At 47.8% G+C, this 63,013-nt stretch overlaps 1 protein-coding gene across 1 annotated transcript; it reads left to right on the top strand.

The window, feature by feature from the left end:
* Nucleotides 1-6,060: 6,060 nt before the first annotated feature.
* LOC308643402 (small G protein signaling modulator 1-like) lies at nt 6,061-40,054 on the top strand (the record flags this gene model as incomplete). Its single annotated transcript, XM_081283259.1, has 13 exons — nt 6,061-6,108; nt 23,907-23,982; nt 26,833-26,995; nt 29,266-29,418; nt 30,588-30,655; nt 30,919-31,064; nt 31,180-31,311; nt 33,557-33,681; nt 36,704-36,771; nt 37,753-37,916; nt 38,041-38,173; nt 39,739-39,841; nt 40,000-40,054. The coding sequence occupies 13 exons, from the start codon at nt 6,061-6,063 to the stop codon at nt 40,052-40,054; spliced, it is 1,434 nt and encodes a 477-aa protein (XP_081139385.1).
* Between the last annotated feature and the right edge of the window lie 22,959 nt (nt 40,055-63,013).

Raw genomic sequence — 63,013 nt, 5'->3', positions numbered from 1 at the left:
GTAATTAGATTTAGATAGACCATGGGGGCGTGGCTCCCAAAATGAGATTAGTATTCTTAGAAGATGAGGAAGAGACCAGACCTCTCGGTCAAGTGAGGACACAGTGGGAAGGCAGCCAGCTATGAGCAAGAACTCTTTCCAAGAACTCAATCTGCCAAAACTTTGACCTTGATCTTCCCGCCCTCTCAAATGGGGAGAAATAAATAATTGCTTTTTAAGCTTCCCAGTTAAGAGTATTTTGTTATAGCAGCTAGAACCGATTACGGCAGCAAGTAAAAGGACTTTGTGAATATTAAAATGAAATAATGTATGCAAAGTGGTCTAGGAATACTAGCTTTATCATCTATATCACCATTACCATTTTTCATAACAAAATGGCATAGGAGCTATTTTTCCACCTAATCCAATTCCAAAGGAAGCCACTGGACTTTGATCCAGCAGACAGAGGCTATAGACTTCCAGATGAAGTGGTACCCAGATTTACAGGTAGCTTGTGGCCATTTTAAGACTCTACATAGACCTTTAGCTGCTCTGTGAATGATTTTTCTGGCCCATCATGAGATTTATACCCCTGTGCCATCAATACCATCCCCTTTTAGGGGGGCCAAGTCAATCTTGACCAGTCATTTACATCTTGAACCATTCTGAAATCCATGTGGATTTTCTCTTCCTAGAGGCCTGTAAAAACAAGAATAACAGGTGATGTCACTGAAAACTGACACAGGAATGGAGAGCTCAGAGAGCCTGAAAAGGAGCCAGGCAATCAGAGGAAAGATGACACCAACGGTGGAGGAGGCCAACCTTTGTCCAGGGGCTGGGAGCAGAGCCAGCCAGAGTTCTTTCTGGAACCTGCTCAGGATGGAGTCTTGGAAAAAGAGTCGATATGGTCAGCCATGAGCTGTGTGGAAGCAGGATGGATTTCGATTCTAGTAGAACTACATTTAAATTTCAGCTTTACAAATTTATAACTGAAGAATTAGGTTCAATTCCCTGAGATTCCATTTTCCAAACCACCAAATGGGCATTGTAAAGGAACCCTCACCACAAAGATAGGGTGAAGGTGTCATGAGGCTACATTTACAAAGTACTTTTTTTTTTTTTGGCAATTGGAGGCTGGCAAGCACAAGAGGAAATGGTTGTGGAGTCAGGAGGAGCTGGTTAGAATGCTGTTTGGCCTCCTACCTGATTGACTTGCAGCAAATCACTTTACTACTCTGAGTTTCACTTTCCTTGTCTTGAAATAATATCAGAACATCCAGCCCCAATTGATTACAGTCACTACATGAGGTAACACACAGAGTTGAGCGCAGGCCACAGAGCAAAGTATGAGCTCAGCAAAGAGAGGGTGTTGCTTTGTAAATCTGATTCTTATCCACCCCAAACTGCGCCCAGAGGAGAAATGTTCACTTATGTTCACTCAGTTGTATGACGGAGTGCTGCATTCTTCAGGGTCCTAGCAAGAAACCGTTGTCATCACCACAGAGGGTAAGTTAAGAAATTAAGTGATAACAGCACCACAAATATATTAAAGTAATACAATCTCAAATAAAAATAACACATGCATGAATTATTTACAGGTGCAGTTGGAGCCTGACTGAAGATGGTGTGACAGGGTTTGTGTTTTTTTTTTCTTAAGCAGTTTTTATTATAATCGAAGTATTAAGACAAGTAAAAAATAACCTTGCAGGAGCTAGGGTTGTGGCTCAGTGGCAGAGCGCTTGCCTTGCACATGTGAGGCACTGGGTTCGATCCTCAGCACCACATAAAAATGAATAAGCAAAGTAAAGATATCGCATCCATCTATAACTAAAAAATATTTTTAAAAATAACCTTGCAATCAGGGTATTGTATCAGTCGATAAAGAAGAAGAAACCCCTACACTATGAAGAGATATACAAAGGACTAAAATATACAGCTCTGTTAACAGACAACTTGAAATAGGGAGGTTGTTTTCGTTTAGAAATGCTAAATTTTCTTGAAACAGGACAAATAAAATACAGTGCTCTAAATATGCATAATTATGAAAATAAAGAAGAGCATCTGAACACTTACACTATTAGCATAGCAGACTCCATTGCTCCTATTTAACAGCCTTACTAACACAGGCCTACTCCCTTTCCAAGCTTAAACGACAATCTCCTCTCCGGAATACCAGTGCAGCATAACTTTACATAGTTTATTTTGAAAGTTACCACCTACAGAGATATTAACACCTTGTCAATCTATTCTTCCCAACCATTCTTCACATGTACTTCTGCTGGAATGAATTTCCTTGGCTCGAAGGATAAGGTTATGCTATAGAAACTTCTCCCCAAAGCCACAAGTTCCCTTCTATGACCTATCCCTGCTACTCTTATCTCCTCTTCCCCACACTGAAATTCACCCTACCCCCCAAAAAATAGTGCAGTGCATGGTAGCCTTGCTAGAAAAGGGTTTTGATGGATGTCCCAGGAGGCATGCTTTTTAAAAAGCTAACTCTGAACACCAGAGGTAATGGAAATTAATTGTGTTTTTGCATTTCATTTTGTGCTTTCATTAGGTCAAAAAGGTGTGCTCTGAGTACTTAATTTTTTGTTATGTGTATGGGTTTTTTTAAAAAAATATTCAGATGCTCTGGGATATAATGGGAGTGAACAAAGTGAGGGTCAGAAGGGAAAGAGATGCAAGCTGGGGCCCATGATTTGGCTAAGCTTCCAGCCCTCCTCCTGGCTCATTCTTTCACAGGAACTAACTATTGCTTCCTCAGCACTGTTACAGGGACAGCTCTGCAAAGGCTGTGACCCTGGTCATAGTCCACCTGCAACACCCCTGCTCTGCAAAACCATCCCAAGGGCTCTTACTGCACAGAAATTCTTTAGCCCTCAAGGTCACTGAAACTTAGAGTAGTTTAGATTATGAAGGTTTGGCATCTATTAAATGATTATTATTAGCACAATGTTCTGAGTTTCATGTATAAATATTGATTGGCACATGGGCCCTAGCCCTGGATGTGTCAGCCAATCTGCACCATTTTTAGGTCAGCATTAATCCCATCTCTTCCCTTGGAGCCCTGGAGGGAAGAGCTGCTTCATCCGGGTCTCCAAGGCCTGGCCCTCAGGGGAGGTGTTGCTTTGGCTCTTCCCCTTGCTACCATCACCACTGCAGTTGCTGAGGCCTTGATTGCTATTGGCTTTCTCACCAGTTCTGTCCTCTGCCCCTGGGTTTTTCTTTGTTAGAGACAATAATGAAAAGCCTTCCATCTTATTACGTTATTGGTTTGTTTAGGTTTCCTTTTTCTACAGTTTTGTTAGATCCTATTTATCTAGCTATGTATTCATTTCTTCCAGGTTTTCCAATGTATTGGAGTACAAGTTTTCAAAATAGTCTCTAATGATCTTCTGGATTTCTGTGATATCTATGGTGATTTTACCTATTTAATCTCTAATTTTATAAACTTGGCTTTTCTCCCCTTTTCTCTTGGTTATGTTAGCATGGGGGCTTATCAACCTTGTTTACCTTTTCAAAGAAACACTGTTTCATTGATCCTTTGGTTGTTATTTTTTATTCTCAAGTTCATTAATGTTGGCTCTGATCTTATTTCCTTCCTTCCTTCCTTCCTTCAGTGTTTGCTCCTCCACCATAGCCTGGATTTTACACCATTTCCCATTTACACGGTGCATGATGTGGGCTTCCTCAGTAGAGGGCGCTGAAGGGACACTGCAGGAAGGCCTCTTGTGGTTAAGCTACTGCACCATTGCTCTGTGATGCTGGTATGAGTCCATGTGAGGGCAGCGTGGATCAGGTAAGGAGATCCTCAGGTCCTGAGGAAGGCTTTGGTCTCCAGGAAAATTTCCCAACACTTTCCAAGCTGATCTTATGTGATGGTGCACTCCTAGTGTATGGTCCAACTGTGGTGGGAGGCACTGGCTCCGAGTTCAGAACTTGGCAGTCCCTGGCCCCACTCATGCCCCACCTTCCTGTGGTGGAAGAGCTGAAACACATCAGGTCTTTATCTTGGAGGAAAATTTCTAGAATATCAAGGAAGGACCAGCACAAGCCAGTTTTCAAGAGCCCCTGCTTGGCACAAAAGGAAAAGCATGGGTTGTGAAAAGTGGCTCCTAGAGTAAGGCGTAGGCATCCTTCTATTCTAAAGTACCCCAGTTGACTTAGGGGTGCAGCTAAGCAAAATCCACCACTGGAGCCTGAGGTCAGAATTTGAGCTGCTGCTTGCTCGCTGTATGCACTTGGAAAACCCCTTTCTTGGTTTTCTTCATCTATGACATAAGGACAAGTGGGAGTGGGCTCAATAGGGTCATGCAACCAAAGCCCAAGGACCTCAGCACAGTGCCCAGAACATACCAGGTCCTCAATCTATGGTAATTTTATACTTATTACCATTATTATTTGTGTTAGCTTTTTGGAGCTGTGACCAAAATACTCGACACAAACAACTTAGAGGAGGAAGGTTTTATTTTGTCTGATGATTTTCAGAGGATTCAGTTCATGGTCAGCCTGGTCAACTCAAGGCAGCCAGGAAGCAAAGTGAGAGGAAGAGGAAGTGTCCAAGGACAGGATAAAGCAGGTGACCAGTGACCTACTTCCTCCAACTACATCCGTCTCCCAGCAGGGCATCCACTTATCAATGGATTAATCCATCAAGTGGATTAAGTCAGTGGTGAGGTCAGAGTCATCATGATCTGATCCCTGCCTAAGAGCCCCACCTCTGAACCTTGCTGCATTGGGGACCACCCTTTCCACACATGAGCTTGGGGGACACTGCAGGTCAGAACCATAGCATCATTTATTTTCTGCTGTCAAGCAAGCATCTCCCATTCTCCAGTCTCCTGTGGACTCAGCACTTCATCTCTGACAGTGGGGATCCCCTCTTCTAGCTTAATAGGCACGTGTCCCAAGTCAGAAAATGTGGATCTTAAAGAGACGGTGCTGTTTACCTGAATGGTAACATACAACTACACTGCCCTTGCCAGGCGAATATTCTCAAGGGTCCCCCCTTTCTGGCCTTTGGACCTATCTTGGTTTTATCCCATTTCCAAGATCTCTAGGCTCCCATGAATGTTGAAAGCAGCCTTCAGGCCCTAAGAGGATCTTGGCCACCAGCCCTGTTGTGCACATCCCACTATGGTTCCCCTTGCTCATGCCACTCCAGGCCAGTGGGTCTACTCTCTCTTTGTCACACTCTCAGAGGGCACACTCATACCTCAGGGCCTTTGTGCTTGCTGGTTTTTTTACTCAAACTGCTCTACCTCTGGGCCTACCTCCACTGACCACCCTATTTCAGAATACAAACCCCATTTTTGCCCATTTTAAGAATGCAGTTTAGCATTTGCCACGTTTCAAGCATTATGTTAAGTCTTGATATAGAGTTCCTTAAAACTGTAGTTAGGAAATAAGAATGACCTTTCTCCCGCCTCTCTTCCCAGCACCATTTCTTTTAATATTGTTTAATTATCAATGGATCTTTATTTTTATTTATTTATATGTGGTGCTGAGAATCAAACCCAGTGCCTCACACATGCCCCCCAGCACCATTTTTGGCTTTTGCCACACTTTGACAAATACAAGATCTTTTTTTAATTAAAAGTTTATTTATTTTGGTTGTAGGTGGACACAATACCTTTATTTTTATGCTGAGGATGGAACCCAGTGCCTCACGCATGCTAGGCAAGTGCTCCACCTCTGAGCCACAACCCCAGTCCACAAGATCTTCAAGTACAAGATCTTCCGGCTCCTTTTCAGAGTAGACCATGTTCACGTCGTGCTCACCCCTGAAGCTGGAGAACCAAGAACTTCCCGAGTCCATAGAGCAGACCCACCTGTGCAAATCACTCATGTTGGGGGCTATCCGTTAACTTCTGTACCATGCTCTGGTACAGATATTAATGCACATTTTTATATATGCACATTCCCAAATGCCCATGTTTGGAGCCAGGTTTCATTTGAAGGTCACCATAATTTGTATCATATCTCCTGATTCAATGAAAGTTTTCTTTATATGTGTTAATAAAAAATGAAAAAAAAATTTTTTTTTAAAGAGAGAGAATGCAGATACAGGCTCAGAAAATGGCAGTGGCAGCCCCACCATCTCTACCCGGCACCGTGAAGAAGGAGGTAGGTGCCCGGCGCCCCTGCGGGAGGGAGCAGCCGCCTGGGGAGTGGGGGGACAGCGGCTCCTGGAGGGATGCTCCTTGGTGGCGGGGGCCGCCAACGTTGGAGGCGGGCTCATCGGGGTGGCATCTACCGCCACAGGCCTGTAGGTGTGGCCTGTGAGTTTGGGGGTTGCAGGGCTGGAGGTGTGGGGTACCTCTGGCGTGTTTGAGCTGTGTGTAGGGGTGGGTGCCATACCTTGAGGTGCCTGGCAAGACCCTGTCCTATGGAGGAACAGGTGTGTGGGTCTCAGTGAGGAGATCATATAGGAGAGACAAGCTCCCTGGGACAGGCAGGCCTGTTGGGGCAGGGGACCATAATAAATCGGGCTGCCAAAAGGGGCCCAGCCTTCAGCAAAGGGGAGAGATTCAGTTTGGAAACAAAACAAACTGCACCCCCATGTTCCCAGTTTTTGGAGCCACTTCCAGGAGCTGGGAGGCCCCTCCATGATGGTCCCAGGTCAGTGTCTGTGGACTGCTCCCTTGGCAGGCAGGGTCTCCTCATCCCTATCTCCTCACTGACAGACAGGCCTCAGTTCTCCCTCTGCCCTGGACCAGTTAGCCCAGCCTCTGGATTCATAGCCAGCCACCTCCTGTATGTGCGTCTGTCTGAAGATGTCCAAAGTATTTCTAGGCATTGTATGTATGTGTATCTGTGTGTGTTAACTGTTTTTGTGAGTCTGTGTGATGCTAAGTATGAGTAAATAATAAGGATGTGATTGTGTGTGTGTGTGTGTGTGTGGTGTGTATTGCCCTCCTCTTTTAACCACCTGCCCCCCATCACTTAGCCTGGCACCCCTTTGCAGCCATGTTTGCATCTTGTGAGGTGCCAGCTCAAGATCTTGCATGGCTGTAGACCTTGTGGGCCAGCCTGGTCCTTGTGTGTGCATGGGAGTGGGTGTACATGTACGTGTGTGTTTATTAGGGGTGGCAGCACTGAGCACCACTGAGGAGCCCCTCCCCATGAGAAGGCAGGCAGCCCTCTATGGCAGCCCGGAGGCTGGGACCTGTTGCTGTCCCCAGCTTAGGGGTAGCATGGTTGTGCACACAAGCACTGGGTGTGTATTTTTCTTTTTCTTTTTTCTTTTCTTTTTTTTTTTTAAGAATCAGCTCCAGGGCTGGTTGCACATTCTAGTGTTTTTGAATAAGGAAATGTGCAAGATATCTGGGATCCCTCAGAAAGCCCAGAGGTTTTCTGTTCAGTCCTGGTTTGTAAGGAAATGCCAGGTTGTTCCAATTGAGGAGGGCAGAATTGAAAAATGGCAGTCAAGAGAGTGTCAGCAAAGCATCTGGGAGGGCTCAGGTTCTGGTCCCAGATCTGTCACCAGCTCCCTCAGAACCCTGCCCAAGTCCCTTCCCTTCTCTAGGACTCTTTCTTGTATGCAGAAGGAGGCATTTGTCCTGGTGTCCCAGTCTAATCCTTGTCAGTGTAGCATGGTTTAGAGGGCAGGTTGTGGGGCATGCATTGCCCCAAGTGGCCAGAGATCTGGGCTTCTGTCCTGGGGTCATACAGGTTTGGAGTTGGAATGAGCCTTCTGTGTGGCTATAGGCTGAGGCCAGCTCCTGCTCAGAGGGACCGCTCCTCACCCTGCTTGGTGCAACTCGCTAGGTTGTCCAGATCTGTTGAACTCCAGATCTGGAATCACAGTTGCAAATTGGTGGTGCTTTCTAAATTCTGCATTGCTGGGGGCCCTCATTCTAGAAATAAGGGTTTCCATTTACCAGTGGACAGTACGTGCCATGCTCTGAGTATACCATAGGCTAATGAGGTAGGTAGGTTGAGTCCACTTCACACACAATCAACTGAGCCTCGAAGGGAGGAATGACTTGCCCAAGAGCATCCAGCGAAGAAGGGGCAGATTCAGGACTTACCGCTGAGATCTGTCTGACATCAGAGCCAAGCTCTTATCCACCCCCCATACCATAAATGCTTCCATCGACACCTACATGGTGCCACAACCTTGGAATATGAGGGGGACATAGTTTTCAATGTATAAATGGGAATCCTGTGACCTGGAGAGGGTAAGCCATGTTTCAAGGACACAGATCCAGTGGAGGGGAACTGGTTCAAATTTGCTGTCTTTGAGCTCTCTTTAGAGTATGGGTTCCCCTAAGAGATTAGTAAAATAAATAAATAAGTAAGAATGAATGAATCTTTGTCCCCAGAGCAAACCTCCTCCATTCTTTCCTTCCATTGCTCACCTCCTTGGCAAGGAACATTTCTTCCAGTGTCAGAGAGCCAGTCTTTAGTGGGTTGGACGTCAAAGCTCTTGTTTAGAAATCTGAGTGCCGAATCGTCTTTCCTCTCCCTCTTGGGTTCAGAGGAGCCATGTCCTTGGCTGTTACAGGTCACCCTTCTTTTTGGAATGTGTGTCTTATCAGCTTCCCTAGATAAGCTGGGTAGCTTGCAAGCTTGAGCTGAGCCTCTGCAGCCACTAAGGGCCTGGCACAGTCTATGAGGCTGGAAAATCTGTTCAGTGCTGACCTGAGAAACCATCAGGACCCAGGACCAATGAAACTGGTCAAGAAGGTACATTGGGCTCAACCAGAACTGGGTTCAAGTCCTGGAGGCTTTTTAATTTTTTTTTTTTTAATGAGGATTGTGTGTCCAACATGAGCTTGGTTTCATAAACACAGCAGTGAAGCAGACAGACTCAACCCCTGCCCTCCTGGGGCTGCCATTCTCCTGGAAGAGACAGACCCTGGAAGATTCTCAAGAATAATTATGAGGATCATTACAGAAGGCACTGGGCACCAACAAAGCATCAGATTGGGCAGGGGGGGCGGGTGCAGATAGCGGTGTAGCTTAGAGGTAGAGCACTTGCCTGGCATGCAGGAGACCCTGGGTTCTATCACCAACATAGAGAGAGAGAGAGAGAGAGAGAGAGATGACCAGGGCATCAGGGACGGCTTCCCTGAGGATGTGATGTACAAGAAGATACATGAAAGCTGAGTAGGCCTTTTAGGTGGAGGTGTGAAGTAGCTGGAGGAGAAGGAAATCCATTCCACACAGGGAACTGTAGGTGCTGGAGGCTTTGTTGCTGGATGGTGCATGGTAAATTTGAAGGAAGCGAAGTAGCTGGAGCAGAGAGGAAGGAGAACTGTGTAGGCTGCAGAGGAAACAGGGTGTGTGGTCTTAGTCTAAGAGCAAAGGGGAAAGAATGGGGGGCGTGATTCTGGGATTATGGAGGGAAGGAAGGGGGGCTGAGATTGGTGGCTCCTTAGTTGGACCATCTTAGATAAGCACCTATCTCTATCTTCAGTGTCAGAGTTTGGGTTTATTCACAGTGGGAATGAAAATTACTCACCTGGCAGGATCAGCCAGGTGAAAACACCCACCGTGTTCACCTGAGCTTCTCCAGGGCAGGGTTATCGCTTGTCTCTCTTCCCCATGTGCCACCAAGGCAAAGCTGGAGACAGGTGGCCTCAGCATGATTTCCCCTGGTTAAGTCCCACCAGCTCTGTCATGGCTCCTACCTGGCTAGCTTGTCTCCCTGACACCCCTTAATTTTGTTTTGTTTCCCAGAGTGAGCAGGGACTGGCTTCCCGTTGCCTCGACAACTGCCATTAAAGGAAGCAGCCATGTGATGCCAGTTGATAACGGAAGCCAAGTGACTAACTGCCTTGTTTTCCTGCCTCTGGCTGGGCTGGGAGGCCTCTTAATTGGAAAGGAGAAGGCAGGGGCTTGTGGGTAGCAGATGAGAGCCAGGGAAGAGGCAGGGAGATGAGGTAGGGCCTACAGGGGAAGGTGCTTTTACATCTGTGAACTGGGGCTGTTGGGAGGCATGTCACTGCAGAGCCATCTGCACAGCTGCCCAGCGGAGTATGTTTGGGGAAGTGATCCTCCCAGCCCAGGATGGGGCGCTGGAAGCAGGCCAGGAAGGCTGGGGGTACTTGCTGTTTCCAGGAGAACTCCATGGTTTGACTCCAACCCAGTCTTTCTTCATGAACCGGGGCAGTAGCTTTGTCCTTCCTGCAAAGTTGGGTCACCAGATAATATACAGGTGGCCCATTAAATTTGAATTTCAGAAAAAAACAGGGAATATGTTTTTAGTATGTGTTGCTAAATATGGTGACCCTACCCCAGGGCACTTTTGGCAATGTCTAAAGCATTTTAGTTGTCACAGCTGGGACTTCCCCACAGCATCTAGCAGGAAGAGGCCAGGCATGGAGCTCACAACATCCTGCACTACACAAGACTTTTCCCACCCCAACCACGTCATCCACAGGGAGGATCCAGCCCAGAATGGTCATACTGTCCCTTTTCCAAAATGCTGGGCAACAGACATGGTTTTGATTTTTTTTTTTTTTGGGGGGGAGATTTTGGAATATTTGCATATACAAAATGAGGTAACTTAGGGATGGGACCCATTTCTACACATGAAATTCATTTATGTGAATGAAAAGCCATTTATGCTGAAGGTAACTTTACACAGGACTCTTAGTGAACCTGCATTTTGCTGTGAACTGTCACATGAGGTCAGGTGTGGAATTTTCCACTTGTGGCATCACATTCACATCAGAAAAGTTCAGATTTGGGACTCTTGGATTAGAAATGCTCAAACTGTACTGAAATCTGGGAACTCTGCTGGCACCTGATGCTGAGGGGCCCCCACGCCACCACGCCCCTTCTATCTACTCTGATGTGCATGTCCTCTTCTTGAGTAACTCATTCTCAATTCTTTTAAATTGTTTCCTATGCATTTTGGGGGTTCAGAGAAAAAGTGGGATCTGTGATTGCCCAGCTGTGTTGTCTGGGACAGACTTCCTCAGCCTGCCTCAGTGTTTCACCTGTAAAGTGGCTCGAGCCACCAGCAAGGCCAAACTTGTGCTAATATCTTTTTAATATTTATTGTTTAGTTGTAGTTGGACACAATACCTTTACTTTTATTTATTTATTTTTATGTGGTGCTGAGGATCGAACCCAGGGCCTCGCATGTGCTAGGTGAGCACTCTACTGCTGAGCCACAACCCCAGCTCACTCTGTGCTAATATTAGCATTGCCTAATTCCTCCCAGCTCATGGGAGGGTTACAGGGTGCTGGGCACCAAGCCAAGAAGATCCCAAGCCAGATCTCCTTCACTCCCCACCACAGCCCCACGAGGAGAACCCTCATCTCCTTTACTAGATATGTGAGGGGCCAGAGGGACAGAGGTGTGAAGCAGCCTGCTTTGAGGTCACACGGCCAGTATGGAGCAGTTAGGATTCAAGCACCATTTTAACAGGCTCTTGTGACCCTGGCAAGAGAGGGCAGCTAGAGAGAGCTTTGAACTTCAGCCAAGACCCCAGGAACATGACTTGAGGACAGGTACATGCAGAGGAAGGAGATGAGGCAGGAGGCTGCCTCCTCCCAGTCTGCGCAGGACTGGATGAGCCAGGCTGCAGCACTTGTGCTTGCCTCAGCAGGGAGCAAGAGCTATAGGAGATGGAAGAGCAAGAGAGGGTTTGCTTAGAGCTCTCCTCCAGGAGGTCTCAGCTGACCGCAAGAAGGAGGGTGGACACTGTCTGCTGGATCATAAAAGAAAACTTCCTTCTTTCCTCTCTCCCTCCTTGCCCTCCTTCCATAAATATTTATTGAGCATCTACTGTGTCCCAGACCCTGTTCCAGAAGATGCAGATTGAGCACTTATTCACATGCTTTCATTGAATGTACAATCCAGCCTGAGAACATGTAGATAAATAATACATATCAAAGGTGATATATAGGAAAAGTGATATATATGATAAAAGTGCCATAGGAAATATAAAGGCTGGAAGAGAGGGAAGGGGCTCAGCAGACGTGGTGGTCAGCTTGGCCTCTCTGAGGGATAATGTTTGAGCAGAGCGTTGAAGGAAGGGAGGACATACACTTCTTCAGGAAGGGTGTTCCTGGCAGAATTATCAACACCTGCAAAGACCTTGAGTTGGGAAGACAGAGTAGCAAGGTGGCCAATGAAACCAGAGCAGAGTGAAGGAGAGTGACAATGAGGTCAGAGAAAGAACAGGGCCCACCATGCCGAGCCTCTTGGCTGCTGAAGTCTTTGGTCCTCACTCTGGGTAACATGAGAGCCCTGGGGGAGTTTGGACCAGAGGAGGAACATGCAAGTATCAGGGACAAGTGGGAGGAAGCACGGTCCCCAGGGTGTCAGGCCAGAGAGGAAACTTCTGCCTGTTCTTTGCAGAATTTTGACTCTGGGCTGCAAACCGCAGGCCCAGCCTTTACTCCCTTCCATGCAGAGGAGGCGCTGCAGAAGGTTTGGCAATTGGATGGGTCCAGAACCTCCAAGATGGACATTTCTGGGTCCCTGAGTCCTATTGGATTGACTTAAAGAGCCTGTGTGTGTAGGCTCACGGGGGCAGGACTTCTCATGAGCAATGCAGTCTTGTCCACGTTATGCATTTTGAGGCTTTTTCAGCCCTCTGGCAGTGCAACTCCTGGGAGTTTCAGATAGTCCTGGGCACCTGTGCAGACTTGATGCTCTGGTTCTCAGTGGCAAGGGTGGCAAGAAGGGCTTGGCTGTCTTGCTTCCTTGTGTCTCCTGTGCCATTGGGTGTTGGGTGTCCCTGCAGCAGCCTCATGGGGTGCTGTAGGAGCTGGGGGGAGCATTTTATCATAGGTTAGCAAGTACTAAAGGGCACTTTTGTCACCTCTCAGGCCTTCAGTTGCTAAGGGTGCAGAACCCTAATGTGGCAGGACATGGCCTGAATCCTTGTTCCAAAGCCTGTGTTCCTAACAACTATGACTCCTAGGAGATCCCTGCTCACAGCCCCTTGTTCCTGCTTTCTAAGCAGAGGGGGTTCTAGAGCTGCAAGAGTCTGAGAATCTCAGCTCATCTGATTGGCCAGCACCACCCTCCGTGACCAGGCCCTGCCTGTTTTCTCTACTTGGAATTTGCCAAGTCTGCATTTAAGATGTAACAAAACATAGTAGCTGATAAGGCCTTGGGAGTCCTGCTCCCCTCCAGGAAACCCAGGGCTCAGCTAAAAATATTTTAAGAGAATAAAGGCTTAAAAAACAAACAAACAAAGAAAAAACATCAGAAACGGAGATTGTGGACAATCTCATTAACTACCCCCATGCTCTGTGCAGTGAATAAAACACCTTCTCTTGGGGATTAGGAAATTGGGGCACAGAGATGACAGGTGACTTTCCAAAGGTCCCAGAGATGGTGAGTGGTTCACCCAGGGATCTGGCTACAAACCCTGCTTTACCTTGCTCTGCAGCTGGAACCAACAGCCCATAGGTGGTTGTGACCTATGCTGGGAGTGTGGAGTTGGAGTTGACAAAGGGCCAGACTTTGGAATCAGACAGTCCTGGGTTCAAACTGTGGTCCTGCCCATTTAGTAGCACCTGGACCTCTGGGATGACAGTCTCTTTTCCCTTATGCAGCAGTGTTGCTGACCTGTCCTAGTGGCACCATCTGTATTCAGGAAGGTGTGCTTGGCTCACTTCAGTGGGAGCAAGGTGGACTCAGCTGCAGTAGGTCACTTACTGCCCTCTGCTCACAGATGACTTTGCAGTTGCTCTCAGAGCATGAGCTTGCTCACCTGGGTAAGCCCTGGGTGGGGGTGCTGCAGGCCCCAGAGCTGTGCTATATGTTGAATGCAAGGGGTATTTCTTGATGTCCAAAGGGACAAGCCCTTTGGGGGGAGCCTCCTGGCCCTGCCGTGGAGTTGTCCTGAGCCCCTGGATGAGGGGAGAGGTGGCGTGTTGCCAGGGGAGCCCCACCACGAGCAGTGGGTGAACATGAGGAAGCTGGTCGTTCTGGGGTGTCTGGAGCTGGAGCCTGGGATGTGCTGGCTAGTGTCTGGGAGTGGGGGGAGATGGCGTGGAGATGGGGATCACGGTCACAGCTCCACAGTCTCATGGGTGACTGTCTGTGCATGGGGGGGGGGGTCAGCCTTATAGACTGTTAGCCATGATGCCCCCAGGTGAGCACCAGGGGAGCCTCCTTGGAGGGCTGTCTGAAGGACTGGACAGGACCACAAGTGGAGACGTGGATGTAGGAGCCTCGTCCCCAGGCCCTGAACACCCTCCTGGTTCTTGGCAAGCTGACCGGTCCTCACACTGTTGGGACAATTCCCGACACTTGTTGATAGCAAGACAGTGAACCATTAACCAGAGCCGGGCTGGAGCTAGCGCAGAGGCCTTTGTTTCTCCTTGTGCCCCAACACCCACCTTGAGGGTGGCAGGTTCAGGGGGGAGGAGCTGGAGGGAAGACTTTTGTTGCACTCTGATGACCCAGGCCACTGCTTTGTCCTTTTCATCCCCATGTCCCCTCCCTGCTGTCGCCTGTTCTGGGGCTGCAGGATGCCCTCCAGCCCTGGCTCGGCTGTCATTACCTGTGCTGTGTGGAGTGGCAGGAAGGGTAGAGGGTGGACAGTCCCCCCTGCAATGAATATGATCACTCACCAGCATCCTCCAAGCTCCTGCAGTCCTGGGGGAGCTGGGGAGACCACAGTGAGCACAGGGAAGGCCCCTGTCCTCCTGGAGCCCACGGTCTAGAAGGAGGGACTGAGAGAGGACAAGCAAACTGATGAAGAAATAGGATGAATTCAGAAATGGTTGAGGAGACAGAAAGGGGGGAGAGAGGGTCAGGGTGTTCCTGGGTGGCAGTCAGAATGGGCTTCTCAGAGGAGGTGTCGTGAGAGCTGAGAGCTTATTGATGGACAGGAGCTGCTGGGCCAAGAAGTGGGAATGGCAGCGCAAAGGTGCTCAGGCAGCAAGCAGCTGGCAGACTTTGGGGAAAGTAAGGGGGCAGGAGTGAGGTGCAGGGAGGTAGGGACAGGTCAAGAACTGACAGAGAGATGGGTCCTCCTGACCCTGCGTCTTCCCCCATGGCCTCCTGGGGAGGTGGCAAGGAAGCTTCTGAGCTGTCACCATCAGGCACCATCTCTGCAAAGATCGCAAAGCCCCTTGCAAGCCATGCTGTGCTGAGCTGTGGAGAGGCAGGTTTGGAAATAGGCGGTGGATCTGTTCGCCCTGAGCTCTGGCTGCCTGCCCTCAGCCTCTCCCACCGCCGTGCAGACAAAGCACACTTCCTCCTCTTTTTCCTCCTTCTTTTTCTTTTCTTTCTTTGGTCCTGGGGATTGAATCCAGGGGTGCTGAACTACTGAGCCACATCCCCAGATTAGTTTTTTCTTTATTTTATTTACAGACCAGGTCTCGCTGAGTTACTTAGGGCTTCACTAAGTTTCTGAGGCTGGCTTTGAACTCTTGGTCCTCCTGCCTCAGACACCCAGCCACTAGGATTGTAGGCGTGGGCCACCTGCCTGGCTCTCTTTTTCTTTTTTAATGGACAATTTTGTAGAGCAGTTTTTGGTTGACAGCAGAATAGAGGGGAAGGTACAGGGATTTCCCCAGTGTCCCCCTCCCTGCACGTGCAGTCTCCTCTGCCGTCAGTGCCCACCAGAGAGGCACATTTGTTACAATTCAGGAACACACGTCATTGTCACTTGGAGGCTGTGGCTTACCTCAATCTTCACTCTTGCTGATGCACATTCTGTGGGCTTGGGCGGTTGTATACTGACCTTTACCACCTTTGCCCTCTCGCATAGCATTTCCACTGCCCATATGCCCTGATGCTCCCCCTGCTCATCTTATCCCCTTCCAGCCCCTGGTGACCCCTGATCTCTGCCCTGTCTCTTTAGCCTTCTCCTTTCCCGAATGCCATCTGGTTGGACCATGTCATCTGCAGCCTTTGCAGATCAGCCTCTTCGCTTAGTAATAAGCATTGAAAGGTGGAGATTTGTCTTTGTTAGGACTGTGCCCTTTGGAAGTCTTGCTTGGGGCTGGAGAGAGGTGGGAAGTGCTAGGTGTGCTGGGAGAGCTTGACTGTGAAAATTGTTGGCCTAGGGCAGAAGTAGCAGGTGCTGCTGGGCCCTGGCTCTGGGAGCAGGGAATTGGCCATGACCATGACGTTCAGCTGCAGTGAGCTGAGGGAGCAGGTGCACTGGCCACCTAGACAGAGCAACCTGGGGCTCCAACGGATGCAAAGTGCAGTCTCCTCACAGGCCCAGTGGGTCTTGCCTCCCCAGGTCAGCAGCCTCTTAGGGAACTTGGGAATGGTAACAGTGACACCTAGGTTGCATAGTTGCTGGGAATCTTTGGACTTGCATGGGAAGCACCCACTCCTATGAAGCACCCATAGGGATCTGCTGAATGAGTAATAAGTGCACCTACTGTGTTTCAGGCTTGGTGTGGGACAGATAAGCCAGAGTTTGAATTCCCACCCTGGCATTTCACGCTGCGTATTCTGTGGCAAGTCATTTCATCTGACCATGACTCAGATTCCTCATCTATAAAAAGGGGGTGTACCCATCTCATTGAGTTACCATGAAGAGTTGAAGAAATCATGTCCCTGAGCATGGGCCAGAAACAGTGAGCACTGTAGAGGTCGGTGCTGGGTGGTGCTACTAAAACAAGTGTACGGACATTTAACTGTGCAGCAGCTATTGCCTTCAATGCTTAAAAGGTCCTGTGACCTCTCCTATCCTGGGAGGTAGGTTCCAGGACCCCTGCAGTGCCCAAATCCTTGGATGCTCAAGTCCCTTACATAAAAGGGCAGAGTATTTACATATAACCTAGGCCTGTCCCAAATCTCCCTAAGTATCTTACAGGACCTTATAATACCTAATGCAGTGCAAGTGCTATATGAACAATTGTTATGCTCTGTTATTTAGGGAATAAGTTGAGAAAAATAACAACTTTTAAAAATATTTTCAATACCAGTTTGTTAAATCTGCAGATATAGAACAGTTGGATACGGAGGGTCAGCTGATCCTCTTATGCCTCTGACACAGAAACTAATATCGCCCATTTCACTGGTGGTGAAGGTGAGGCCAAGGGAAAGGACATGAGTTATGGGGTAGCTGAGGCCATGCCTGCAAGAGCTGGGATTGGAATTCTGGAAATCTGGTTCCAGAGCCTGGTGTGCATAACCATGCATTGGAGGCCTGTCAATAGGGATTTGGGGGGGGGGCATCAACTTGAGGTGGGGGCCTTGGAGAAGAATGAGGAGGTGGTTGTGGCTCAGGAATTCATCCAGAGCTGGGGACAGATTGGAGTGGGAGGAGGTCAAGTGGAGGGACTGTATGAGGAAGCGGAATCCTGTGGGTCAGGCAGAAGGAAGGACACCTGTGAGCAGCTCAGGGTGCGGGGAGGGAGAGGACAGGATTCAGAGGGAAAGGAACACTGAGCCACCCATGGAAACAGCCAGGTCTGGCAGGTTGGCACCGCCCCTTCCAGTCTGTGCCTTGAACTTCCCCAAATCCTCCCATCCTCACCACCACCACTGGCCCTGCTCCAGCCCCTCCCAGCCCCTCTCCCCTCCTCCCTGCCTTGCCTATAACAAGTGAAAAGACTCAAAGCTGACAGCCATTTCCACATAGTGCTTTCTCTGCACCTTGTCCATCCATCTGTTCTTGACTCCAAGTTGTCTCTAGGGGAAGCACAAGGCCTCTCTGCTTTAGAGGTGGAGAAACTGAGGCCCAGAGAAGTAATTTCTGCCTCTATTTCAGATCTTGAGCCATCACCCCCTCCAGGAAGCCCTCCTTGACTTCCCCGCTGCCCTGTCAGGTCTGGTTTCTTGATCATTTGTTCCCATAGAACCAAGCTTTTTGCTGTAGGGAACTAGCCTTAGGCTGTCACTGTTATCCATTCTCATGGTTCAGTTCATGTCTCTCTCACTGTGCGTTCAGGAGACACCAGAGAAACACAGTTAAGCATGGACAGCAGCAAAGAGCCTGCGACGCTCCAGGCCACCTTCAAAAGATGCTTTTACTAAAAGAGATCTCCTTTATAAATCTGAAAATTAGATTTATCTGAGCATCCCATAGTTTATCTGCAAGTCCTACCCCAAATCCAAAAGATTTGTTGTCTGATCCTTTGTAGAAAAACTCCGGCGACTCTGGTCTTAAACTTGTCAGTGTGATCGGCAGCGAAGAGAGCTCGGTGGGGCAGAGACCCAGGAGCATGGGCTGCTGGTGTTCGTGGGAGGGATCTGATCGGAGTGGTCACCAACATATATTGAGTGCCTACTGCATGCTGTGGCTCCAGGTCTTCCTGGGAGAGATGGGTGTTAAACAGATAAGCCCAGAGATGTTTGCCCTAAAAGGAGCAAGCAGGGTGTGAGGGGAGGTGGTGGGGAGGTGGCTCGCAGGAGACCCTATTTTAGACAGGGTGATCAGGCAGCCTCTCCATGAAGGAGAAGTGTGGACCCCTGAAAGAGGGGACGCTTCTGTCTGGGACGCCTATTACAAGCACTCGCCGTGTGCCTGGCCTTGTTCTGAGCTGGGCAGGCCTTGCTCACAGAGCCTCCCAGAGCATCCCTGTAAAGTGTGCAGGCAGCATTCCTATGTCACTACCAGGAAACTGAGGTCTGAGGTCACCCGAGAGCAGAGCTGGAGCTTGACCTGGCCTGCCTGGCAGCTCCTGAGGTCTCGTTCCTGCTTGTGCCTCCCTTGACTTGAGCCAGCTGTGGCCTTGGCCCTGCTGAGCCCCTCTCCCTGTGTCTTCCGTCCGCCTCACAGCAGTCCTGTACCCTAGGGCCTGGCAGCCCCATCCGGGGCTCAGACGAATAAACAGGACCCAGCACAGCAGGGCAGGGAGGATGTGACCTGACTGTGAGCCTGGCCAGGCATGAGGGTACCTGGACATGGGCAAGTGGCAGGTGTGAGGAACCCATGACTGGCCAGGTTTCCCATCTGCCCTAACTCCCTCCTGAGGTTAATTCTACTTTTATGCTGTTTAAATATTTGCAGGTGGAGGGAGGGCGGGATCTCAGCATGGCCTCTGAATGGAGGCAGGGTGGAGTGGGAGGTGGTCAGAGGCTTGTGGTGGAGGGGTGGGGCAGCACCCAGCAGGCCAGCTATGCCTGCTGGCCTGGGCCCGGAAGCTCAGGCAAGAGGGAGCCGCGCTGAAGAGCTTCTCCACAGCTAGCTCTCACCTAGTGAGCACCTCATGTCAGCCGTGCGTGAGCCCCGGAGTCTGTGTCTCCCCAAGCTCGTGTGTTTGTTGTGTGTAGTTTGTGGGGCCCATCCTGAGTGTCAGGCACTGTCTTGCTGATCTCAGTCCAGCCTTACATCCTCCTATAGGTCAGGCTGCTGCTACCACTTAACAGACTGTGAATGGAAACATGCCCCAAATCACACAGACAGTGAGTGGCCAAGGATCCGACCCCAGGCCAGCGACTCTGCATTCTGACATCTGCCCTGAATGCTAATGAGCTGGCTCCAAAAAGAGTGAGCTCCCCATCATTGGAGGAAGCAAGCAGATGCTGGGCGGCCTTGTAAGGAGTAAGATCTTCCTGACCACTCTGACCTTTGGTCCCCCTCTCTGGAAGAGGCTCACAGGGTGTGGATAGCAGAGTCTGACCCAGGAAGCCTCACGTTGAGTCTCCTGACTTACAATTCAATGTTTCTTTTGGTCCCAAGTTGGGGAGACTGAAGGGTCCCTTTTCACAGGTTTCCAGGCATCTTGGGTTTCAAGATGACCCAGTACTGGATGGGGCTGGAGATGAAGCTTCACAGAGACCTGGGTTCAAGCCCCAGCTGTGTCCTTTCCTGGCAGTGTGACCCTGGGAGTTGTGCATAAACCATCTGAGACTTGATTAAACATCTTGTATTTCTTTTGATGCTGGGGATGGAACCCAGGGCCTCACATGTGCTGTATCGCTGAGCTGCCCCAGATGTATGTACCTTTAAAATGAGGATAATCATTAGTACTCTTGTGAGGACTGAATAAAGCCCTTGGCACATAGTAGATGCTCAGTAAGCCTCCTCTCACTCTAAGCTGGAGGAGTAACAAAAGCATTTGTTCTAAATGGCCTTTGCTTTCTGCTGTGGACAAGATATCCATTAGGATGAGGCCCTTGGTCTGCCTCCTGCCGCCTCTGTATAACCGTGTGTGGGTTATCTTTTAAGATCTGTGCCTCAGTTTCCCCACCTGTAAAGTGGAATCATTTGGAAATAACCTCATTAGAACTGTGCTTACACACAGTCCCTGGCACAGAGTGAGTGCTCCGAAATAATGAGTGCTGAGCACTGCCATCATAAAGCCCCCACTGTGTGCAAGCCCTTCCTGCTGTTTCACACAGTACATCTCATGTAATGTCCCTGCCGCTCTTCACAGAGGAGCCCCTGAGATGCCAGCAGGGCATGACCGGCTACACTCAATGCAGGACTGGAGTGGCTGCGCTGGGGCGCTGGGGCCGGTCTGGGTGGCTCCAGAGTGGCACCACCCCCTCCTCTGCACTTCCTGAGGGCGGCCCGGTTCCTGGATTCCTGGGGCAGAGCCTAGAAAAGCATGCTGGTCGTGCTGAGCCAGGGGGCCGCGCTGAACCAGGGGACCTTTCTGCCATCACTGCCCCAGCCCACCCCTGTGGGGGAGAAAGAGTTGAGCTAGATTCTGGATCTTCCTCCCCCAGGGCTGCAGCCCCTGCCTGCCCACACTCTGATCCGTCCCAGGTGGTTTCCTCCCCTTGGAGTGGACAGCAGCCTCTTTCTGATGCATGGAGAGAGTCTCACAGCCACCTTCTGTGCTGGGCATCTGTCCCCAGCCCTAGTCACCAGCCTTTTTAATTTCCTCTCCTGGCCTCGGGCTGCCTGCGGTTATTAAATTCCGCTGAGATCCTGATAGCTAGGCTTTGGAGGCGGGAGGTCCTCACCTGCACACACCCATGGTGCTGGCTCCCCACCTCCATTTGTCACCCTGCCCTGGATCCGTGCCCAGGTGAGAGGCTTGGGGCCAGACAGCCCTGGGCTCCTCCCTACCATGTGACCCAGGGGAGGGCTTAACCTCTCTGAGTTCCAAGATCCACAGCTGGAAGCAGATGGCCTTCTCCACTCTGCACGCTCAGGCTTGAGAGGGTTTGTGCATAGAGTCAGGATGCAGTAGGAATCAGATGGTCCCCCAAACTCAGCCATGACAGCAGGCAGCATTAACAGGGGGACTGTGGACTCCGGTGGGAAGGAGGCTGGGAATCTGCAAAGCACCCCGTGGCTGGTAACAGCAGGGAGCCAGGGATCATCACAACCCTTAGGGCTGGAAGTGACAGTGTAGGGAGGGGGTCCTGCAAGAGTCCTGGCTGAATTTCTTCCTTCCCCAGGGAAGCTGGAGACAGCTCCTTGTTCCAGAGTCACCCTCTTCCTTTCCTCTTCCTCCTCCACATTCCTTCTCCTTCCTCTTCCTCTTCCCCTCCAGTTCTCTAATCCAATTTGGGCATCTCTCAGAATCACCTGGAAGGCTTGAGAAATGCCCCACATTTTCCGGCTCAGTAGTTCTTGGGCGGGACCCAGGAATTTGCATTTCTAACCTGGTCCAGGGGAGGCGGGCGCAGCAGGACCAGGAGTGGGGCATCTGCTGGGCACCTCATCAGCCCCAGGACTCCATGGACTAGGAGCCCCTCGGGGGCAGGACCCTCTGATTCTGTCCCTGTAGCTCCCCACGCCTGCCCTCTGTACCCGAGGGCTGGTGAGAGGGCCCAGCCTCCACCTCCTGCCCAGGTGAATTCAGGGGCAGTTGTACCTCCATTCGAAGCATTTGTACCTGGCCTGTGTTCACCGCTGTTCTGACCGTCCACGCAGCAGCATGGCAGTCCTGGTTGAGGGGGGCTCGTGTGCAGGGGGTTTATGAGGCACACTCTTGGGATCGATAGCAGGAAAGGAAAGTCAGCAAATGGGAGTGGGCAGGGACAGTAGACCATGAGGCCATCTCAGTGGAAGCCCTGATGTCCCTCTGAGGGAGCTGGGACTGCCTGTCCAGCTGTCCTGAGAGGGGAGAAGGTGCTGGGTCTTTCTGCCCCCATCAGTGGTTGCATGTGGCCACGCTGGGAAGGAGACTGGGAGGAGGCTCTGTGCACCTGGGGGCACCCCTGACCTTCAAGGCTGCAGCCGAGTGTGGGTGGCTCAACCGTGGGGATGAGGATGTGATAATAACAATGACACTGAGGGCAGACGTGCCACAGAACACGCTATTTAACAAACGATGTATTCTGTGTTGGTTCTGGAGGCAGAAATCCCAGATCGAGCTGTCTGGTCGGTTCCTACTGTGCTCTGTGACCTGGGTCTGCTCTGGCCCCATTCTTTAGCATGGAGAAGGCCACCTCCTCCCTGTGTCCGCACATGGTCTTCCCAGGGTGGGTGTCTGTGTCCTGGTGCCCTCTTCTTGTGAGGACACCAGTCATTTCAGATTAAGTCCACCCTAATGACCTCATTTTACCTCAGTCACCTCGGTGAAGGTCTCATCTTCTGGGCAGCCAATTCTGAGCTACCAGGAGTTAAGAACATTTCAATATATGAATTTGGGGTTTGGGAGAAAGACTCAACTCAGCCCATCAGAGTGGGAGAGGTGACATTGCAGGATCAGATTCCCAGGGTTGGGAGAGGAGTGATAGGAAAGGAAGGGCAGGAGGTGGCATCCTAGAAAGTGGGAGTCGGGCAGGTCTTTGAAGCCTGAATGGTAAGGGGCAGCCCAAAGCCACTGACTGAATGGTGACAAGGAGGACTTTCCCCGCCTGGCCCCTCCCTTCCTCCCTGAGCTCCGAGTGAGAGCTGAGGATTTGGCTGTTCCGAGGGAGCTCATTGCTTCTTTCTGGGGACATGGAGCAGATGGGGCCTGGTGCTCTCTGTAGCCACCATAAGGGAGGACACAGGTGGGCGGCAGGGCCTGCGTCAGAGCCACTCCAGAGAGTGACAGGCAGATGGCGGCTTCTGGAGAACAGGAGGACGTTGGCAGGAGAGCAACAACCTGCCTAAGAAGGGTCAGCCATGGAAAGGGCTGGAGTGTGCGCCTTTGGGCGGGAGCCATGTTAGCAGGGGTCCCAGAGACTGCCGCCTAGGCCGGAGGCTGGGCCAGGGTGCAGAGTGGGCCGGCCTGGCAGAGGCACACATTCACCATTTATTGAGTACCTACTGTGCGCCAGAACTCGGGGTGCAGGTTGCCATAGTGCTAAAGCTGGGAGTCACAGAGTGCTTGTCCTCACGGGGTTCAGAACCTGACAGGGGAGCTAGGTCTTCTTTTGACACCCTCCATCTCAAGGTGGGTATGTGGGCCCAGAGAGGACAGGGCTTTGGTCAAGTCCCATAGTGACTAGAGCAGCTTGGGATCTAGAATCCAGTGAAGCCACCATAGGGCGAACTACATGAGCAGAGGCCTGTCTGCCCTTTCCCACTGCCCCCTGTGCTTGGCACATCGGGGACCTCAGGTAATATTTGTTGAGCAAGCAGGTGTAGTGAGAAAGCCCACAGCCTGGGGCGTGGGGCCCGAGGTGGACTTCTGTCCCCTCTCTGGCCAGCTTCATCTCCCTGGGCAATTGCTTCCCCTGCGGAGCCTCCGTTTCCCACAGTGAGTTCACAAACCCATGTGGGAGGTGCCCAAGCAGAGATTCGAACCCAGGTCTACTGGATGCCAGGGCTGAGCGTCTACGCCACCCCTCCTGGTTCATTTGCCCACCTGACTCATCCAAACACCCACTCGTTGAGATCTTTACTGAGCACCTACTATGTTCTGGTTATACTGCAGTGAAAACAGGAGAGGAGGTGTCTGCTCTCCTAGACCTTATATTCTGGAGTGGGGAGGTGTAGACAGTAAGCCCATAGAGAGAAAGAACAGGAAGGGCAGTGAGTACTGTGAAGGGCCCGTGGTAAGGGCCAGGATATGGGCTGCTGTGGTCAGGGAAGGAGAGGACATTTGGTGTGACGTCTGACCTGGAAAGGCTCCGGGGAGCAGCACAGCCCTCTGGGGAGCTGCCCTGGTGGCACAGGTCTCTTCCGTCTGCCTTGCAGGTGAAGCAGATCATGGAAGAGGCCGTCACGCGCAAGTTTGTCCACGAAAACAGCAGCCACATCATCTCCTTCTGCGGTGAGTCGGTGGCCGCGGGAGAGTGGGCAGTGAGGCCACTCATGTAAGAGTCTCACTGAGTTGCTTAGCACCTCAGGAAAGGCGTCTTCCAGCCAGAATCGCGCGTCATGGTTTGCATTGTGACTCCCAAGTTAATTTTGGATCCTGAAGGGACTCAGTTGGAGAACCTGGAAATGCAGAATAGTGAGAGAGGCAGTTGACAGTGACTTCCGCGCCCCCCTGGAGAGGTGGCTGAAGCTCTTCACGTGGGCACCACCCACACGCCTAGCCGTGGTGTCCTGGCCCCTGAGCAGCGACCTCCGTGCTGGTTCCCTGCTCTGCCATGAGCTGGCGAGGTACAAGAATAGGGTGGCTGGGGACTTTCTAAAGACAGGGAGTGAAGAGCCGCTGACACCTCCCGAGGGACCATGGCCAGCTGGCTCAAAAGCACAGGCCTGGTGCTCGGAGCGTGACTCAGACTTCTCTGCTACACCCGCTCTGCCCGCCAGGTTCCAGGATAATGGCACTGCCAGGTGCTGCTGTGCTTTGACAGTGGCTAGAGACAGGACTTAGTGTGAGTCTGAAGTCAGCACTCAGCTCTCAGTCAGTGTGGGCCCTGGGGGTGATTCTCGTCCTTCCTGGGAACTTTGTCTTCAGTGACGGCAGTGTCTCCTGTGAAGGCTTGCTGCAGTCCCCCTCCCTATGACTTCGGCCCCAGGAGGAGCCTGAGCAAGGGCACCTGCCAGCCCACCAGCTCCATGTGCATGGCTGGGACACCACGCAGGGGCTCACAATATGCTGAGCATGCGCGTGACCTGGGGGACCAGAGCTTCAGTTCACCTGCTTTTCACCTAGACAGACCTGTGTCTGCCTCTTGCTGGGTGACTTTGGGCAGGAATCAGGGATTGAACTCCAGGGCCCTCGACCACTAAGCCACATCCCAGACCTGATCTGTGTTTTATTTAGAGACAGAGTCTCACTGAGTTGCTTAGCACCTCACATTTGCTGAGGCTGGTTTTGAACTTGCCATCCTCCTGCCTCAGCCTCCCGAGTCCCTGGGATGGCAGGTGTGGGCCACTGCCACCCACAAAGTCTTATTTTTTAAGTGGAATGTGTTTATTTAAATATACACACATATATACACACTCAGGTACTTATAGGTGTATATATAAATATATGTATTTTCATATGTATATATGAGTATATATGAATAAGTACATATGTATATGAGAATATTATATATCTAGGTTTATTTGAAACATTAATATTTTGTTATATTTACGTAGCTTTTTATTTTCTCCTGGACTTTTTTATTTGCAAATAAAAAGCATACATGTCCGTGTCAAGACTTGCTAACATATCTATTAGTTAAGGCCTTAGAGGAGAACATGATAAGAAGCATAGTTCCCTAACTCTGACCAGTTTCTGTATGAGAGAAATCAGATGGCAGCTACGGAGGCTTGAAGGGCCCATCGAGGTTTCTTTTATCCATTCTCCTTAGAAGGTTCTGTGAGAAAGGATCCAACACTGTATACAGAGCCTGAAGGTGATCAACTTATCAGTATAAACAAAGTGGAAAGTTTTATATGTACAAGTTAAAATTAAGATCGTAAAAACGGTTTCACCCAAAATATTTTAAACGCATGAGCAGAGTGGGCGGTGTGATTTGGACATTCATTCAAACAAGTACTTGCCGACTCAGAGACAAGCCACTGACCCAAAGCTTCTTCCTGTCTCTCTTTGCTCTTGACCTTGGCCAAGCCATCCACCTTGCGTGGCTCACTAGGGCTCTTCATGGGTTTTGTCTCAAGAATTAAGTGAGGTAAACCTTAACAGTCATCTGACACCCAGCAGGTGCCCAATAAGGAGTAGCTGCTGTTACATACTCACTTTTTCAGTAAGCATTAACGATGTAGCTGTTGTATACTGGCATGAGGAGAAGGTGAGAAGATGGAGGGCTCCCAGAAGTACCAGAGGCCATCAGAATGGCCTGCACAGGACCAGTTACTCAAAATGACTCCCTTCAGCCCAGAGAGGGAAAGTGGTTTGCCTGAGGTCACACAGTGAGTTAATGTTAGAGACCAGGCTATATATAATCCAGGTGTCCTGTTCTAGGAGAGCTAGGAAGGACTTCCAGGGAAAATGGAAATGAGAAGATTGCTATGAAATCCTCAAAAGAGTTTCAGGTACAGCACACCTTGAACTCAGATTGGGTTTGAATCCTGACTCTATCACTCATTTTCTGGGTGGCCTCGAGCTGTTCAGTTTACCTCTCTGATCCTCAGTGTCCACATCTGAGGAGTGAGGATAGTTTTCCTTTCTTCCCTGGCCTGGCAGAGAATAAAGGAGACCCATACATGTTAGCTGCGCTACAGACACAGTATCGATGATGATGATATCAATATTGATATTCCGTGGCCAGGTAGAGCTCAGCAGTCCCATGGTCCATCTTTCCCTCTCTGACAGCACTATAGCTAATATTCATAAAGCACCCACTATGTGCCTGGCTCTGCTAAGTACTCCCATGCATTCTCTCCTCTCGTAACAGCAGCTCTGAGGCCAATGCTCACACTTCTGCCCTTTCCAGGTGAGGAAGCCGAGACACCGAGGGGGTCATTGCCCAGTCACACAGCTGGCTAGTTACCAGCAGAGGACCTGAGTAGAGGTGGTCCAGCCTTGAGCCACGACTGTGGGTCACCCACTAAGCTCTCTTGCTTCATTAGAGGGGGAAGTCGGCTGGGGTGCAGGGCAGGCGGAGGCAGGTGATGCTGGGGACTGGCTGTCCAAGGAGCCCGTGTCTGACTGAAGCTCTGAGCCTTGCTGGGAACATGGGCAGGAGAGTCAGTGCTGCTGACCGCCATGTCCCCACAGCTGCGGTGGAGGCCTGCATCCTGCACGGGCTGCGGCGGCGGGCAGCTGGCTTCCTGCGCAGCAACAAGATCGCGGCTCTCTTCATGAAGGTGGGCAAGAGCTTTCCGCCGGCCGAGGAGCTGAGCCGCAAAGTCCAGGACCTGGAGCAGCTGATCGAGAGCACGTGAGTGTGGGGACCGGGCTGGTCAGTCCCCTGGAGAGTGACCCCCAGTCCCTTCAGGAATCCACAGCCCCTGCTACTCTTTCTGCTCCTCAGACCCGCCAGCCTCTTTCCACCTCAGGGCCTTGGCACATACTGTACCTCCAGCAGGCTCCCTGACTTGGTCTTCCATGGCTGTTTATTGTCATCATTCAGAATTCCCCAGCTCAGTCACTGCCAGCCCTCACCCCATCTTCTCCTTCACATCACCTGGTTACTTCCTTCCCATTTGTTCCTGCCATTGGGAATTAGCTATTTCTTGTTTAATTGTGAACTTGATCGTCCTCTCTGCATGAGAAATGGCAGCTACATGTATGCCACCCTATTGTGTCCCCAGCATCTGGGGCAGTGTCTAGCACCTGGAACATGCCCAGGAAACAGGTGGTGCTGGGCCACACCCTGTTCTCAATGCAAAGTTTCATAGAATCAACATGCTCTCATCTGCAAGGGGCAGCTGCTGGAGCCACTGGGTAAAACCCTTTTTGAGGCATCCATTGAAGGGGGAGGAGTGTCACTCCCCTGTCATGGTGACTGGTTAATGAGCTGGGGAGGTTTATGGACTGACTGTGTCACATGGTCCCTGTTGCCATAATCACCCCCTCAAGTCCTGAATGCACAGCCAAACCCCCAACTTGGGGCCTGGTTAGGGGTGGCAAATAGGTTTCGCTCCAGTTGTGCCTGGGGCTCCCAGAGACTGCAATGAAGGACTCTGAAGCCGTGGTTGGGCATCCTGGGAAAATGTGTGTGGATTGATTGGCCATGTATGTCACATGCAAGGGAAGGGAAGGGGAGAGATAAACATAGTCTTTGTCAGTTCTCTGTTACTGTGACAAAATACCTCTCATAATTAACTTAAAAAGAGGAAAGGTTGACTTTGGCTCACAGTTTGAGAGGGTGTTTTTGATGATCAGTGGGCCCTGTTACTGGGCCTATGGTGTGATAGCTGTTCACTTTATGGCCAGGATGCAAAAAAAAAAAAAAAAAAAAATTTAAAGGAGGAAGGAAGAGATCCACATCTCACAGGGCCGCTTGAGGGCACTCCCTAATAACCTAAAACCTTCCGCCAGGCCCTCCCACTAAAGGTTCCACCTCCTCCCTGTAGCCCCAGGCTGAGGGGGAAGGAAGGCTTTGACACATGGACCTCTGGGGGACGTTTCAGATCCAAACTCCAGCGTGCCCTAAGGTTGCCATCTCTGTGTAGGCTGCACTCCACTGAGGGAGAAACGCCCCCCCCTTTTGCTCTTACCCTTCAGGCCCTGCCTGTCCAGGGCTTCTCCATAACTGAATGGTGGGTAGAGCTCATGACTGGGCTTTGCCAGCTCCCTTTGGAATGACTTCTTAGCCACCTTTAGGTTCCTTCCAGCTCACCTGCTGAATTCCTGGCTGATTACAGATAACAGGGCCTTCCACCGTGTGGGTCTGACTTCCTAGGGAGGGATCGGACCTGCCCTTGCCGGGCCGTAAGGGACAACCATCCATTCGCTTGTGCACTCATTCATGAACACGATTACTGAGCATCCCCCTGTACACCAGGCACTGTGCTGGGCCCTGGAGGTTTAGACACAGGGGGGCCTGTGCTTACCACATGCTTAGTCCATATTCTTAAGATCACAGAACGGAGGGGAACACAGAAAATGGAACAGCTTAGGGGGCAGAGATCAGCTTTGTCTGGTTCCAGAGGGCTTCCTGTAGGAGATGGCCTTGCTGAGACCCAAAGGGTGAGAAGGGATCAGCCCAGGAATGGGAACAGGAGGGAAAACAGGAAGCGGCATCAGCATGTGGAAAGTTCTATAGAGCCTGGCAGCCTCAGGAGTCTTCTCGTGCTCTGTGTCATGGAGTGAGCAGGTAGAATAAGGGGCTGCTGGAGAGGTGGGGGCAGGTCATGGAGCACCCTGCCAGTCATGGGGAAGACCTTCCTTTGCAGGGACACTGGGGAGCCACTGAAGGATCTGTAGTCCAAGGCTCTTGGTCAGCATGTCATTCCAGGAGAGAGGGAAGGAGCCAGGGAGAGAGGGAGGTGTGTCAAGAGCATCTGAAACCCTCTGTTGAACCACATCTGCACACTCACTGGGGATTATTACTTTTTCAACACTTGACCCAGATGATTGGAGCAACATGGGCTCCTGTTTAGCTGTCCTTCCTTCATTTTCTAGCAAGAATGAGCATTTTCCCATTTGCATATTGGTCCTGTGGATTTCATTTTTTGTTTCCATTCTTTCTTGTTGGTCTTGAAGGCGAAACCAGATCCAGGGCCTCCAGGAAAATGCTCGGAAGCTGCCCAAGCTGCCCAACCTGTCCCCACTCGCCATCAAGCACCTGTGGATCCACACTGCCTTGTTTGAGAAGGTCCTGGACAAGATTGTGCATTACCTCGTGGAAAACAGCAGGTGAGGGGGAAGGCCAGATGCCCAGGTGTGCTCTGCCTCCACCTGCTGCCTGTCCTGGGAGTTGCACCCTCGAGTCTTTCTTTGTCCCATTGACAGTGCAAGTGGGTTTGAAAGTGATTTTAAACAGGCCTCTTGGATGTTCCACCCTGAGCCAGGCCAGCTTAAAAAAATGAGAGGATTTGGGTGTTTAAGATCATAGGCTCTGACTTAGGGCAGGGTGAAGGGATCCTGGGTTTCTTCCTTCTCCTGTAGAAGACTCTACTTGTGGCCTTAAGGGGCGGGGGGGCAGGAGAGAAGGTGTGTTCTGTTCCTCTTCCCATCTTACCGCAGAGGACTCTGAAGCTTAGAGAGGCATTCACTTGCCTAGGGAGCCACAGCAAGGTGGCAAGTGGCTGAGCGGGGCTCCCATGCAGTCTGTCTGACCCCACACCCATGTCCTCCACACACTGCTGGGTGACAGCAAGGGCCAAGCCAACTGGATGTAGCTCAAGCCTGCACAGCCCTACAGATGCAGTGACCTGACATGTGTCACCTCCAACAAGTCATTTACCCTCTCTGAACCCAGCATCCCTGGGAGGCTCCTTCCAAACTTTGAATTCTGTTGGTCTGGGGGTCGCATGAGTTTTCAAGGATTTAGAAACCATGACACCATCGTAAGTCACACAAACAAACAAATGCAGAAGCATTCAGCCTGATCCTTGTCTGGATGACGTCCCATAGTACCTTGCAGAGCCGAGTTTCAGGGGGCTTTTCTGAGCATCTCAGGCCAGCGTTCCCAGCATGAGGTGTCGGGGCAGGAAGGCCTGTTAGCACAGCATTGGGAGCACAGTGCAGGTAAGAGGCATTTTATTGTCTCAGAGAAGGGCAGACATAGCTGAGCCTCTCAGGACCTCCTGTCTTCAGCAGAAGTCCTGGTGGAATCATCCAGCCTGCCGCTCATTACTCCTATTGCTCAAGGGCCCCGTGTGTTCAGGTGAATACCAAACTCCACGCTGATACTGTTCATCTCGTTTCTCTCAAAAGTCCTCCAGCAGCCCTGTGATATATACCATGATAGTCCCCATTTGACACATGGGCAGCCAAAGCTCTGGCAGTAATAAGGTAGTGGGGCATTGAACCTGCTTGTCTGCTGGCCTCCATCCAAACCCATGTTTCCTTTCCTCTTCTAGTAAATACTATGAGAAGGAAGCTCTCCTGGTGGACCCCGTGGACGGTCCCATCCTTGCATCCTTGTTGGGTAAGTGGTCTGGTGCTCTGACTTCCATGTGGTCCTGGGTCTAAGGGGTGCCTCTTGAGGGCCCCTGGCTCCTCTCCAGCCTCCTCCATCCAAACTGCTCACTGCCTCCTGCTCCCAGGGCCTCCTCTGGCCTCTTCTTTGCAGGACTCTGGGGCTTCCCGGCTGGCTGAAGGGGAGGGGTGGTGGAACGAGTGGCCCCTCCTTCGGGAGTTGGGAGGGTGGGCTCTCTGGGGCTGCAGTTCCCAGCCCCCTGTGCTCTGCAGTGGGGCCCTATGCCCTGGAGTACACCAAGATGAAGACGGCGGACCACTTCTGGACCGACCCCTCTGCCGACGAGCTGGTGCAGAGGCACCGCATCCATAGCTCACACCTGCGGCAGGACTCACCCAGCAAGCGGCCAGCCCTCTGTGTGAGTGCTGTGGGCCGCAGGGCTGTGGGAGGCAGGGCTGTGGGAGGGCCTTGGGCCAGGGGACAGGGTAGAGGTCACTCCAGGGCCACCTGTCTGTCTCCTGTCACACTGCCAGATCCAGAAGAGGCATTCGAGCGGAAGCATGGACGACCGGCCGTCCCTGTCTGCCCGTGACTATGTGGAGTCCCTGCACCAGAACTCCAGAGCCACCCTGCTCTACGGCAAGAACAACGTTCTGGTTCAGCCGGTGAGTGTCCACCGTGGGCCAGATCTTGCTCTGAGTGTCTGCTCTAGGTTATGGAGGAGGCTTTCCCTCTGGCTCTGGGTTGTTCGTCTGTTTATTCATCCATCCATCCATCTGTCCACCCATCCTCACCGGATCTCTAGCCTCCTGTCCAGCCAGTCAGCTCTCTTCCATTCTCTCTGGGCCTCCTTCTGTCCAGGCTCCACCCACCATTTGTCCATCCGTCTGTTTATATTTTTACCCACCCACCCATCTATCTAACCACCTTTGCACCCACCCATTCACCTGTCCTAATACTGAGGCCTGTACAGGTGAATTAGGGGACAGAATCATGATTTGGATTCATGCCAACGGGTGCCACTCATCAGTCACCTTCTATGCCCCAGAGGCTGGCCAGGCTCCAGGGGTGCAGGGACAGTGGGGCACATTCAGCCCCTGCCCTAGTGCATTGTCTCCTTTGGCTGTCCCCTCTCCAGGGCCATTGGGTCACAGGGTCAGCATAGTGTCTGGGCTCTGCTGGGAGGAAGTTCTGTGAGTCATCAGCCACCCGAGATGTGTGGGTGCAGTTTCAGTCAATCACTGGGTGACCCTGGGCAACTCCTCGTCTTAGCCACGGTATCTGCTCTCTGTGGGCACAAACCTTGTTTGCTCAAGTCTTTAAGAAGCCATGATTTTAAGATGTGCCTTTTTTTCTAAAATGCTATTTAAATTACACATGGGACTTTTTCACTACACAATTTCACCTTACCCATTTGAATCAGGTCTTTGAGACGTAACCAGATATAGGTTTTTTTGCTTGTCTTTTAATCATACATTGCTCTTTCATACACACAAGAGAAAATGTAATTAAAATACATTAGCTAAGATATTCCTAAAGCCTCCGCAGTCCAGAGTTTAATCTTCTATATCACTTTGGCTAAGAATCATTAATGCCCTAGTTTTTCCACATGCTTCTCTGTTCTACTATTACCCATGGGCCAAATGTGGTCTTCCACCTGTTTTTATAAATAGAGTTTTATTGAGACCCAGCCATGACCATTAGTTTGTGTGTTATCCAGCACATCTTTCAGGCTATGGTGGCAGAGTTAGGTTGTAGCCGAGCCTGTATGGCTCACAAAGCCAAATGTTTCTTTACACAAAAAATGTGGTGCCCCCTGACCCACAAGCCCAGAAAGTGCAGCATTTCTTCAGGAATATGCATCCTCATCTCTGAGATGGGTCTGATGTCCTATGAAGCACTCACTTGCTGTTTTACAAGGGCATCTGGGTTCACAGGCTTCCCTGCAGGGATGAATAATGTGCCTGCTTTGCCAATATCACGTTAGTAGTCTGCGGCTCTGTTCCAGCCTCTCTGTGTCACAGTAACTTTTTTCACTTCAAAGCTGAATCACAGGCTAATCTCTCTGAAGGCATTTAAAATAACACCTGTCCTGCTCATGCAAAATAATAGCCATGCACAGAACTCAATTGAAGCGAGGACAGGCTGAACAGCTCTGAGTTTGCAGGCAGTCACCTCTGCGTCATGGTTGTGAGTTCTCATCAAGGGTAAGACATGTCCCCATTTAGGGAGGTTAAAATGTGAAAGGAACAGAATGTGCATCTTGGGATTGATGGAAGGCTGTGGTGGTGCTCCTCCACGGGGCACGGGGCTCAGCGGAGCCTGTGTGTGAGGACTGAGCCGTACTCCCTAGGCACTTGGTGCTCAGTAAATGGTGCTGGGTCTCTGCCTGTCGTTGAGGTGGATTGGGTGCAGGGACTGCCTCCTTCATGTCTGACAGATGTTGACACATCCCTCCTACTTGGCATAAAATAAAGCAGGTGAGAAGTCCTATGGGGAGTTAGGAAGGTGGAAGATCTGACCGCTGGGCCAGAGCATGCTGGGGACACTGAAGGAGTAGGTTGCTGGGGAATGGGCCACAAAACTCAGCTGCCACCTCTGCCTCCCTTAAGATTGGCCCAGATAAATGCCATTTTGAAAAGGGACAGAGCCCCCTTCCTAGTTCTAAAGACCCCTAGGCCTGAGAGGGAGAGTGTGATGGTGGGCAGCTTTCACAGCTGTACTTGGTAGTACTGCCCCACCCACAGGTTGGCTGCAGACAGCTTTGCTGAGCGCGGCCACCCAAAGAGGCTCAGGAGGACTTCAGCTTCTCAGATAACCTGCTCTGCACCCCAGAGTCTAACGGGTCAGGGCCTTCAGCCATATGTACTCCAACACCATGACCAGTCCTAAACCCTTGTCTCTCTGCAGAGGGACAACATGGAGGCTGTACCTGGGTACCTGTCCCTGCACCAGACAGCTGACATTATGACCTTGAAGTGGACACCCAACCAACTGATGAATGGGTCCATGGGGGACCTGGACTATGAGAAGAGGTAGGTTGCTGGGTCCTCGCTGCACCCTGAGTCCATCCCCTCTCCTGGGCCCCACCTGGGAGCGGAGATGTGCACCCTGCCCTGTCTGCCCCTCCGCCTGGTTGTTATGGTGACCTGGCCCAGCCTCCCTGCAACTGTGGCCTTAGGGGCAACTCAGAGACTCAGGAAGATGAAGAAACCAAGGGAAGAGTGTTGGGGGTGGGGGTAGCCATTGGTTTGAACACCACTCAGAGAGGGAAATCTACAAAGACCACGGAGCCTGCAAACACAGGATAGTGGCCAGCCTCGGCCCACCCTTCCCGTCACGTCCTAACAGGGGTCTGGCGTTGTTACTGGGTTTCTGGTCCCTGGAGCTGTCTCTTCTTTGGTACCCATGATATATGCAACTCCGCAGTGGCTTTGGAGTCATACTGGGAAGAACCACCAGACTGGGGCTCCCTCCTGCAATACCTGTGTTCTAGCCAAACCAGGGACAGCTTCAGGGAGAACAGAGGACAGCCATGGCTCTGAGGTGGCCCACTTGTCATTCCAGCTGCTGATGGGGAGAAGCAGCAATTGGGCTGTTCTGAATCCATGTCAAATTCTCTCTTTCTTTAAGAATTTAAGCTTGATTTAAAAAAAAAAATTTTATGTGGCACCGAGGATCAAACCCAGTGCCTCACCCATGCTAGACAAGCACTCTGCCACTGAGCCACAACCCCAGCCCTCAGATTCTGTTTTTTCTTTTGCATTTTCTTAAAAAACATTTTTACAGTCAAGAATTTTTAACTTAAAAATAGTCATGGAACAGGTTCCCATGCTCCAGCCCTCTTGGCCGTTAACCATCCCCTACCTGGACATGTTTGAGAAGCTTGCAGATGACCTGTGATTTCATATGCATTTTAAAATGTAGTGTTAAAAAAAATAAGGGCTCATTTCAAGAAACATGGCCAAAACACTATTATTGTGTTCTACTTAATATGAAGCTCAGTGGGGTCCATATTAGATCTTGGGGTGATTCATAGCATTTTCTTAGCTGTTCACTTCCTGCTCAGAGGTGGTCATTGAGAGGTACCAGTGGTCCCAGGCTGGGCTGGGTAACTCTGTCTCTGCCAGACCGTGGGGTTTCCAATGAAGAGGCCCTCGCCGAAGAACAGTGGAGGGCTGAGGAGAGGCCCTTGGCCTGGAACTTGCCTCTTTATCGTGAACCTTGGAACTGGGCTTTCCCTGGCCTCCCAGCAAGAGTGGCTCACCCCAGCCCTGAATCTCCCTCCTAGCATTTGCCAGACGGTAGTCTCATGATCAGCTGTGCACGCTCCTCTCTCTCCTGCCTCACCCTGACTTCAATTTCCTTGAAGACCAAGATCCTGCCATGCTCACAGCTGATTCCTGATGCCCGCTGCAGATTGTAGCACGCAGTAGGAGCTCAGAAAACCTACTTGTTACATATTTACTGAGCACCCTCCCTGCAACTGTTCTAGACACAAGGCACTAGCAAGTCAATCAAAGGAAAGCAAAATCCTTACCTTCTCAGAGCTCAAATTATGCTGGGGAAGAAAAGAAATAACCAAGTACACAAGGTCCTTGCCCAGCCCTCACCTTGCTGGGTGACCCAGAGTATGTCACTCCACCTCTCTGAGCCTCAGTTTCCCCTTCCTCTTCGGTGAGGGAATTGGACAAGATGGTCTCCCCAGAATTCAAGGGATTCCCAGAGGGTCTAATAAGTGCTTCTGCACCCCCGAGGCATGTTCTTCCTAAAGCTTTAAACAGCCCCAGGACCATGCTCTTCACTTGGATGGAGGCCCAGGAGTGTGTGGGTGGGAAACCTGTGATGCCAGCTTGGAGAAAGGCCCTGGACAGCTCATCCCCCACTGCTCCAGCTCCTGCCACCAGGGGCTCCGCGTTTTCACATCATCTTCCTCTGTGAACAGGCGCGACGTAGATGCTGCAAAATTGAGTTTCAACTAAATCTGGACCTTCAAGGTCACCATCCTGGAGTTGGGGATGTCCACATCTCTGAGCTCTGAACTCCCTGCCACCTTGTTACTCTCAACCAGAGCCTCAGTTGGAAGAGAGAAACAGGCAGGAATCAGAAACATGAGGATGGAGTGCGGGAACGGGAGACGACCAGGGGCTTCAGCATCCCCTTTGGGACTAAGAGACACTGAAGACAAAGGGGGTGGTCCTTCTGGGAAAGCACAGGAGTTCTTCTCTCTTTTTCCAGCCATCACCTCCTCTTGCACAACCATGGTCATAACTCCCCAGCTGGGCTTCTTAGTGTTAGAGAAGAAATGTCCCCAGGAGGCGGCTACTCAGGCTCTGGAGTCAGACTGGGCTTGCCCCTGTCCCTGCCCTGCTATGTGGAGCAGTGAAGTGGGAGAACCTCTGTACCCTTTGGCAGGTTCATTGGTTCAGAGGCCCCAGCACCTCCATGCCTAGGGATCTACCCAGGAGCATGATAACTTACCTACACAAAAGCTTATACACAAATGTCCACCATAGCGTTGTTCCTAATAGCTCAGCTGGAAGCAGTAATTCAGATGTATATTTTTTTTATTTTTTAGTTGTAGTTGGACACAATACGTTTATTTTATTTACTTTTATGTGGTGCTGAAGATAGAACCCAGAGCCTGGCATGTGCTAGGCGAGTGCTCTACCGCCGAGCCACGACCCCAGCCCCTCAGATGTAATTTTGTACACTGGGTTTCAAGGGTTCTTCTTGGGTCATGGGGCCATCCTGCACCAGTCACTGTCACTGGACAGTGGAGCGTGCTGATTGGCCAGGCCTGGGTCAGGTGATCATTGCTGGAGTCCTGGGGTAGAGAGTCGTGGATTCATCCTACCTGGGCCTCATGGGCCGGGGAGGACGCTTCCCTCAGAAACTGAGGCTCTGGAACCAAAAGAAGAGGAGAAAGGCTGGGCAGGCTGGGACACCAAAGTTGGGGACAAGGGAGGACCTCAGGAGTGGTCCTCTGGCTTCCAAAGCCCCTGCCCACCATAAGGTAGGTGGCCTTCCTACAAGCCTCACCTCTCTCCCTTCCAGTGTCTACTGGGACTATGCCATGACCATCCGCTTGGAGGAGATTGTCTACCTGCACTGTCACCAGCAAGGTAGGGACCACAGGAGATCACGGGACTGGCTGGTGTTCCTCTTGGATGCTCTGCTGCCTCTAGCTCTGATTGTTCATTAGCCTCATGAGACAATGTGGTGGACATCCTGTTACCTGTACAACTTCAAGCAAGTGGCTGTACCTCTCTGAGCCTGGGTTTTCCCTCTATAAAATGGCGATGCCTATTATTTCATTGTCATGACAACCCAGTGAGAGGTGTACTCCCATTTTAGAGGTGAAGAAGCCACCTGACACAAAGCCACACACCCTGTAAGCTCCAGAGCCTGGACTCAAACCAGATCTTTGTGACTCCAAAGTCAGTGCTCCTCGGGTGGTTCTTTAAAGTCAGAAGAACCTACAGTCAAAAGAGGCAGATGGCTGTCCTGCTTTAGGAAGCGAGTGGCCTGTGTCTCACTGAGGTGTGAGACACTGCGGCTCAACTCCTAAGATGGTCCTGAGTCTTAGGAGTTGTGACCTTGAGGAAGTAACTTACCCTCTTGGAGGCTGGGTTTCATTTGTGAAGTAGTAGATCGGCCTCATGGGGATATTGTGAGTGTTGGACAAGACAGTTCTTGTAGGTATTGTGCTGGTGCACAGGAAATGTCCCCCACACTAGCCAGAGTCACCTAGGGGCCTGAGAGGGGTGAAATCTGGACACCCCGTGCCACAGTGAGCCAGGTGGATTTGCAGCAGATTCTGGAGGAGCGTGGGTGTTTCAGGGCATCTTTCCTTTGGCAGGTAACTTTAGGGAGGCCACCACACTGTTCCTGACCTTGTCCTGTAGCTCCCCATCCAGGTGGATGGTGGGTGGGATGGGTGGGACACAGGAGAGGTGAAACCTGCCCTGACCTTTTGCCCAGGCCTGGCCCAGAGCTTGGTCTGGCTGGGCACCTCTGGGGACATGTATTTGCAGAGTTGGGGGCTTGTCACCATGCCTCATAGTGACTTCCCACTGGGTCTTCTCTGCTGGTCATGGTGGCAGTGGACAGCGGCGGGACAGTGGTGTTGGTCAGCCAGGATGGGATCCAGAGGCCGCCCTTCCGCTTCCCCAAGGGCGGGCACCTCCTGCAGTTCCTCTCGTGCCTGGAGAATGGGCTGCTTCCCCACGGGCAGCTGGACCCGCCTCTCTGGTCCCAGCGGGGAAAGGTGAGTGGCCTTAGGGGTGTGGGTCCTTATGTGACTTCACGGGCTGGTGCATGCCCCACCGAGACCCTTAGGCTGTGCAGGTTTGAGGACAGCTGTGTCCTTTCACTGGGACGTGTCCTTCCAGGGCAAAGTGTTTCCCAAGCTGCGCAAGAGAAGCCCTCAGGGTTCCTCGGAGTCCACGTCTTCAGACAAGGAGGATGAGGAGGCCACAGATTATGTGTTCCGGATCATCTACCCCGGCTCGCAGTCTGAATTTGGTAAGCTTCCCAGCCCGGCCCAGGGGTCCACCTGCCACCTGAACCTGGGAACAGCCCCAGGCGTTTGGAACAAGAAGACAAGGGGTCAGGATTCTGGGGCTGGCTGGGGACCTGGGACCTGGAAGTCAGTATCTTGGTAGCCTCAGCTCCCTCCACCTGGCTCACAGAGATGCCACTAGACAGGAAGCAACACGGGGTAGTGACAGTGGCATGGGCTCTGGAATCCAAGCTGCACCTAGCAAGTCACTTCACCCTGCGTGCCTCCGTGTCCTCAGCTGTAAGTGGGGCTGTTTGCAGCACCTGTCTCATAGGGTTGCTGGGAGAAGGGACCCGGACAGGGCCTTCGGCACCTAAAGATGACTCGAATGTTAGCTGCCCTCCTGTCCGCCTTGCGATGTTCACTTCAAGTCAAAACTTCGGTGACATGAGGAGGTGATGAGAGAGCAGCGCGTTGGGTGGGGGCGGGGGTCTTGCCAGTGGTAACCGTGGTGAGCGGTGGTGAGAACGGCAGTGGGGAGGCGAGCAGCGGCACTGTCACCAGATGGCGGCAGATGCCCTGTGGTCCGTATAGTGACTGCTATGAGGAGATGCTCTGCCCAGGGCGGCTCACCATGATGGGGCGGCTCACCATGATGGGGCGGGGCCGTGCGAACACTGTGAATGAATCTGCACAGCACTCAAAAGGGGCCTGGCACTTAGGCGGCCCTCTCTGGTGTCTGTTAAAGTAGTTCTGAGTTACAGCTTCTTTTCTGTTAGGCTCCTTTGTTTAGACCTCTGCAGGCATGTTGATCCCATTTGAGGGACAATGGCCCTGAGCCTCCCTTTGCATAAGCGACCCTGTGCTGAGCCTTGAGAGGCTCTTCAGAAAGCAGACAGATGTCCTCCCTGGCAGGGGCCTCATGGAGCCAGGCCCCTTACTTTCCTGGCTCTCCTCCTTGGCCAAGCACCACTGGGCCTGGGGCAGGCCTGTCGGTCAGGTATCGTGTCTCTTGCATTAGCCTGTGCTCCGCCCCCTGCCCCCCCACCCCCCGCCGCCATGATGTTCTTTCAGAGCTCAGCAAAGCCTAGTTCCCACCTCACCCAGGTGTCCATGGCCACTGCTGCCCAGCATTAGGCCTCCCCGTGGGAGCAGGTCTCTCAGGTAGCACTGGGCGCACCCCAAGGCTGTGCTGGCCCAGTGCTGAGAGCAGAATCCCCCAGGATGGGGAGCTGGCTTCTGTTCCCTTTCCCAAGAACCTGGGCTCCATCCTGAAGACTGACAATATTAGGACACCCCCTGGTGAGCCTTGTATCAGAGAGCCCAGATCCCTGGGGCTCTTCCCAGGAAACGCTTCCTGCGGATTCTTACCCAACAAATAATTTGCCTACTCCTGCCGGGAACCAGGCTGGTGCTGGATGCTTATTTGGGGGATGTTTGTGCTGTATCCTGTTGGGGATCATGTGGCAAGGAACAGAGGCCAGCCCGGCTCACCCACAGTCCTTGGCGCCTCCCATTCTGGGCCTATGGTTTAACTGCCAGCTCCCATGGAGGTGTCTGCTTGGTGGAAAGGCTTCTCTGCCACCAGGCTCCCTTCTCCGTGAGCGGGGCACGTTGGAAGTGCCCTGGAGCCTCCTCTGGCCCATGGCTGACGGGATTGGTGTGCAGAACCCAGCTCCCTCGGCCCTCGGGTGAGCAAGCTCTGAAATGTGCATGCTTTGCATAGCCCTCGGGGTCCCCAAGGCCATCGGGCACAGTTGCCCCTCGTGGAAACCTGCTTGGTCATACCCTCCACTCCAGGCCTTTCCTGGTCTGTCTCGCTCACCTCTCTGCTACCCGTGCTTCTTAGGAGCACCTCCCAGATAATCGACTTGGGGTCCCTGCCTACCTTTGAGGAATCCTGATGACGCAGTGTATGTGGGACAAGGCCCCTCCACCTTGGCTCTGCTGAGGTGAGGCTGGAAGTACCCTTCACAGGACGGGCTTGTCCTGTGCATGGAGGATGCTGGCCACATCCCTGGGCTCAGACCCTGGATGCCAAGTAGCAAAGCTCTCATGTTCCTCCAAGTTGTGACAACAAGAAATGTCTTCAGACATTGCCATGTGTCCTCTCGGTGGGGCAGATGGGTTGCAAAATTGCACCTGCTTGAGAACCACTGGTTTCCAGAAAAGAAACCATCACTGGATACTGCTCTGCCACTGCAGGACACTCACGGGGTCCTTCCTGTTCAGGTCTCCCTTCCTTGCCTGGAGGACAGGGTGACAACACTGCCCCCCACCCCGGGTCAAATTCTGAGGGGTCAGAGCGATGATTTGTGAAACACCTTTCACCAGATGCAGGCCCATTCCTTAGTGGATGCTCAGGTCACAGTCGCAGGTCTCCTGTACTGAGTGCCACACGTGCCAGGCCCACTTCTGCACTCGCTGTGTCTTAATTCACCTCACCCCCAGCGTAGCTCTCCCGAGCAGGATGTCATCACCATTCCCTGTTGTGCAGAGGAGAAAACTGAGGCACAGAAAGGTAAATCAACTGATCCAAGGTCACTCAGCTGGTTTGGGGCACGGCTGGGCTTTTCACACAGGTGCCTCCAGCACCTGTGCCTCTAAGCGCCACTCCATGCCTATGGTCCTGATGGTGGGGGAGAGGGCAAAGTACTTTCACCTTCTTCAACCTTGAGGTCAGAGGCAGCCCTCAAAATGGTGACTCCACCCCCATCCTTGGTTGAAATTCTCAGGGGCCTGAGCCACACAGCGTTACCAATTTAGAAAAATCAGAAATCAACACACCTCTTCCCGTGGGCCACATTTTGCAAATAATGTTTTATTGGAACACGGCCATATTCCTTCATTCACATATGATCTGTGGTCACTTTCATGCCACAACAGCAAGGTTCAATAATTGTGACAGAGCTCAGATGGCCCCAGGCCAAAATTACATATTATCTGTCTCTTTGTGGAGAAACCGTGCAGATGTTTGCCTTAAAGAGGAAGACGATTACTTCAACATGCGGGAGGGAAGACGTGGGTGGCTTAGCTGCTTCTACACTGCCTCCCCCTGTCATATGCTCCTGTCCCCACCACTGGATCTCTGGCCTGTCTTTATGCACAGAGGGGCAAAGACCAGCACTACAATGCGGACAGGTCACGGTTGGATCCTGGCCTTCCAGGCTCCTCTCTTGCTGAGGTTGTCTGTGCTGCGGTGGCCACAAGGCACATGTGCCAATGGAGCACTCAGAAGGTGTGACTGGTGAAGTTGAGGCGTGAGGCATGCTGTGGGTGCAAAACATGCCCCAGATTTTGAAGACTTTATGTGAAAAAAAAAGAATGTGTGGGCTGGGGATGTGGCTCAAGCGGTAGCGCGCTCGTCTGGCATGCGTGCGGCCCGGGTTCGATCCTCAGCACCACATACCAACAAAGATGTTGTGTCCGCCGAGAACTAAAAAATAAATATTAAAAAATTCTCTCTCTCCCTCTATCACTCTCTCTTTAAAAAAAAAAGAGAATGTGGATTTTTGCATGAATAATTTTATATTGATTATATGTTGAAAGAATAACATTTTGGAAATGTTGGGTTGAAATTATTGAGACTGTTTTCACCTGTTTAACGTGGCTACTGGGCAGCTTTGAATTCTATGCATGGCTCCTCCATATTCCCTGGGACAGCGCTGGCCTGGGGCAGACTTCTCAACCTCAGCACTGTTGGCCTGGAGAGTCGAATAATTCTTTGAGTGTGAGGCTGTCTTGTGTGTTGGGGGGTGTTGCACAGTGCCCCTGGCCTCCAGCCACTAGGTGCCCAGAGCATTGAGCTTTTCTGCAAGTGTTGACAGCTGAAGTCTCAAGAGTCTCCAGAACCGCCCCGTTGAGAGCCGATGGGTGGGGAGACAGGAGCCAGTGGGAAACAGCAGTGGGGGTTGGCGTCAGAGCTTAGAGTCGGGCTCCTAGATTGGAATTCAGTGCACTAGCTGGAGAGCCTTGGGTATGTCACTCTATGTGCCTCAGTTTCCAAGTCTATTAAAGAGGATGATGAGAGTACCTGCGCTCAGTGAGAGACCACTGTCATTAGAGGAAGGAGAAGGGGGACTTCAGTCAAAACGTCCAGCTTTGCCAGTCACTCCTTGATGGGTCTTAGGGTGACAAAATCCTATCATCATTCAGACCCTCAACAGGGGAGAGCCGAGATAGGAGGAGTTGCCCAGGAGCCATGTGGAAAATGTGCACATCTCTGTTCCTCAGTTACTTCTGCCAAATGAGAAAACAAATGCCCCCCTTAGAGGTTCACTGTGACCGTAAGACAGAGCACGGCCCAGCCCATCACCCACTCGGAGCAGTCACTTTATGAACACGAGCATTCTTTCTTCCTCTAATCAAACTCAGTATGCATGGGGGGGGGGGCAGCTGTGGAGAGCAGGGCAGGGACAGTTCGAGCCCCAAGGCACTGGTTCTCGTGGCCGTCTCCTGCCCCACCCCACACCTCACCTTCACTAGTGCTTTCTGTTTTGTTTCAAGCTGCCCCCGGCCTCTTGGCCAGCACTTGCCCCATCTCTGTGGGCCCCGCCTGGATGATGATTGCTGCTGGTCAGTCCACACTGGTAGTGGCCAGGGGGAGTCGGTGGGCACGAGCCAGATGGAATACCACCCTCCCCACACCGGGCCTGAAGGAGCAGCCCCCCTGTAATGTCTGGGCTCCCCACTTCCCCCAGGGCTGGGTCCCAGCCACCTCTGCCATGTTGACATTTGAGTCTTCGTCCAAGGGAGATGGAAGGAAGGTGCAAATCGATGCCCCAGCTGTCTACCTGAAACAGACAGCTGGCAGCCCTGTGGGTCCACTGGTGAAGTCTGCCGGGGTGAGGGGCTGGGATGGAGCCAGGATTGTCCCCACGTGGGCTGAGCCAATCAGTGCTTCCCTGAGACTGGCGAGGAACTGGGGATGTTTTTCTAGAACAGACTATAGGAATCACTGGCCTCTCTCGGCCGTCTCATTGGTGAGTCTGCATGGGGCGGAAGAGTGTGATGTGCCACTTTGGGTGGCTGCAAGAACCATGTTCTGTGGGCAGCTTCCTTCTCTGTCCGTGGGCAGAGGCAGACCCTGCTGGCTGCCGAGCTCTGATGACCAGTGGGGTCAGGCCCCAAGCTCTCTCTCCCCATAAAGCTCTAGGGGAGAGCTGAGATAGGACGAGTTGCCCAGGAGCCATGGCAAATGGGGAAATGTGCAACTCTTTGAGTTCCTGGAACGAGAATAAGAAAACCATAACCCAAGGGCCAAATCCAGCCTCATTCTGTACATCTCTGAGCTGAGGATGGTTTTTATTTGTTTCAGTGATTGAAAGAATCAAAAGAGTGATATTTTATGACTTGTGAAAATGATGCAAAGCTCACATTTCAGTGTCCATCAACAAAGTTGCCTTGGAGCACACCCGGGCCCCTCTGTTGATATTACAAAATGCATGGCGACTTTTACACTGTGAGAGCAGAGTGTTGAGGACACAGACCAGATGTCTCACAAGCCTAAAATACTTCCCACCTAAGAAGTTCCTCAGTGCCTTCTGCTATGGGGACAGGGCTCTACAAGAAATGTGCTTGTGACTTTGTCCCTTTCTCATCTCTGGACTCCATTCCTCCCAGAGCTCCTGCATCATGGCACTTACATACTGTGGCTACCTGAACCATTTTTTTAAAAAGTAATTTCAGGAGAATTTCAAGGCATTCAAATGTACACATTTAGGAAAGTTAGCAACAGCTGTGTTCTCCCACGGTGGGCGTGGCCTGGTCAGATGGGAGTGCTTATCTTGCCAGCAGGTGTGGCTTCCCTCCCTAGGCAGCACTTCATCCCTGGTTAGGAGATGTCACCCCTGGAGACATCAGCTTCCCAGCTGTAAGACGAAGGATGACTTGGGCCTCCACATCCCCACCCCTCCTCTGCCACGAGAGCACCCACCCCCAATGAGTATGTGGAATGTTGCTCAACAGCATTAGTCATCACAGAAACAAATTGAAATCACAGTGTGATTCCATCTGACACTCACAAGAATAGCTAAAATAAAAAAGACTGGCCATACCCAATGTTGAGGAGGATGTAATGCATCTGGGACTCTCTTGATTGCTGGTTGACCTATAAAGCGGTATAACCGCTTGGAAGAGCCATTTGAGTTTCTCGTGGAGTTAAATAATCATCTATTCCGTGTCCCAATAATGTCTCTCCAAGTTGTTACCTCAGGAGAACAGAAAATGTATACCCATCTGGGCGTGGTGGCACATGCCTGTAATCCCAACAGCTTGGGAGGCTGAAGAAGGAGGATTGCAAATTCAAAGCCAGCCTCAAGCAAAAGCAAGGTGCTAAGCAACTCAGTGAGACCCTGTCTCTAAATAAAATACAAAATAGGGCTGGGGATGTGGCTCAATATCGAGTGCCCCAGAGTTCAATCCCCAGTATCAAAAAAAAAGAAAAAAAAGAAAAAGAAAAGAAAAAAAGAAAATGTAATGTATATCCACAAAGAACCTGTAGGATAATGTTCACAATAGCATCATTCATAATAATGATATACCAATTCATAGATATTATTAATATACCTTATGAATAACTATTCATAATACCAAAAACTGAATCATCTCAAATGCCTATCAACAGGAGAATAAACAAACTGTAACATATACAAATGCATTGAGATAATACCAATTAAAAAGGAATGAAAGCTGGAGGTGGTGGAATACTCTTGTAATCCTAGTTGTTGAGGAGGCTGATGCAGGAGATCACCACAAGTTTAAGGCCAGCTTGGGCAACTTGGTGAGACCTTGTTTCAAAATAAAAAACAAAAAGGACTGGGGATGTAGCTTAGTGGGACAGTGCTTGCCTAGCATGTGTGAGGCCTGCCATTTACAAACTGTATGACATTTGGCAAGTTTGCTTTTTTCAAATCATTTCTGCATCTCAGTTTCCCATTCATGAAAAGAAAATGATAGTAGTACCTCCCTCAGGTAGTTGGTATGAGAATAAATATATTTATTTTTTTTTCCATTTTTTTTTTTTATTGGTTGTTCACAACATTACAAAGCTCTTGACATAACCCACTTCATACATTGGACTGAAGTGGGTTATGAACCCCCAATTTTACCCCAAATGCAGCTTGCAGAGTCACATCGGTTACACCTCCACATTTTTACATAATGTCCTATTGGTAATTGTTGTATTCTGCTACCTTTCCTATCCCCTACTATCCCCCCTCCCCTCCCCTCCCAGCTTCTCTCTCTACCCCATCTACTGTAATTCATTTCTCTCCTTGTTTATTTTCCCATTCCCCTCACAACCTCTTGTATGTAATTTTGTATAGCAATGAGGGTCTCCCTTCATTTCCATGCAATTTCCCTTTTCTCACCCTTTCCCTCCCATCTCATGTCTCTGTTTAATGTTAATCTTTTCTTCCTACTCTTCCTCCCTGCTCTGTTCACAGTTGCTCTCATTATATCAAAGACGACATTTGGTATTTGTTTTTTAGGGATTGGCTAGCTTCACTAAGCATAATCTGCTCTAGTGCCATCCATTTCCCTGAAAATTCTATGATTTTGTCATTTTTTATTGCTGCATAGTACTCCATTGTGTATAGATGCCACATTTTTTTTATCCATTCATCTACTGAGGGGCATCTGGGTTGGTTCCACAGTCTAGCAATTGTGAATTGTGCTGCTATGAACATCGATGTGGCAGTATCCCTGTAGCATGCTCTTTTAAGGTCTTCAGGGAATAGTCCAAGAAGGGCAATAGCAGGGTCAAATGGTGGTTCCATTCCCAGCTTTCCCAGGAATCTCCAAACTGCTTTCCAAATTGGCCTCACCATTTTGCAGTCCCACCAGCAGTGTACAAGTGTACCCTTTTCCCCACATCCCCGCCAACACTTGTTGTTGTTTGACTTCATAATGGCTGCCAATCTTACTGGAGTGAGATGGTATCTTAGGGTGGTTTTGATTTGCATTTCTCTGATTGCTAGAGATGGTGAGCATTTTTTCATGTACTTGTTGATTGATTGCATGTCCTCCTCTGAGAAGTGTCTGTTCAGGTCCTTGGCCCATTTGTTGATTGGCTTATTTGTTATCTTATTGTCTAATTTTTTGAGTTCTTTGTATACTCTGGATATTAGGGCTCTATATGAAGTGTGAGGAGTAAAAATTTGTTCCCAGGATGTAGGCTCCCTATTTACCTCTCTTATTGTTTCTCTTGCTGAGAAAAAACTTTTTAGTTTGAGTAAGTCCCATTTGTTGATTCTTGTTATTAACTCTTGTGCTATGGGTGTCCTATTAAGGAATTTGGAGCCCGACCCCACAATTTGTAGATCGGATCCAACTTTGTCTTCTATCAGATGCAGAGTCTCTGGTTTGATATCAAGTTCCTTGATCCATTTTGAGTTAACTTTTGTGCATGGCGAGAGAAAGGGGTTCAGTTTCATTTTGTTGCATATGGATTTCCAGTTTTCCCAACACCATTTGTTGAAGATGCTATCCTTCCTCCATTGCATGCTTTTAGCCCCTTTATCAAATATAAGATAGTTGTAACTTTGTGGATCAGTCTCTGTGTCCTCTATTCTAAACCATTGGTCCACCCGCCTGTTTTGGTACCAGTACCATGCTGTTTTTGTCACTATTGCTTTGTAATATAGTTTGAAATCTGGTATCGCTATACCGCCTGATTCACACTTCCTGTTTAGAATTGCTTTTGCTATTCTGGGTCTTTTATTTTTCCATATGAATTTCATGATTGCTTTGTCAATTTCTACAAGATATGCCATTGGGATTTTGATTGGCATTGCATTAAACCTATAGAGAACTTTTGGTAATATCGCCATTTTGATGATGTTAGTTCTGCCTATCCATGAACAGGGTATGTTTTTCCATCTTCTAAGATCTTCATCAACTTCTCTCTTTAGGGTTCTGTAGTTTTCATTATATAAATCTTTCACCTCTTTTGTTAGGTTAATTCCCAAGTATTTTATTTTTTTTGAGGATATCTTGAATGGAGTGTTTTTCCTCATTTCCATTTCCGAAGATTTGTCGCTGATATACAGAAATGCCTTTGATTTATGCGTGTTGATTTTATATCCTGACACTTTGCTGAATTCATTTATTAGTTCTAGTAGTTTCTTTGTAGACTCTTTTGGGTCTTCTAGGTATAGAATCATGTCATCTGCAAATAGTGATAATTTAAGTTCTTCTTTTCTAATTTTTATGCCTTTAATTTCTTTCGTCTGTCTAATTGCTCTGGCCAGTGTTTCGAGAACTATATTGAATAGAAGTGGAGATAGAGGGCATCCCTGTCTTGTTCCGGATTTTAGAGGGAATGCCTTCAACTTTTGTCCATTCAGAATGATGCTGGCCTGAGGCTTAGCATAGATAGCTTTTACAATGTCAAGGTAGGTTCCTGTTATCCCTAATTTTTCTAATGTTTTGAACATAAAGGGATGCTGTACTTTGTCAAATGCTTTCTCTGCATCTATCGAGATGATCATATGGTTCTTATCTTTAAGTCTATTGATGTGGTGAATAACATTTATTGATTTCCGTATGTTGAACCATCCTTGCATCCCAGGGATGAATCCTACTTGGTCATGGTGCACAATTTTTTTGATGTGTTTTTGTATTCGATTCGCCAGAATTTTATTGAGGATTTTTGCATCTAGGTTCATTAGAGATATTGGTCTGTAGTTTTCTTTCTTTGAGGTGTCTTTGTCTGGTTTCAGAATCAGGGTGATGTTGGCCTCATAGAATGAGTTTGGAAGAGCTCCCTCTTTTTCTATTTCCTGAAATAACTTGAAAAGTATTGGTTTTAATTCTTCTTTAAAGGTTTTGTAAAACTCCGCTGTATATCCATCCGGTCCTGGGCTTTTCTTGGTTGGTAGTCTTTTGATGGCTTCTTCAATTTCATCCATTGATATTGGTCTGTTCAAATTGTGTGTATCCTCCTGACTCAGTCTGGGCAAATCATATGACTTAAGAAATTTATCGATGTCTTCACTATCTTCTATTTTGTTGGAATATAGGTTTTCAAAATAATTTCTAATTGTCTTCTGTATTTCTGTAGGATCTGTTGTAATATTGCCTTTTTCATCCCGTATGTTAGTAATTTGAGTTCTCTCTCTTCTTCTCTTCGTTAGCATGGCTAAAGGTCTGTCGATCTTATTTATTTTTTCGAAGAACCAACTTTTAGTTTTGTTAATTTTTTCAATAGTTTCTTTTGTTTCAATTTCATTGATTTCCGCTCTAATTTTAATTATTTCTAGCCTTCTGCTACATTTGCTGTTGTTTTGCTCTTCCTTTTCTAGGGCTTTGAGGTGAAGTGTGAGCTCATTTATTTGTTGGTTTTTTCTTTTTTTGAGGAATGACCACCAGGCGATGAATTTTCCTCTTAAAACTGCTTTCATTGTGTCCCATAGATTCCGATATGTTGTGTCTGTATTTTCATTTATCTCTAAGAATTTTTTAATTTCCTCCTTTATGTCTTCTGTAACCCATTGATCATTCAGTAACATATTGTTCATTTTCCATGTGATGTAGGATTTTTCCTTCCTTCTTTTATCATTGATTTCCAGTTTCATTCCATTATGATCAGATAAAATGCATGGTATTATCTCCACCCCTTTATATTTACTGAGGGTTGCCCTATGGCATAATATATGGTCTATTTTTGAGAAGGATCCATGTGCTGCTGAGAAAAAAGTATATCCATTTGATGATGGTTGATATATTCTATATATGTCAGTTAAGTCTAGGTTGTTGATTGTGATATTGAGTTCTATAGTTTCTTTATTCAATTTTTGTTTGGAGGATCTGTCCAACGGTGAAAGAGGTGTGTTGAAGTCACCCATAATTATTGTGTTGTGGTCTATTTGATTCTTGAACTTGACGAGAGTTTGTTTTATGAATGTCGCAGCACCATTGTTTGGTGCATAAATATTGATAATTGTTATGTCTTGTTGGTGAATGGTTCCTTTTAACAGTATATAATGACCTTCTTTATCCCTTTTGATTAACTTAGTCTTGAAGTCGATTTTATTCGATATGAGGATGGCCACTCCTGCTTGCTTACGAGAACTGTGTGCGTGGTATATTTTTTCCCATCCTTTCACCTTCAGCCTGTGTATGTCTTTTCCAATCAGATGTGTCTCCTGGAGGCAGCATATTGTTGGATTTGTTTTTTCAATCCATGATACCAGCCTATGTCGCTTTATTGGAGAGTTTAGGCCGTTAACATTCAGAGTTACTATTGATATATGGTTTGAACTTCCATCCATGTTTGAATGTTTATCCTTTTTTTTTTTAATATTTAGTTTGTTTCTCCGTGATTATCTTTCCCCTCGCCCTCTGTCTTTACTGAGGCACTTCCCACTGATGGTTTTGGTTATTGTTTTTCATCTCTTCCTCGTGTAGTGTTTTGCTCAAAATGCTTTGCAATGCAGGTTTTCTGGCTGCAAATTCTTTTAGCTTTTGTTTATCATGAAAGATTTTTATTTCGTTGTCGTATCTGAAGCTTAATTTTGCTGGATACAGAATTCTTGGTTGGCATCCATTGTCTTTCAGTGTTTGAAATACGTTGTTCCAGGATCTTCTCGCTTTCAGCGTCTGTGATGAAAAATCCGTTGTCAACCTTATTGGTTTACCCCTAAATGTAATCTGTCTCTTTTCTCTTGTAGCTTTTAATATTTTCTCCTTGTTCTGTATATTGGATAGCTTCATAACAATGTGTCTTGGCGTTGGTCTACTGTGATTTTGTGTGCTCGGTGTCCTGTATGCATCTACAATTTGTATATCTGTTTCCTTTTTTATTTCTGGAAAGTTTTCTGTAATTATCTCATTCAGCAGGTTATTCATTCCCTTGGCATGAATCTCTGTGCCTTCCTCTATCCCGATGACTCGTAAGTTTGGTTTTTTTAAGTTATCCAAAATCTCTTGGATGTTTTTCTCGTGATTTTTAACCAGCCTATCTGAGTTGGCTAGACTCTTTTCAAGTTGATATATTTTGTCTTCATTATCTGACGTTCTGGCTTCTACTTGCTCCACTCTGTTAGTGATACTCTCGATTGAGTTTTTAATTTGGTTTATCGTTTCCTTCATTTCTAGAATTACTGTTTGATTATTTTTTATAATCTCTATCTCCTTATAAAGATGCTTAACTTCTTCTTTTAGCTGTTTATGTAACTCATTCTCAATGTGTTCTTTCGCTGCTTGAATTTGCTGTCTCGTATCCTCTTTGAGGTTCCATTCCATCTGTCTAAGGTGTTCCTTGAGGTCTTTATATGACCATTTTTCTGATGACTCTAGGTCCTCCTGAATATTTAGGCTGTCCTGCAGTGCTTGTACTCCTCTTCTTCCTTGCTTCTTGAAGCTGCTCATGTTGCTTCTTGTTCTGGTTGACTGCTGGGTTACTGTTATTTTCCTATAAATTTATTTGATGCTAGGGAGGAAAGGTATTAGAAGGGAAGGGAAGGAGTCACTAAGGAGAATGAGAGTAGGCAGGTAGAATTCAAGGAAGGGGGGATAAGAAAAATGAAAAGATAAAAGAAGAAAGAAATAGGAACTAAAAAAGAACAAAAATTTAAAAAAATATTAATAATAATTAAAAAAATAAATAAAATTGAGATTAGAAGAGAAAGAAGGAGAAAAAAAAGAGAAAAGAAAGAAAAAACAAGATTGAAAAATGAAGATGAAAGAAAAACCCCAATCAATCAAAAAAAAAATAAATAAAAAAGACTAATAAATGCCGTCTTAGAGTTTGATTAACTTCTCTTCCAGTAGGTGGCGCTGTGCCCACCAGGCCAAGTTTCTCCTGTCAATACGCGGGAACCAATCACTGTGCAGCAGCTCCTCCCAGACTGGGCGAGTCTCCAATCCTGACTGCCTAGGGCCTCCTCTTGTGTCCAAACACTTCCACTTTTCCTCTAGCCAGGCCCCTCTCACCACAATACTGGCTACAGGCCAGGTCTGCTGCTCCCGGGAGCCCTGTTTTCATGAACGACTGGGCTCACTCCTCCAGATTGCCATTCCCTCAGACCCTAAGCTTGTAGAGCTTGGTGCTGAGAATCCTCAGCGAATTTTGCTTGCCCTCCTGTAGCCACACCCCCGTAGCTGGTGCAAGAGACCTCAACAGCCAGCCCTGGAGGGAGCGGCAGTCCCGCAGCACCTCTGACTCCCTTGGGCTGGCTGTAGCACTCTCGGGAGAGCTGGGAGGGGCTCTTAAGGTTTCCCTGATGCGTGGAGAGGGAGAACCAGGAGACCACACACCTGCTGCAGCAGGCTTCAATGAATTTATCTCCTCCGCCGCAGTCCTGCCACGCCAGCCCTCTGCCACAGTGGTGTCCTCAGCAAACGGCTGCAGTTCGCCTCCCCCTGCCGGGCGACCAATGCCTCGGGCGGGTCCCCACTGTCTCCCAAGCCCCGCCTGGACCCTGCGGCCACTACCCACGAAGGCCCGGCAGGCATCCATCTCCGGGGAATGAGAAGCGCTGACCAGCCGCCTCAGCCGGATAGCTTAATGCTGAGTCGCAGCTGTCTGTCTTAGCTTTTCAGACGCGGTGGTGCGGGGCATGGAACAGGAGGGGCTTACTCACTTCCCGCAGCCAACTTTCTCCTCTCGCTATTTCGGGATGATGGCGGGGTGCTGGCTCACTCTCTCCGGTGTGTCTCTGCTTCGAGCTCCCGCGCCTCTCTCCGCTGCGGTTTCTACAGCCGGCGCTGCCCTGTTCGCTCTTTCCGCCCCCGGCGTTCCCGGCTTCTAGCCGCACCGCGGCCCGGTCCGTGTCTTTATGGCTCTCGGCGCCCGGGGCCGGGGAGGCGACGGCCTGACTCCGGCAAGTATCACAGTCCCCAGGCCCCGAGTCCCGGCGGCCACACACCGACACTTCTAATAGACCTACCAGATCCCTGCAGGACCCCTCTTCATGGAATTCTGCTAGAAGTTCCTCAGTGTGAAGACTGCCGCTGTTCCAAAGGGTCTTTTTGATCCCGTTAGTGCAGAGACATCAGAGTCCCTGCTTCCTCCTTGGCGGCCATGTTCCCTCCCCCCCCCCAGATTTTCCATTTTCATTCAATAAATATATTTAAACACTTCAACTAGTGCTAGGCAGGTCATAAGTCCTATGTAAATGTTAGCAAAATTTCAATATACAGATCAATTATATGGTAAATGGAAGTGTGATATGGATTTTAAAAACATCAGCACTGAATGTGAAATCTTTCCCACTGATACAAAGAAGGAATTTATGACACTTTATTACATGTGCTAAAAATTTTGCATCTTGGGCTGAGGGTGGTAAAGCACTTACCTAGCATGCATGTGGTACTGGGCTCAATCCCCAGCACCATGATTGATAGATTTATATATATAGAGAGAGAGAAAGAGAAAGAATGAATATTAAGCCTAACACAATGGCACATGCCTGTAGTCCCAGCTACTTAGGATCATCACCTGAGCCCATGAATTCCAAACCAGTGAGACCCTGAGTCAAAACAAAAACAAAACAAAAAAAGTATTTTGATGAACTCTGGTTTCTAGTATTGGGTAAGTTATTCCAGTAGGAGGAGCTCTGACCAAGAGTTTTAAATGCAGACACACAGGAAGATCCAGACCTTCACTGCTTTAGAATTTGTCTTTTCTTTGCTCCCTGTACCAGAGCAGGAAAATAAGGTACTGCTACAAACCACATATTTTTTTTCTCCTTAAAAACAGAAAATCGGGGGCTGAGGTTGTGGCTCAGTGGTAGCGCACTCATCTGGCATATGTGAGACACTGGGTTCAATCCTTGGCACCACATAAAAATAAATAAATAAAATAAAAGTATTGTATCCATCTACAATTAAAAAATTTAAAAAAGCATGGGCTGGGGCTGTGGCTCAGCGGTAGAGCGCTTGTCTAGCACGTGTGAGGCCCTGGGTTCAATCCTCAGCGCCACATATAAATAAAATAAACATTTTGAAAATAAAATAGAGATCTTTAAAAAAAAAAAAAAAGCAGAAAATTGTGGGTTGGAGTTGTGGCTCAGTGATAGAGCATGCGTGAGGCTGTGGGTTCGATCCTCAGCACCACATAGAAATAAATAAATAAAGGTATTGTGCCCAACTACAACTAAAAAAATAAATATTTAAAAAAATAAAAGATCGGGGCTGGGGATGTGGCTCAAGCGGTAGCATGCTCGCCTGGCATGCGTGCGGCCCGGGTTCGATCCTCAGCACCACATACGAACAAAGATGTTGTGTCCACCGAGAACTAAAAAATAAATATTAAAAAATTCTCTCTCTCTCTCTCTCTCTCTCTCTCTCTCTCTCTCTCTCTCTCTCTCTCCTCTCTCACTCTCTCTTTAAAAAAAATAAAAATAAAAGATCCATTTACAACTAAAAAATATTTTTTTAAAAAGCAGTACATTGTGATAAATGAATTTGGTTTGGACTTTAAATTTAATTTTCACTAGAGAAATGACACATTTATATTGTATTAGTAAAAAATATGATTTCCTAGTTTCTCAACTTACATATACTTAAGGATTTTAAAAGTCTCTTTTTAGGGCTGGGGTTGTGGTTCAGTGGTAGAGTGCTTGCCTAGCATGTGTGAGGCACTGGGTTCAAGTCTCAGCACCACATGTAAATAAATAAATAAAGATTCATCAACAACTAACGAAATTTTTTTTTTTAAAGTCTCTTTTTATATTTTTCTTTCTTTTGATTGACCCGTGTAGAAGAGTTTACAAAGGCTTTCTTGGCCTTAGATCTCAAATTTACTGTTATGTTTCCATATTCCCTTCACTAAATTAAAAAAAAAAAATGAAGTCACTCAGGACTCAGGATCATATCTTCATCAGCAAAAACTTTTTATTTTATTTTAATTAATTTATTTATTGGGGCTGGAGCTGTGGCTCAGTGGTAGAGCACTCGCCTAGCATGAGTGACGCACTGGGTTCAATCCCTGGGACCACATAAAAATAAAACAAATAAAATAAAGGTATTGTGTCCATCTACAAATAAAAAAAATTAAAAATTTTTATTTATTTATTCTAATTAGGTATATATGACAGCAGAGCATGTTGATTCATTGTACACAACTGCAGCACAACTTTTCATTTCTCTGGTTGTACACGATGTGGCCTCACACCATATGTGCAATCACACCTGTACCTAGGGTAATGATGTCCATCTCGTTCCACCATCTTTCCTGCCCTCACACCCCCTCCTTCACCCTCCCTCCCCTTTGCCCAATCACAGTTCCTCCATTTTCCCATGCCCCTCTCCACACCATTATGGATCAGCATCCACTTATCAGAGAGAACATTTGGCCTTTGATATTTTTTTTCTTTTGGTACTGGGGATTGAACTCAGGGGGCTCTTGACCACTGAACCACATTCCAGTCCAATTTTTTTTTTGTTTTTATTTTTTATTTTATTTTATTTTTTGATTAACAATTTTCTTTTTCTTTTTTTTTCTTTTTTTATTGGTTGTTCACAACATTACAAAGCTCTTGACATATCATATTTCATACATTAGATTGAAGTGGGTTATGAACTCCCAATTTTTACCCCAAATGCAGATTTCAGAATCACGTCGGTTACACATCCACAATTTTACATAATGCCCTATTAGTAACTGTTGTATTCTGCTACCTTTCCTATCCCCTACTATCCCCCCTCCCCTCCCCTCCCATCTTCTCTCTCTACCCCATCTACTGTAATTCATTTCTCTCCTTGTTTATTTTCCCATTCCCCTCACAACCTCTTATATGTAATTTTGTATAGCAATGAGGGTCTCCCTTCATTTCCATGCAATTTCCCTTTTCTCTCCCTTTCCCTCCCATCTCATGTCTCTGTTTAATGTTAATCTTTTCTTCCTGCTCTTCCTCCCTGCTCTGTTCATAGTTGCTCTCATTATATCAAAGAAGACATTTGGTATTTGTTTTTTAGGGATTGGCTAGCTTCACTAAGCATAATCTGCTCTATTGCCATCCATTTCCCTGCAAATTCCATGATTTTGTCATTTTTTAGTGCTGCGTAATACTCCATGGTGTATAAATGCCACATTTTTTTTTATCCATTCATCTATTGAAGGGCATCTGGGTTGGTTCCACTCCAGCCCAATTTTTGTATTTTATTTAGAGACAGGGTCTCACTGAGTTGCTTAGCACCTTGCTAAGTTGCTGGGACAGGCTTTGAACTTGCAATCCTCCTGCCTCCACCTCCCAAGCTGCTGGGATTACAGGCATGTACCACTGCGTTCAGCTCAGCCTTTAGTTTTTTGGGATTTGCTTACTTCGCTTAGCATGATATTCTCCAACTCCATCCATTTACCTCCAAATGCCATAATTTTATTCTCTTTTAATGCTGAGTAATATTCCATTGTGTAAATATACCAGTTAGTAGAAGCATTTTAAATAAGTTTAATCGCCACAGGAAAAACAACATTCTAGACTAAATATTTTCCAAATCAGTCTGATTTTCCAAATCAGTCTCACTGTCCTAACATTTGGACCACAAATATAGTGTTCTTTTTTTCCTGAAGTTGACTGCATGGTGGGCTTTTACATTTTTGTCTTTTATCTCACAGTTGTCCCTGAAGAGCTAGATGTAAAATCAAGCCAAGGAAAGGAGACATGTCTCACTAGTTTCAGGTTGCTAGGCAATTCTACTACTCTATCCAATCTCTTGTCTTGTTCAGGAGGTGTGGAAAGGTATGGGAAAAGTATGTACCATTTAAGTCCTATAGATAGATAGATGTGTGTGTACATAAACATATACACAGTCTTTACTTTTTATATATATGTGTATATATGTATATGTGTGTATGTATATTATATATATGTATATATTCTATTCTAAAATAGAGTGATTTCTAGGAAAACTCCAGTCTATAGGATTTGTGCTATCTTTTTTTCTCTAAGCCAACTTCCTATTCCCTCCTTCAGGCTTATTAAGAGGAATAAAACTTATATTTAGAATTGTACTGTGGAGAAATTAATGTCAGTGTATATCATTTCTCATTTCTGAAACTTTTCATATACGGTCTAAGTTTTTCTTAAAATTGACATCAAAACAAATATTTTCTTTCTGGTATACTTATTGATACTTATAATTGTTACTTTCTGTGTTCAGGGTTGCAAGGCCAGAGCTTCAAAAGCTGATTTCCCATGAGGAACTTTGCTTGTGATGACATATACTCAGTTTTTAGTAACTGCTTTGGTATGTCATCTGAAGACCATTTAAAGATAAGAATTTTTTCTTTTTTTTGGTACCTGGGATTGAACCCAGAGGTGCTTTACCACTGAACCCCATTCCACAGCTTTTTAAATTTTTATTTTCTATTTTGAGATAGGGTCTTGCTAAGTTGCTTAGGGCCTCACTAAAATGCTGAGAGTGGTCTTGAACTTGCAGTCCTCCTGCCTCAGCCTCCTGAGCTGCTGGGAATATAGGCATGTGCCACCAGCCCAGCTAAATAATGATTTTTGTTGCATATTTTTACTTTTTTTTTTGTAGTGCTGAGGATAGAACTCAGGACCTAATACATACTAAGCAAGTGCTCTACCACTGAGCTAAACCCCAGCCCTTTTTAGTTTTATTTTTGAGACAGCGTCTGGCTAAGTTGCACAGGCTGACCTCTAACTTGTGATTCTCCTGCCTCTGCCTCCAGAATAGTTATACAAGCATGTACCACTAAACCCAGTCTTTAATATATATATATATATATATATATATATATATATATATAATATATATATATATTATAATATATATTATATATATAGGTTGTAGTTGGACACAATACCTTTATTTTAATTACTTTTATGTGGTGCTGAGGATCAAACCCATAGCCTCGCACATGCTAGGTGAGCTCTCTATCGCTGAGCCCCAGCCCCAGCTCCTGAACCCAGTCTTTACTTTTAAAATGGCAGTTTAAAAAACTAAAAATAGGCTAGGGTGTAGCTTACTGGTACACTGAGTAGCTAGCATCTGAGGTCAGTGTTAGAATGAGTGCTTAGCATACAGGAGGCCTGGGTTTGATTCTTAATGTCACAGAAAAATAAGTAAACAAGTAAATATCTAAAGATAGAGGCCATTATTTTAAATAGCTAAAGTGAGAACCCTTAATTAGTATGTATAATCAGTTTTTTAAAAGATCAAAAAATAGCAGGGCAAAATTAGTCTAAGTACTTCTCCAATCTTGAACTTTCTCCATGATATTTTATACCCCTGCCAAGTAGTTGCCAGGTGTGTTCTTTAATACCTCCAGAATTCTGGGAACAGTGGCCCACATATAATCCCAGGACTCAGGAGGCTGAGTCAGGAGGATCACAAGTTCAAGGTCAGCCTGGAAAACTTAGTGAGGCCCTGTCTTAAAATAAAAAATAAAAAGGCTGGGGATATAGCTCAGTGGTTCAGTGCCCTGGACTCAATACCTAGTACCATCAAATAATAACAACAACCATAATACTACCTCCAAAGAAACTCACTACCCATCAAAGCAGCTTTTCTAGTTCTTTCTTTACTTAAAATATACACAAATAAATATTGGTAAACAAATAGACCCTTTCCTGAAAATGTTTAGTATTTTATTCTAAACTACTACGGCTTTCTTCTGGATATCTATTTTATCCATTTACCCATTGATCTATTCAGCCATTTAATGATGTATGCATTGCATATCTAATCACTACCTGCCCTGTACTAGGCATGGGGATGTAGATACAACAGTGAATGTGTAAGACTTGCTTATCTTTTTCTTAAGCTTCAGTGTTTCAAAACAGGTTTGCATTTATGCTGATATTAGCTGCAGTTTTCAGAGGTTTAACAGAATAAAACGCGTTTCTTACTGACAGTCAGTTCTGAATCACAAGTGATTCAATAACCAAGGCCTTTTTCAGCGGGTAGCTTTATTCCCTGGGGCCTCCAGTTCTTTTCGTCCAGGTGCCTGATGGGAAGAGCATGCAGAAGCACATCAGTTTCCCCAGTGCCTGGGCCAGGAACCTGCCACATCACTTCTCTCATACTCCATTGGCAAGCATCCATCACCATTAGGTGGAGGGTCTGTCACATTGAAGGGCTTTTGTGGACAATTGGCCATCTCTGCTACAATATCCAAAGCTCTTTCATGATTTGATTTTGTGGTTGTAAGATTATTTCAGTGTAGTCAATGCTGGGATTGCTCACCTCTGGAGTCTTGAAACTTAAACAGTACTTAAATATTTAAGTCTTTCAGAGATTCTCTTCCACTATCTAGTTTTTTATATAACAAATTATTTATTGAGTGTTTAATAAGTGATTTCTCTTTGGAATAATACTTAAGATATAACTTGATATTTGTATTCATTGATCCTATTAGCAAACATTACTTTCAGAGCCTGAAATTTACAATTATAAAATCTAAGCTTTTTACTGAGTTTAAATGGAAATGGCTAGCATTTACATAAAAAACTAAGACTTTTACAAAGGAAAAATTATAATGGTTTAAGTACGTAGTTCATCAAAAGGCTTACTTTCTGAAATGTGTCTGGGTTCTGTTATACTCTCACTAGGTTTTGTCTGCTTTTTGACTTCTACTTTTTTTTTTCAGGACTTGAGATTGAACCCAGGAATGCTTTACCACTGAATTATATTCTGAGCCCTTTTTAAAATTTTATTTTGAGACAAAATCTCACAAACTTGCCCAGGCTGCTCTCAAACTTGTGATTCTCCTGCCTCTGATTCCTCTCCTGAGTAGCTGGGGTTACAGGTATGTGCTACTGATATCTGTTATGATATGTCATGTCTTGCTGATGTCTGTTAACTTCATGAATAACATATATCACATTTTATTCTCTCTTTTTCAAATTTTGACTTGGGGCTTCAGTGTCTTTATTTCATAAATAATGGCACTAATCCATACAGACCTGAAAACAAAATGAATGTAAAGGTCATTGAGGTCCTCAGAGCTAAATGTAAATTTAAACAGCTGAGAAGATTTTGCAAGTAAAAGGAAACCAAACCTACAATTGATTAAGCAATTTATCATCTCAGAGAATAAGACATTTCAATGAAGTGAAGGAGTGTATACACAGGTCTTCTATTTCAAAGGGTCAGTGTCCCAGGCCAGTCTTCTCTGTGTTCCCCTTCCTCACTGTGTTGGCTGTCTCCTCTTGTGGTCACAAGATGGCAGTAGTAGCCCCAGGCACTGTATATTCTCTCCCAGGATCAAGCTTTCAGGATTTCTTCCCTATACCCTCAAATTTAAAATTAAGGACCCCAAAAAGAGCATTTTTTAAAAAGTAGGCTATGTCTCTCCATACTTACTATTTCATAAATTAAAACCTGAGAAAAAATTTTTGGCAGTGCTGGAGATTGATCCCAGGGCTTCACACATACTAGGCAAGATTCTACTTCTGAATTATACCCCGGCCCCTAAACTTAAAATACTTATTCATTCATCTACAAACAATAGTAACAAACTTATTAAATGTTTTTTTTTAAAGAGAGAGTGAGAGAGGGGAGGGAGAGAGAGAGAGAGAGAGAGAGAGAGAGAGAGAGAGAGAGAGAGAGAGAGAGAGAATTTTTAATATTTATTTTTTAGTTCTCGGCGGACACAACATCTTTGTTGGTATGTGGTGCTGAGGATCGAACCCGGCCCGCACGCATGCCAGGCAAGCGCGCTACCGCTTGAGCCACATCCCCAGCCCCTAAATGTTAACATATATTATCCATTTTTATGAAAAAAAATCTGTATTTTTCAAAACAAAATAATTTAGTGAGAAGAGTGGCATCTCCTCATGTGGCATAATAGAGGACCAATGATTTCTCCTATCTGTAGCTCATTCAGTCTGTTGTGTATCACATATGTAGCCTCTGGAATAGTCCACATGCATTCGTGAAAGAGTGAGAGTAAAAATTCAAATTAATCCTATCATTATTATGAAAACACTTTGAGCCAAAGACTCCTTGAGAGGGGTGTCCTTATGCCTCTTTTAATTGCTGAGAGACTATTTCCCAAACAACAGACTACCCCTCCTGTTTAATTGACCAGAACTGGATAATTTGCCTATTTCTAAGGAATGAGAACAGAATTTTCAGGATTGACTTAAACCAATGACTCTCAAAATCTAGTATGCATTCGAATCATGTGCAGAGCCTGTCAAAATAGGCTTCCTAGTCCCCAACACTAGGGTTTCTAACTCAGTAAGTTTGGAGTGGAGCCTGAGAATTTGCATATTTAACAATTCTCAAGTGATTCGTGCTGGTCTGGGACCACAAGGTAAGAGCCACTGACAGACCAGTCAGAGAGTGGGGATGTGGCCAGGTTTCCTACAGTGCTGTTACATGGAAGAACATGGATATTTCAATAAATTTGGGCTCATTAGGAAGCAAAAGGGGAGAATGGCTGTTGGTATAACCAACAGTGTTTACTGTAACTATATTCTCAGAAGATTTATAGTGGACGTCTCCAAAATACAGAAATACTTAAACATTGGTCCTGCTTGTGACTTTTTAACTCATTGTCAAATGTATCTTGGATTCATGGACAAGGGAAGAAAAAGATGAGTTAGAGAGGAGAGACAGGAATGGAAAGGTTGGGGTAGAGGTAGAAATTTAATTTTAAAATGCTTTTTTTTTTGTTTTGTTTTCTCTTCATTACTGCCCTCCTAACTTAGGTAAACTTGATATGGAGAAACAAAATGTAATTGGGGGACTCCACCTCTTTGCAAACTTATTTTGATACTTAAATGCATTTTAAGTCTACTCAGGTATAAAATCACATGCAGTCATGCCCCAAACCACCTAGCAATTAGCTTTGTTTTTCACTTTCATATGGCTTAGTAGCAACAACAATAAAACCAAAAAACTCCTAATGGGGAGAGGCCTCTATAGTTCTCTCTTAATGAACTTCAATGAAAGTGGTATAGAATTTTAGAATTGGAAAAAAATCAGGAAACACATCCCTACTCCCATACAGACTACAAAATGATGCAGGCTGGAGAGAGGTAGGAATGTGCCCAAGCTCACTCAGTCACCACATGGTTGTAGGAATTATAACCAGGCCTTGTGATGATATCTCCACATCTATTTTTCAGAATTTTTTTTTTTTTTGGTGGCAGGGCAGGTGTTAAGGATATTGAATCCAGGGTCTTCAGCATGCTGAGACCCTGTGCTCTGTCACTGAGCTATATCCTCACCCCTATTCTTCAGAAAGTTTTTTTTGTTTGTTTGTTTGTTTGAGGGGTTTTTTTTGGTTGTTGTTTCGTTTTGGTTTTGGTGCTGGCAATGGAACCCAGGGCCTCATGCATGCTGAGCAAGCACTCTTACCACTGTACTACATCCATAACCCTTTTAAAATTTTGAGACAGGGTCCCTAGGCTGCTGAGGCTAACCTTGAACTTGTGATGCTCCTGCCTTAGCCTCCCAAGTAGCTGCAATTAGAGGCTTGCACCACTGTGCTCAAGTCTTCATAAGTTCTGATTAGATCTTCTATGTAGTGATTAAAGCAAAACCAAGATGTAACAAACAGGTTATATAAAATGGATGAGACCAAAATGTTTAAGATGTCTGATATCTGAGACAGTTATTCCCATTGTATTCTGCCTCAGTTACTGGCCTTCCCTCTGCGTCTTCAGTCTCAACCTTTACAGCCTTCAGCTGCCAACTGCAAGGTACCTGTATCTTCTCAGAGGCAGCACCTCTTAAGGTTTGTGTCAAAACTGGGTCTAGCATTCACCACCTTATAGCCCCTGCCAGGCTTCTCTGACACAACTCCATAAAGTCTATCTCTTTCTGCTGTCTCAGGAACTTCTCCAAGCCCTTCTGCCACTTGACTTCACCAGGGCCCTTATGTCATGCCTTTGATGCTGAGCCTCATGGAGAAAGGTTTGGGGGTTATTGATCTGTTTCCTCCTCCCCAGAGACCATTCTGCATGTCAAGATGTGAGACAGCTTTTAGCACATTTTCAAAAAAAAAAAAAAAAAAAAAAAAGCATTACCAAGCCAACAGTGCCTTTTAGACCATCAACTGCTCTGCTCAAAGAAAAATTTTTACCCAATCACACTTACCTATTCAGAGGTCTGGTAAGTGTTCAGGGCTCCTAAAGGACCAGCATTTGGAGGCAGGAGACTGTGGGCAAACTATGGCTATCTGCTTATCTCTTCTCTTCCCTTGGATAGGAGGAAAGAGACAATTATAAAAGTGCTTCTCTCTCTCTTTTAAAAAATATTTTTCTCTTGTTTCCCAGTTTTTCCTGTTCAGAGTGAGCTGGGCTGTGCTTTTGGTCCTAGACCTTGGGTCCAAGTATGTTTTATCTCCAGATACTGAGGAGGGTGGCAAAGAGGAAGCTATTAGCTGAATGGATATTCAGGCTTTAAGAGAGCATGATGAGCAGGACCTTGAAGTTGCTCTAAGTGTCTACTCCAGAGAATGATAGGCACATGGACCCAAAGCCAGCTACCAAGGCTACCTACACTGTTGGCCCCCCTTGTTAGGAGTTCTTCTTTATCTGAACCAAACCCTCTCCCCATAAATTCCCACACACTGCTTTTTATTCTGGACAGTGCCTGGCCTAATGTAGGAACTCAAAAAATAATGAAAAAGAAACAGCACTCCCACAATGACCACCGTCAAACAGCGGAGCAGTCTGTCTTTTTCCAGGTCAAACATTCTATTTTCAACAGCTATTTATAAAACTGCATAGGATTTGCTGTGATTTATAGCCCTCCACATTTGGCCATGGTGGCATCGGCAATGGGGGAAACCGTCTGGATGTGGCATGGCTCAGCACAGCTTAAAGGGCACAGGCATTTCCTCCTGGTGCTGAGTTTCCAGTACTGAAGCCTAAGCTGGCACTGGAATTTCTGGCTCTCAGGACACACTGAAAGCCAAGAGACTTGCATCTGAT

Source organism: Spermophilus citellus (genome assembly GCF_964194105.1).
Source record: "Spermophilus citellus genome assembly, chromosome: 3".
Classification (NCBI taxonomy): domain Eukaryota; kingdom Metazoa; phylum Chordata; class Mammalia; order Rodentia; family Sciuridae; genus Spermophilus; species Spermophilus citellus.
The sequence above is the reverse complement of the archived record's forward strand: the minus strand, read 5'-3'. Positions and strand labels throughout refer to the sequence as shown.